The sequence below is a fragment of the Pagrus pagrus genome, assembly GCF_965226575.1.
Source record: "Pagrus pagrus genome assembly, chromosome: 13".
Classification (NCBI taxonomy): Eukaryota; Metazoa; Chordata; class Actinopteri; order Spariformes; family Sparidae; genus Pagrus; species Pagrus pagrus.
This window is the reverse complement of record NC_140197.1, coordinates 12,509,361-12,564,669: the sequence shown is the minus strand read 5'-3', so window position 1 is coordinate 12,564,669 and position 55,309 is coordinate 12,509,361. Positions and strand designations below refer to the sequence as shown.

At 42.4% G+C, this 55,309-nt stretch overlaps 4 protein-coding genes across 4 annotated transcripts; all 4 read right to left on the bottom strand.

Annotated features, from left to right (window-relative positions):
• Window positions 1-3,759: 3,759 nt before the first annotated feature.
• LOC311267953 (GTPase IMAP family member 4-like) lies at window positions 3,760-7,656 on the bottom strand. Its single transcript, XM_084371223.1, has 2 exons — window positions 7,500-7,656; window positions 3,760-6,156 (listed from the first exon to the last, which is right to left on the bottom strand). Exons 1-2 carry the CDS (start codon window positions 7,573-7,575, stop codon window positions 5,165-5,167), a joined length of 1,068 nt encoding a protein of 355 aa, XP_084227349.1. The 5' UTR covers window positions 7,576-7,656; the 3' UTR covers window positions 3,760-5,164.
• A 411-nt stretch (window positions 7,657-8,067) lies between these two features.
• LOC311268470 (uncharacterized protein) lies at window positions 8,068-31,027 on the bottom strand. Its single transcript, XM_084372145.1, has 33 exons — window positions 30,659-31,027; window positions 29,890-30,064; window positions 27,634-27,867; window positions 27,169-27,288; window positions 26,837-26,970; window positions 26,374-26,418; window positions 26,246-26,285; window positions 25,321-25,428; window positions 25,114-25,242; window positions 24,878-25,017; window positions 24,144-24,212; window positions 23,894-24,021; window positions 23,599-23,716; window positions 23,426-23,500; window positions 23,177-23,320; window positions 22,987-23,054; window positions 17,034-17,103; window positions 16,586-16,729; window positions 14,844-15,018; window positions 13,256-13,489; window positions 13,012-13,131; window positions 12,768-12,901; window positions 12,028-12,069; window positions 11,892-11,931; window positions 11,671-11,763; window positions 11,455-11,583; window positions 11,239-11,378; window positions 10,578-10,646; window positions 10,266-10,417; window positions 9,798-9,915; window positions 9,625-9,699; window positions 9,376-9,519; window positions 8,068-9,256 (listed from the first exon to the last, which is right to left on the bottom strand). The coding sequence occupies exons 1-33, from the start codon at window positions 30,800-30,802 to the stop codon at window positions 9,170-9,172; spliced, it is 3,837 nt and encodes a 1,278-aa protein (XP_084228271.1). The 5' UTR covers window positions 30,803-31,027; the 3' UTR covers window positions 8,068-9,169.
• Window positions 17,941-21,391, bottom strand: LOC311268711 (uncharacterized protein). Its single transcript, XM_084372502.1, has 4 exons — window positions 20,899-21,391; window positions 20,705-20,773; window positions 19,411-19,703; window positions 17,941-18,926 (listed from the first exon to the last, which is right to left on the bottom strand). Exons 1-4 carry the CDS (start codon window positions 21,125-21,127, stop codon window positions 18,048-18,050), a joined length of 1,470 nt encoding a protein of 489 aa, XP_084228628.1. The 5' UTR covers window positions 21,128-21,391; the 3' UTR covers window positions 17,941-18,047.
• Window positions 31,028-32,911: 1,884 nt separating the features above from the next.
• On the bottom strand, window positions 32,912-53,303 carry LOC311267663 (extracellular serine/threonine protein kinase FAM20C-like). Its single transcript, XM_084370857.1, has 11 exons — window positions 53,230-53,303; window positions 49,162-49,698; window positions 47,671-47,849; window positions 36,203-36,281; window positions 35,997-36,089; window positions 35,691-35,806; window positions 35,397-35,577; window positions 34,118-34,227; window positions 33,829-33,910; window positions 33,615-33,674; window positions 32,912-33,509 (listed from the first exon to the last, which is right to left on the bottom strand). Exons 1-11 carry the CDS (start codon window positions 53,283-53,285, stop codon window positions 33,251-33,253), a joined length of 1,752 nt encoding a protein of 583 aa, XP_084226983.1. The 5' UTR covers window positions 53,286-53,303; the 3' UTR covers window positions 32,912-33,250.
• Between the last annotated feature and the right edge of the window lie 2,006 nt (window positions 53,304-55,309).

Below are 55,309 nucleotides of genomic sequence, written 5' to 3'. Positions count from 1 at the left end.
GTGGGGCACGTGGTGTTTTAACACCCACACTTTTCCCGGTTAGAGGGTTCAACAGCCACACTTTTTCTGCAGTTTTCTCACATTTTTTCACAAACGCCTTACTACAGTCGCTCAGTTTCTCTGGCCTCAGTGCCTCCTCTCCCCCTCCCTCTCCTGTTGTGGCTTCAAACATGACATAGCTGTTCTGCCTTAAGTCCCGCCTCTCTTGCTGTGTTAGATTTATCCTTCAGCTTGTGCTGAGGAGGCGGGAACCAGCCATAGATGTACACATAGATGCTTCACTGAGCGGTGAATCGTACGTCGAAGTCAGTGGAGTGAACTTTATAAAGCTCCTTCTACAAAGTGCTGTTAGTTAATGCCTCTCATTTACACATTCACACACGTACGAACATATCTGGGAAACAGACAGGCACCAAAAACAACGTCTGTAACGTTCTCTGATTATTATAAACGTTAACTACTCCTTATATGTTTAGTAAACAGCAGGGGCGTTGCTAGGCATGCAGCTTTACAGCTATACTCTATACAGCTGTATGTACAAGGAGGCACATTGAAGAACATATGTATATATGTCTATGGCTGTAAACACTCATAAAAACATTAGAAAAATACATACGTGGGTTTGGTGCCTATCTGTTTACTAAACATATAAGGAGTAGTTAACGTTTATAATCATCAGAGAACATTACAGACGTTGTTTTTTGGTCCCTGTCTGTTTCCCAGATATATTCGTACGCGTGTGAATGGGTAAATGAGAGGCAACAAGGATGTGTGAGACACTCCATCTCACTCCTATTGCCTCTCCTCGTGTCCGTATCCCACCTCAGCGCTTCACAGGTAGTGCTCCTGCACAGGTATAGCGTCCCCTTCTGACTACTACAGGACTGAATTCTACAAAGTTCTAGATGTTGTTGACATGCAGTTTAGAGAAAGATTTGAGCAGGAGGGAATACAAATGTTAAGGCATCTGGAACAAGTTCTCTTAACTGGAAAGACCACATCCATCCCCCACACTTTTGAAAAGCTTGCTACGCCCCTGATACGAAACACAAGACAATTGAGAAAACATCACACGCACAGCATGTAGAATCTTACGAGGCAGCTGGATTATGTGATTTTAATAATCCATTTTGCCAGGCTTGAAGCTATGCACCTTTGGCCAATCAGCATCCAATGAGGAACTACTAGCAGCTACAGGTGTGTAGCTCCCACTCCAGGATTAATTGCTGAACATTGTTGAATCATTTTAACAACGTATTCTTATTTATTTATTTATTTGTTTGTAAGTTGTTTACTATAGTCAGTAAAAATCAACACTTACACACACACAAGTATGTAGGAAAAACATATCCTACATACTTGAAGATGCACTGTGTAGTTTAGGAAAAGAAATCCAGAAACTTTTAATATTTACAATATTAATGAGGTAATAATTCAAACTCAGAAATGTTTATTTTTTCCATAGGTGAACAAACAAGCTGTTCCCCTATTTTAAGGTCAGTTTGTTCATGTTCATGTTCATCTCTTCTGATTTAAAGTTCAGTACTCGTAATGTCCACTACGTACATACAGTATACAAGGAAGGTTCATTTGTCGCATTTTGTTACACCAAGTTGTGTATCGAAATGCTAGTTAGCGCCTTTATGCTACTCGCACAACTAACAGTCTTATAAATGGATGAATAAACAATAAGTCATGGTAATAAAACTATTTTGTTGTGGAGTCTGACAGCCTGAGGAATGAAGTCTGCAGTCTGCTACATCTGTCTATTAACTGTATGATGTAATAATTCTAATATTAAAAACTACTGTATTTGACATTATAACTTTGTATATATATGTTTTTAAATGCCTTGGTACAAGTAGATCCCTGTGGTTTATGTGTAAAAGGCAAGAAACTTGAACTTCGGACTCTCTTTCTTCAAGAATAATACAGCGTGTATGTTTTATGTAGGCCTACTGTGCATAAGCCTGCACCCAGACACCGTTTTATGAGCTTCTGCAATAAAACAGATGGACTGTATCGGTCTGTATCTGTCTGATATCAGTTTGTTTTAATGTTTTCAAAGGTGTGGATCCAAGCAAAGCAAACATAGTTCAGCAAACACAGAGCATTATGTAATCAAATCTGTTTATTATCCCCATACAGGCCTACAGTTATTTCACAAAACTACACGAAACCATCGTAACAACATTGTATTTTGTTCAAAGATCACCAGAATAACCATAGATGTACTCACAAAGCAGCGTCTTACCTCTCTGCCCCTCAACAGAGGAAATGAAACCGAAAGTTAGAGTGGGAGATAAAGGCGCCAAAATGAACGAGTCACCGCAGTGAGCTGCAGCTGACTACAGCCCAACACCAGAGGGCTGAAATCAGCCTCACTGTGAGGAGCCACGGGAGAGGAGGGATACAGTACAATACAATTTCTTTCTTTCTTTCTTTCTTTCTTTCTTTCTTATGCATTCCATTTACAGTCACCATAAAGTATACATCATTATGCAGAATAATTGCTTGAGTAAACCATTTTTTTTATTATTATTATATAGCACGTTTAACAGTTACATTAGAGTGGATTAAGTCTGAGAAAGCAAGAACGCAGTAAAATCTGAATCATGTTTATTCTGCTATTTGGACCGATTCATTTGAAAAACATGTTTTCTAAACAATTTCCCTGAAACTCATTATATTATTTGAACATCCAATGAAGACTTGAGTAATAGATGACTAATTACTAACGATCTAGTAACTACTCAAAACACACCTATTAATTTTTCTTACTTTTCTTAGGAGGCCCAGGTATTTTTTCTGAAATAGATCTTAACCCTGTAAGACCCAAATATAGAAAAACCTAAAAAAAAAAAAATAGTTTTACCCTTCAGCTGTTGTTGTAGAAGGCCTCTGATGCAGAAATTAAAGAGTTTTTAAAAAACAAAAACATGTTTATGTAAGTTATTAGAGAAATGTTGTAATATTGCAACATTGGGCTTAGTTGGGAGCAGAATAGCTGTATTTGTACTCACGTTGTCTGAACAACAATTCAGAACAACTAAGAGTTCATTTGCAGGGTTGATTGCTTACTTAGCCCCATAAAGGTACATAACACTAATCATTATCACACATTAGTCATGTTTTTATGAAGTCATTTATTTTAAAAAACAATTAAACAGGATAAACTCTAGCTTTTTCTAGCAACTTTTTCATTCCCTTTTCTCTCCCAAAAACAGTTCTTGTCCTCTGAAAAGCAACGTAATGAATTCCCCGATCGAGGACCTTCACTAATAATGGAACACAGGTGACGTAGTTGTCTGCATACATTTTGTAGTTCTGACCTTCTGGAAGTGTGGAAGCAAGCTTCATCAGTTCAGATTTGGCTTGTATTCCGTTGACACTGCCTTGGTAGACATCGAAGTCACACATCATGCCAGAGATTCCAGTTCTCACCCACACTTTGAATCCCCATGGGTTTGGCTTGCCTCGCATATATTGCTTGATGCTGCTGAATTTCCCCTTGAAAGGAATCATCATCTCATCTAAATGAAATATGCATCCCAATCACCAGCCATTTAGTCACACGATGCTGCCTTGACATGACAATACTACTTGTTATGCTCTCTAATTGTCATACTAAAAGGAAAACATGCATACCCCCACTGACATCCACACCCCCACAGTCAGGAACATTTTCACCTTTCACAGAACTGAATTGTTTTTTAGAGATTAAACTTTTAAATCAGTCAAAGTTGACCAGAACACAACACAAGGGTAGTATGTATACTGTCCATGTATAAAGAAAATACTCAGGCAGTGGTGTATAGTGGAGGGAATACAACCTGTTTCTGCCCACTGCAACAAGCCTGCTATTTTGACTACCACACTTGTTTAAATATATAACAAGCTCTAAATGAAATTTGATGAATCTATTCCTCAATAACTACATATGTACATGTTCTAGACATTGTAATAACTTACTTGAATCTGATGAATCCAGTCCAATGAAACAAAGAGATGGTGTTTGAAGGAAACCTTGAGAGGTTGTGTGAGTTCATGGCCATTAGGCGGGACTTACAAACAAATGTACTATCCAATAGCATTGTGAGACTGAACAATGGGACCCAATGACTATGTAAATGTGGTAAAAAATAAGATAAAATATAACAGGTTTTTTAGGATGCCAAAAGGTAGTTTTGCCCCCATGTTCGAAAAAATGCAGCGAAATTGCCGTCTTGGATGACTCGTATGGGAGATAAAACAAGATAAAGTGGCCTCTATTTTTTAGGCTAATACTGATAATCAGATCAGATATATCAGCCAAGATTAATTTACTTCCATTTCTATACTGCAATTTCTTGTAACTTATTGGCTGACACACAGATCAGTCAATATAAGATTATATCTGCAACAAGCTTTCACAAAACATTATTACATAGAAAACAGAAAAAACTACCTTTACTTACTGAAAAAACACCAGAATAACCAAAGATGTTTGATCAATGATCCAAGCAATTTCTCTGAAATAAAATCCATTACATTAATTGAACATGCATTGACGAAGCTAGACTAATATTATAAGTTAATGTGCAAATGACATGATTTTTCTCTTATACATCATTATACAGAATAATTGCTTGAGTAAACCATTTTATTCTTTATTTCTAGACTAAGACATCACTAAATACCACTTGAAACACAGTATACACTTTTTACCATTTACCACCACAACCAGACTCTATGCTGCTATGTGCTCACTGCTGATATACTACAGTATATATTGAGCTCTGTTTTTTTGCACATCATCTTGTACTGATATTGTATTGTATTGTTTTGTATAGTATTGTCCTTTGTACAATATACAAAAATCATCATTTTTAATTATTTATTCCCCTTTTATTTATTAGTATATTAATGTTACACCTACGCCTTAGAGAGCACTGCAGTTTCAACTCCTGTGTACTGTACATACGGTTTTGACAATAAAGCTGACTTTGACTTTGACTTGACTTTGATACCTTAACATGTTTACTGTGTTATTTGGACCGATTCATTTGAAAAACATGTTTTCTAAACAATTTCTCTGAAACCTATTACATTAATTAAACATCCAATGAAGACTTGAGTAATAGATGACTAATTACTAACGATCTACTAACTCAAAATACACCTATTAATTTTTCTTATTTTTCTTAGGCCGCCCAAGTATTTTTTCTGAAATAGATGTTAACTCCTCAGAGAAAATCCAAAGCAAAGAAAAGACGATCGGCACTACGGACCACATACTTTGAACTACTGCGAGACATATTCCCATAATCGGTGGGATGTATCCCAAAATTTTCCAAATATTGGGCTTCCTCTTGGTCTCCATCTCTGCAGCCAGTCTTGCATTGGTCTCTTCTCTCCTCACCAGACTTTTCTTCCTCATCTCCAGCTCTTCCTCCTTGTACTGATTCTCCAGCTCTCTCTCCTTGCGGCGGATCTCACCCTCTCTCTCATTCAGGATTTCCATCTGTCTCCTCCTAATCTTCCTCTCCTCTTTGGGATACAGATCTGTGTTGTAACACCGCCCTCCGTTCAGGGCCATCATGGTCTGGATTTTTGCTATGAAGCTGGTCACCTGGTCCTGGTCGTGCAAGTTCTTGTTGTCGAAGACGTGGAAGCCGCCGCCACACTTGCGTATGAAGTTGCAGAGGTTGTCGTCACTCTCAGTGATGACATCGTTTATTGTTTTTTCATTAAAAAGATCCCCACGAGTGAACAGCACGATGGTGTAGTCCCACACTCTTGGTCCAAACATTGTTTCGATCAGTGAGTTGGTATCTTGATCTTCCTGAGTCATCCGTGCTATAGGAACTACAAGCACAAAGGCGTGAGGTCCGTCGTCCTGGAGTGTGACACTCTTCAGGACCTCTCGCACGTTCTCGTTGTTGTTGCGGTCTTTCTCAAAAAAGCCTGGTGTGTCGATCACAGCGACAGGCACATCCTTACATTTCTTCGCCACATCGATGGGCACGTCCCTAACTGTCCCATCCTTCCTTTCACAGAACGGAGTGACTCTCCCCAGCTTCATGTCTGATTTGAACACATATTGCCCGAGGATGGTGTTCCCGCTCGAGCTCTTGCCTGCTCCGCACTTCCCAAGAAGCATGATCCTCAAGGGCTCTGTGAACGTGACAAACAGGAAACGTTTTACTACACAATAGTTTTGTTCTGTGGACAAACTATGAAACTGTGACACCATTTCTGTTTGTCAGTCTCTTGATTTATCACTCGATGTATACCCTGACAGGCTGATATAAGCTTTATATGTTGTCAGAAGTTGCGCCCATAATTCGCCCAAGTTATCACGTGGGCTCTAAGGTGGATAGCTGAGCCAAAGGGTTATGAGCTAAGTGGACGAGATCATCTCCCTTTGTTACGAAGTATGGACCCCCACCATTAAGCTTTCTGAACGAACAGATCCACAGAGGTGTAGTAGCATCACTTACAGAAATAGACTCTTCCTGTAACATTTGCTAGTAACGCTAGACAGGACCACTTAACGTATTATTATTATTATTTGATAATTTTCATGTTGATGTGCTATTCAGTTCTGTTGATGTGGCTTCCAGATACACAGCTGAAAAGGTCCGATGAGGAATAACTGATGGGGTTTTTGGACTATTAATACATTATCACAGATCACTAAGGAGCACGTTAGATCACGCATGAGTCAGTTGGTTAACTGGACGGCTGCCCTTAACTATTCAAGATAGTCATCAACATATGCCGTATACTAGTGCTACTACTATGGTTGTCTGTTGTTGTTGCTCTTTTTCTTTTAAAATGTGTTTTAAAAAGAAAAGAATTAGTAACAATGAGAGGAGGAGGAGTGTAACAATGACCTACATGTCTATCTGTACACAACATGCAATAGACGCACACACACTGTTTGCCTGGAGAAGACGGAATCACCCATTTTTAGTTATGACTGTAAAACATGTTTTAAAAGGCTACTTACCATATATAGTTAACAATATTTACTTAGCTGTTTCTATAGGCTAAGGCAAGAGGAAGAGTAATGTCAGCAAAGAGTAAATAAAATGCCTAAACTTTTCTGCTGCTGTATGACTGAAACAAAAATAGGACATGGCAGTAGCCAGTGAGCAGGGAAGAGAAGGCCTCGTGTCTTTGATTAGTTTGCTTTTAGAGTTGTCTTTTAGGGCTTGACTTCAGTCATGTAAAAACAACTCGGCTAACAACTCAGCTACACCACAACTCAGTTTCCACTGCTTTTGTCAGACATGGCTGCAGCTGCTCAACATGTGCTTACAATGTGAGGCATGTGATTAAAAACTCCTGTGATGAGTCACAAAGTTATGAGTAGTCACGTAAAAGAAAAGTACAATCCTTTAAAACACGGTTCAGTTGATTTGAAATCTTTAAACATGTGTCTCTCTTATTGCAGCTAAACACAGAAAACTAAGTAAAGGTTTTAAGCATTAAGAGGTCACCTTCATACTTACTTTCCTCTGGATTCTCTCCCTCTGCTCCAGCCCCGCCGCCATGCGCTGTGTTGTCACCCTGGCCGTCAGCTGCCATGTTTTGTAAAAATGTTTAAAGAGTTTAAAGAAGTTTCCGAAAACCAGATCAAGTCTGACTGATCTTAGAGAAGTCTGTTCGTTGTTCAGCTCTTCCTGCTCCAGCTGTACAGTGAAAGTGAAAGCATACAGAGGAGTCGTTATGTGGGCAGGAAGGTTGCTCAACAGTTGAAAGTTTCTTAAGTTCAGAGGTGCAAGGGCTCAGGGCCACGTTCTCCTGGGGAATGATTGTTGACACTAAAGCACAATGTAATGTGCAGAAACACTTAACTGGTTGTTAAATGGTAGAAACCAAATCAAAGTCACATATTATGCTGTATGCTGTGTCTCACTGCAGTGAGTTCATTCATGTACATACAACTCTGACACCCTTTAATTCACTGGTGAATGATAAGGGTCACATGGCCAATGAAAACAACAGGGAGACTACGGGATTGTACTTGTTTTTACCACTTTAGAGGTATTAAAACTCCTACTGATGAAGACTGCCATCTGGTGGCCAAAACATTTTATTGATTTTAAAGCTGTTCTGACAGAGGACATCCACAGTGGGACAACCAGAGAGGACAGGACCACAGTTTTTGCCTTAAGCCATCAACAAACAACAGATCAGAAAGAACTTTAAACCACTTTAAGTACTGTGTAGTGACATGGAAATACTGTTTGATATTTTACACGATGCATGACGCTTTATACAAATACATTTTGGCTTTTACAAGGCATACATTTATACAGACATTCTGTGGTGTAACATCAGAAAAACATGACAATATGGGAGAAATTTACTTTTTACATAACTTTTAAATATTTATATAAAAAAATGCTTTGCTTCCAGTGTAAAACATCTTATAAATGACTAGTTTATAAAGTACCTCTGATGAGTAGACAATAATATTCTCAACTTTTTGAATACACTGTGGTAGAATTATATTACAGTTGAATGTACTGTCATGTGGTGGATAAGGCCAGAGTAACACGTTTACTGTTCACAAGCACTGTGGTGACACTTCTTCCAATCAAACTACAGTCTCTGTAAAAGCTCAGTGACTCCACCGTTGTCACGTTGCACCCCTGTAATATTGTCGGACTCATGATGGAGATAATGACATCTCCATTCCAAAAGTTGCTCCTTGAAAAACCTGGCACCTACATTACCCACAATGCAACTCGTCGACCAACAGTTTGGTCCTTAATTCAGGTGTGCTATACTAGTAGTGGCTAATGTAGCCTTGAGCAGCTAGCTTCAAGCAGAGATGATGAGCGGGCTGAAGAGGTTTGGCAGGTTAACTTCAAGTCCACAACCTTTTCAAACTTGTAATCTTCAGACTTAAGTGACGTCACTTGGGGCAATTTGCCAGATTTTGCACAGCTCCCTCTGAGGCCTCAAAAGGCTTTGAGTTTGTATTATTACCTCATTGCAAATATAAAAATTCTGAGATTGAATTTCATCTCCAAAACTACATAGTGCCCCTTTAACCACATAAAAAGGATATGTAAAAAACAAACAAACAAATAAAAAACCCGTTTAGCACAAGGCTGTAATTCCCAACATTTACAAATTTTTTAAAGTGTTCCTAGTAGAGATCGAAAACAGTCTATTCACTGATGTTGAACACGCTCTTAAACTCTCCTTCGAATAACGCCTTCAGTCTGTTGCCCATGGCGAGGAATTCAGCGTTCTCCTGCAAAACAACATGACACTCAATGTCGCTTTACTAAATAAATAAAGATTTTTTTTGATATTTAACTTATGATCAAAACCTCTGGAGTATCTGGAGGTTTTAATGACACTGTTTCTTACTCGGTTGTATGAAGCACAGTTGGTGAAAACGAGCTGGACGTCGGACACGAACTCTCCAACAGTCTGGTAGAGCTGCCTCTGCAGTTTGTCCGCTACACCGCCCAGCCACATCGGAGTCTTGATCACAGTGGAGTAGTCTGACAGCTGTGGGAGTGAAGCAGGACTGACTGAATGAATCAACACTCGACCTCAGACTCAGCTCATTAGGAGCCCTTCATTTGTATGTGAATAGCAAAGAAAAGGACTCACAGAGAGGTTTGGGTCTTTAGCAAATGTTTGTTCCTCATCAGCGCTGCACAGACGCAGGAGGAGATACTGACACTCCTGTTGATGTAACAAAGGAAGAAGAGTGACGACAGTGTGAGACAGGCATTGTGATGCGAAGACCTAAAGACAGAGAGACACAACCACAGTGTGCTCACCAGCATGTGTTGTGAGATTTGCCGAGACATGGCTGCGTCTCTTTTCAGCTCATCCCGGTAATAGCACCCTTGATTGATTCCAAATACACAGAACGTGCACATCCAACGACCACTGTCCCTGTTCACACACACACGTAAAGACAAAAAGAGTCACACAGTGTGCTCACCAGCATGTGATGTGATATCTGGCGGGACATGACTGCTTCCTGTTTCATCTCATCCTGGTAATACCACTCTGGACCGGTTCTGAATTCACAGAACGTACACACCCACGGACTACTGTCCCTGTTCACACCCAGACGATAAAGTAGATTAGGCAACATGCATTACGATGTTCACTGTTAAAGATGGGTGCTGCTGACTCGCACAATTTTAAATACAAAAGTTTAAAACACGACAAACAACTGGTGTCATGCACATAAAACAGCTAAATTAACTCTTTTAAGTCTTATTTGGATCAAAGCTCACCCTAAAACAGCCTCCTCCACATGAGGCAGGTGGCATTTCTGGTGGAAGGAGCGAGGACAGCGATCACACATCACCAACTCCTCCTCTTCTTCTTCTTCTTCTTCTTCTTCACTTTTACAGATGCAACACACATCATCGTTTTTCTGATTCTCCTGCCGAGACAGGCGTGACACCAACTCTGTTATACTAACATGTTAGCATGCTTTAGAAATCTAAATTCACATTCGCACTGCAGCTCTTGTGCAAATGTACACGAGTCGTGTACATCACTCTTAAGGCAAAAGATGAATGTAGAATGATCAACAAACTCACCTGGTCTTTACTATCTGGACTACAACGTATGCAGGGACACTCCAGTGCGTGGATAGCCAAAATTTTAGCCTGAAATAGACAAATGAAGTGTCTTTTTTGTTTTAAAGTTCAGGTCAGAGGTGCCTTCTCCACAATCTGTCTCGAGACCAGAATCTTTCACAGCAGACACTGTAGGGTCCTGACTTCCAAATAAAAAAGTTACATTGATTGAGGCCTAATCACCGCAGCCATGACTACAGCCATGACTGTAGCTACTGTTAGCTTGTTAGCTCAATTAGCAAGGCGGATAGCTGCACTATCAGGGGAGTATTGGTGTTGGTGTTAACATGCTAACTACAGTGTTGTTTCTTCACATTCTGTTGATAAGTTTATTTAGTTTAAATGTTTGGAACTAATAATACTTCTTACATATTGCACCTAATATATTTTCACTTTCTAACAACATTAATGTTATTTCTAGTAGGTGATACCAGTGTGAACAGAGTCCAAAAACAAACAGGAGATCAAACGCCGCCAAAGAGGACTAAGAGGTCTGCAGCATCTCAGGGAGTAGGGTCAACACCAGATGACAATTCAACATTGTGGTGTAATTACGTGATGCACACTGGCCCTAAAGTTAATGATTCAAGATCAGCACACACTCCACTCTACACAAGGTTACCTTTGTCAGCACACCGAGTGGTTTCCCTTCCCACTGTATGTCTTTCCTCCAGGAGCGATCTGTCTGACCTGATGCCAACTGTACGAACTCCACCGGGGTCATCCAGCTCGTCTCAGTCCGGATACTCTTCCCAGAAGTCCCTGGTGGTGAAAGAACATTTAGAAGAGACACACGTAAACATATTCAGCTTTTGTGTATAGAGAGATATACAGCTACCTGTTGCAAATCGTTTTTTATGTAAGGTCCCAGTTAAAGCTCCGCATGTCACTGTGAACACCTTCCTGCTGCTGTCATGGCTGGTTTCTGACTGCTGCTCAGTCTGTTCCTCCGTCTCTTCTCCTTCATCTGTGATGGACACGTCACAAAGTCATTCATATCATTGTTAGCATAAAAGTTTTTCAATCCTGAGTATCAGTTTGCAGAAACCAGCACCTGTGACATCTGAGGAACTTTTGCTGCTGCTTGACGAAACCTGGTCTTGGTCACCCTCCTCGTTTTCATCTTCATCTTCTTCTCCCTCAGACACTATAAAAGTTACCATTGCTTGTATTTATTAATAATTTTCGCCTATATTAGCAAACAAATACACACTCTAAATATCATACACACCAACTTAGTTTTGTGAAATCAGTGTTTCTACCAAATCAACAAACCTGTGATTGAATCATCAGATGGGAACAGGTTGTTCTTGGCCTAGCAGGAACAAAAAAGGAGGATATGGCTCAGATCAGGTTAACCAAAAAACATAAGATACACTACAGAGTCAGAATGTATTGTGGTTGGTCTTACCGTTTTACACTCTCTGTACCTCACTGATTCCAGGTGACCTTCCTGCAGTAAAAGTGCAAAATAAAATAAAATGACTTTAACAACAATATTTTTTTAGTCCTATCATCAGTAACGAGCTGGTGCAGGTTACGCTGTCAATGTTACATGCTACAAAAAATCCCTCTCATTTCGCAGCAGACACCATTATCCCTCTACACCAGCTAGAACCTGAGACGGCGGCCGTTTGATTGACAGCTCATTTGACCAGATATGAGCTTCTATGCCCGCCCCAGAGCCTACAACAGCCAACGAGTGATAGTGTAGACAACTGACCCACTCTCTCTTCTTCCTCCTCTCTCCTGAGCCACTTGCATGCCAGCCTCCAGATGAGTGATGCATCATGTAACCAATTAGATTTTAAACCCAGTTATATATAGTTTGTATGAGTTTTTAAAGCCCTAACGCTGAAAATGATACAGGTGTATGTAGTTTTATGTGTTTTGATCTTTGAATAGGCTGTTTTTCCACCTATGTACTTGTTTTTGACTATTTTATATACAAAAAAAAAAAAAAAATTAGGCGAGAAAAATATAGAAATAGAAATCAAATTTCAAATCAAAAGCCCTCGAGAGTTTGAGTGCACAAAAAGCGGTTCTCAACAAGGCCTTAGATAGTCAAACATCTGCAGGAATGTGTTGTGGAGAAGTCATCCTGTGTCACACAGTCTTGTTCCGAAGAACAATAATCCCTTTTCAACACACCTGTATGAGTTTATCCAGGGGGGTGCCCCCACATCGGATGCTCAGCCTCCAGTTCCTAGAGCTCCCCTTCACTGCAAAACTCTCAAATTCAGCCGGAGTGAACCACTGTTTATCGACCAGAATGCACTTCTCCCCTGAAACATTCAGAGAATTGGAAATGTATATTTATACAGCCTTAACAAAGATACCGTCAGGGCCAACGCAACTCATGTTGTTTGTTTTTAGAGACTTCTACTACAGTTACCTTTAGCCAATTTGCGTCTGTACAGTGTCCCCTCCTGGCGTCCACAGGTCACAGGCAGCTGGGACTGAAAGAAATCCCAGTTCCAAATGTCCCTCTTCTCTCCCTTCTTCAGGGGAGAAGCTGTAAAATAAAAAAAAAGTGGACTTCTTTGTTTCAAATGAGAATTACATTTTTATGTAATGTCGTCTGAATAACAAAATAAATGGAGTGCACAAAAGTGAAGCATCAGTGCGAGGTGACTTACAGAAGCATATTTTCTTGTATTTCTTCTTCTGGCGCGGAGTCACAGGAGACGATGGACCGGCCTGCTCCTCCTCTTCATCAGACACGCTCTTTCTTTTCTGTTTTCTCTTCCTCTTTGCTGAGTTAGCTTTCTTCCCCTCTCCCTCCTCGTCCTCTGGAAGCTCCTTCCTTTTCCTTTTGTCCATGTCTTCCTTTTCCACCCTCTCAGGCAGTTGTATGTCAGATTCAAAAGACCCTGCGGACAAATAAATGTCTTGCTCCCTCAAATCAAAATTTTAGAAGTTGAGAAAGCACGTTTGAATATACTCACAAAATTCATATATTACAAGTTGACAAAATTATCCGCAGTAGCAGAAAAATCTGCCGAAAAACACACACGATACAGTGTCAGCTTCCCTCTCATCTCTCTGTCCCTCCGCTGTGCGTGTATTCACACACACACACACACACACACACACACACACACACACACACACACACACACACACACACACACTCCCCTCCCCTCAGCCCTCAGTAAACATCCAATCACTGTTGCAGTATGTAAATGAGCCAAGACGTAGCTGACAGTGTAGTATAACTGCACCTTTAGCGTCAGCAAGCACAGCTTCTCCTGCACCTCCCTCCATCCCCCCAACAAGTGCTGCCCCAAAGCAGCCTGCTCAGCTACCCAGTGACTTAAATGGCAATGCACCATCTCAGCCAATACTGGGTAGCTACCCAAAGCGTGCATTTGGTACAAAATTGAGATCATGAGATTCAATCCTGCCTGTCTGAGCTATACCAGCAGGAGCTTAGTCTTCAGGTGGGACACCCAAGTTGGACAGGTCTGAAGGTAGAGGCCTGACAAAGTGCAATCCACTTCTCCAAGTTGGGGTTGGACACATAGCTAACAACCCAATTCAATGAAGAAACACTGTTACTATAAGCACAGAAAAAAAAGTGCTGGAGCATGATGTGTACACATGATGCCCCCTTCACATTTCTGACTGCCCCCTCATATATGCCTGCTTAGAACCGGCCCTGGTTCATGGACACATGTATAAATGTATAAATGGCTGCACACAGCCCCTGAGCCCAATAACAGAGCTGCTGCGGCAGAAACATGCTCCTGTAGCGGCTAATGTTAGCATATAACACACAGTCCCTGAGCCGAACAGAGCTGCAGCAGCAGCAATAGCCTTTTTCGGTGGCTAATGTTAGCATAAAGCACATCTGGTGTAACTGTTGCGCTGTGTAACGTTAGCCTTTTTTCGAACTGAGGTTCATTATTGACGTGAGTTTGCTTCTGTTTACATGATTGTAGCACTTCGGCATTCAACAGAGTTGTTAATTCATGTTTGTATTAGTCTAAAAAGCTAAGAGAGCGAGTTGGTCATAGCGAACTAGCCGCTAATACATCTCACAGCTGGTTAGCGAGATTTACAGGCAGTCTGTGTAGTCTGGTGGGGCCCATTCATGTGTTTTGGAGGATTTTTTTAAGGGTGGATACTTTCAAAATGTAGCTTTCATTAGCTGGTTTCTACAGTCTCACCAACCCCAGCTTAAGCACCAACACACTGATGACCATAAAAAAATAAGAGTCTGACCGTCCAGGAGGCTGTGGCGCAGCAGTTGCAGGGTGGGGTACTGGTTCATGATGGCATCACTGAAGACAGACTTCCAGAACAGTCTGATGTGCCGTGACTTCTCTCTCTCCAACCAGTCCAGAGCTTCATAGAAAGCTTTCTTCAAGTTGTCTTTACTCCTCATGCGTTTCATCTTCTGCACACACAAAAGTACGGAACGAATTAAGAGTCGACCTAAAATCTACATCACGGTTTATTGTCATGATTAGTTTAGTGATGATATGTGGTGATATGTTTTTTTAATACATCAGGATATACTTCACTTCTTGTGGTGGATTACTTCGGATTTCATTTGATTTTTGACCAATACTGTACCGTTTAGCCGCTTATAGATACGTACTTTGGGCCACTTGATTGGTTCAATGTCTGTTTTTATGTCACTTATTGTTGCTATTCAAGGTTCAAGGGGATTTATTTGTCATTATACAACACATAACAAAATAAAACACAGAACGTCTATAAAGTGATTTAGGAAATAACTTTGTAGTGTCTTTATGATGGTAAATATGAACAGCAGCATGAGGATGGTGATGATGATGATGATGATGATGATATGGTTGGCAAACACTGTCCATTAACTTTGGCTGCATTTGAGTACCAAGCATCAAACACGAGTCCACCTCTCCTCACCCCACTGCAGTCCTGGCTTCTGTCAGTTCAGAACACGGTCCGCCACAGCTTGATCCGGGATGTTGTGGTCGGGACAGGTCTCTGTAAAGATACGGGCGCTACAGTCTCTGATTGCTTGGTCCCATTACGTCCACTTTGGTTCCCTGCAATCGTACATCAGCCAGCAGCCTTATATCCACGCTGAATTAGCTTGACACTTATCCCAACTCTTTCTCTCCTCCCTGGGACGGTCCGGCTGGTCAGGTTGGATGGTCGAAAGTTGCCGTGGGCGGTGATCGTCTCAAAGTCCGCTCAAACCAAGAACTGCACGTCTTCTCCAAAAGTGATGAATTAATAAGCCAAATGTGTTTAAGCAACAAAGTTGAAAAATAATAGTTAAGCAAAATTTGAAGGAGGTTTGGAGGAGACCATGACCACTGAGCGGACACAGAGCAGGAGTTACGAGGAATTTAGACTGACAATCAATTCCAGTAGTAGCGTTTGGGAAGAATCCTTTGTACGTTTACTCAAGTATTATTTTAATACCAGTGGTTTTACTCGTAATTGAGTAACATTTCAGTTATGTAACTGTACTCGAACAAGCCCATCGAACAAACTATATCCTACCTGCCCAGCACCAAACATCAGTCCCCAGACAGAGCAGCGACTAACTGACTAACAGAGCTTTTAGCCACGGTGTGAAGACCAAAAACAGCTAGAAGACTGAATATCCAGGCCATCAACGTGACTTTAAATGAATAATAATGCTCCGTGCTCCTGGGTGTGTAAATAAGGAACTGTTGGCTGACATGTTTGTCATTTTTTTGTCGTCTAATATGTCCTGGGCAGTTGGCACCACTCCACTGGGTTAACCCGGCCCTGGCTGTCTGTTCATGAGTTTTATAATTCTGATATAAACGACTAATTAAGTTTACAAAATCCAACAGTGGCCTAAGGTGTACACTTGGATAGTTTTCCCACAAACCACTCCTCTCAGACAGCCAATCTGTGCTCACCTCACCACAGCAGGGCCTGTAAGAGGAGGTGGGGAGGGTTAATACCAGATGCGTAACGCTTCCACCTCCGTGCCTCACCTCGTATCTGTCCTCTGGGATCAGGTTGTAGTCCCTGAGCAGTCTGATTAAGGTGTGCGGTTTCTCCATGCAGGACAGCTCTGTCTTCTTGACGTGGAGAAAGCTCAGCAGCTTCTCAGGCTCCAGGTCGTGCAGCTCGTCCATCTTCGGTCAGTGCGCACACTTCACCGCACTTGCTCGCTTCCTTCATGCTGCATTCTCACTGTGGCGCTTCAGGATGTGGAGAAATGCAAGTAAGAATGTTGACTGCGCTGTGTCAGAAATCAAAACATTCACCACGAGGCATTACAGGCGGGTAAATGACTTTAATGTCCCGTGCTTCTCTTGGGGGTCTGCCCACAATGGTTTCCTCAGTTCCTCTTTCTGTGACGTTTGGAAAGTGAAACTACTTGTTTTTCTGTTGGTTAGTTGCAGTTCTGCTTTAGTGCCAGCAGAGGTCCCCACCCACCACAGAGTGGCTGTCTGAACTCAACTCTGCAGCTTCGATGTTCAGAGGTGTGAGGCAAAGGTGTGCGCACCTGGATGTCAACAGAATATGAGGAGGGGGTGTCACATAAATAATAAGTTTTTATCTTCAAGCTCAGTTCTTCACTCACTTCCATCTTGTGTATGTGTCAGAGATCAATCAATCAATCAATCAATCAATCAATCAATCAATCAGTCAGTCTTTATTTTTCATAACAAAAGTCATCTCATGACACTTTTCAAATTGAGCAGGTCCATACTCCTTGATTATTGTATTTAAGGACCCAACCATTCCCCTATACGCAAGCACTTAACTCTTAACAGGCAGAAACCTCGGAGCAGAACCGGACTCTATGGACTCCATACAAAATTCCAGAGGTATTTCTGTAGGCTAACCCAGAACTTAGCACCGCCCTGGTTCCCTCGACAAGACGGTCTGTGGGATTTTGAATTGGATGTTGGGTTATCGGCGACCACAAGTTTATGATACTTAAAGGTTTTGCGAGATATTCTTCACGGATGAACGCCACGTCTGTGATTTTTGAGGCGTAAATTAAATCTCTAGAAGTAAAAAGATGAGTAGATGAGTCCCTGACAACTTCATAATTCAATTGTGGAACTTTTTGTTTTCCTTTTTTAGATGACTCCTAAAATTTCTAAAGAAATACAGAAAACACATTTAACATGTCTTCATAATAGAGCAGTGGGGAGATGTCATAGGAATTATTATTAACTTTACTCATAACTCCTCATGAGCTGAGGGTTCAGGGAGGATGAAGATGACCCTTCTTGGAAATTAGTGGAGGAAACTGTAATGCACTTAAATGTAAAGCATGAAGCATAAACCCTCATTTGACTGATGCCTCATTTAGAAATAAGTGGGCCGCTCATATGATTTCATAAATGTTTATTTACATTAAGTTCAGGAGAGTCAAACTCTCTTCAGGCAGGAGTGTTTGGGAGTTTTAATGAGCTTCGTCTCTTCTTTCACCCTCCATCACTTCCGATCAGCCAGTCTCTGCAGGAGGGCGATGACTGTGTCCTGTTTGGAGGACAGCAGCTCCAGGGCTGTGGCTATCCTGCCGAGGGACTCCGCCATCCTTACCTCCCTCCTCTCTCGCCTCTTCTCTCTGGCTTCCACCCGGCGGCGGGCCACCCGATCTAAGCTGGCCTGCTCCTCCTGTCGCTTCAGAATCTCCTGGAACAAAGTGGTGCTGGTCTGCTCCTCGTTTCCTTTCTGGTTCTGTCCCTCGGCTCCTGGCGTGGTCGTCGCAGATAATGAGGTGGAACTAGGAGAAGTGAGACAGGAGGATGTCGGGGGGAAAGAGGAGGAGAGGCCGAGGAGGTTCTGATTGTTGCCAAGTGGCGCGTTGCTAAGGCGAAAGGGGATGACGGCAGATGAGAATGATGGAGCTTTACGGCCGACGTAGCGTGGTGCGAGGTCTGTGCTGCTGGTCGAGCCAAGGGAAGGGGTAGAAGAAGCTGTCTCTGTAAAACAAGGTGAGGAGATGAAAGATGGAGATGGCACGATGGCGGCTGGATGAATACTGGTCGTAACAATGTCACTGTTGAGGACGATCAGGGGCTTGAGCTCTGGAGCATTTGTCGGGCTGACGGTCGCTGAGGTCACTGAGGTGATGGCAGCAGTGCTACTGATGATTGGACTGCTGGCGGCCCCCTGAACCGCTGACTCCACAGCACCGGTCGAAGAAAAGTCCCCATTAGGCCGGATGATGTTGGGGGGCTGAGGAACCTGTGGCTTTGCAGCGATCTTTGCCAAAGGACCGGGCAGCGTTGAAACTGTGTTTGCAGCTTTGTTTCTTTTGTTGTTGATGATCTGAGTGCCGACAGTGTCACAGAGCGTCGCATCCATCAGCTACAGTGGGAGACAACAGACATAAGAAACGAGTTATTATAAAGTTATTTGTGGCACCTGGATCAGTTGATCATCAGTTGATCTGTCAGCACTAAGAACACAGACATTACAATGATAGAGCATTCACGCATTCATAGTGCTATCAGCCGGACAAACACTGGAATTTCTGAGCTGAGTTTAGCAACCCGTCAGATTTATCTTTCAGGTGAAATATGCCTGACATTCACATTGGTGAAGTGAGATGTCTGCACAGAGACCAGAGGATACTACAAGACAACACCCACCCACAAGCACAGTCTGTTCACCCTGCTGCCTCTGACATAAAATACAGAAGTATCTGCTGCTGTACCACCAGACTACAGAGCAGCTCCACCATGAAAAATGTGTTTAAAAACTGTTTTTAAATATATTTGATCCAACCTTTTCCTGTAAGGAAACAGAGTTCAGAAAGGAAAAAAACTTATTTTCCTACTATTGGACTTACATCAAAGAACTCCCAGGACGTTTTAGCGTGCCCCGTCTCCCGGCTGCGATCTTTAACCCTCTTGTACGTGACGATGAGGTTGTTCCACTTGCGGCGGATCTTTTCCACAGGAAGCACGTGCCCTTTGGAGGCCATCTCCTCCTGGACGCTCTGGAAGAGCTGCGAGCGTTCCCGAGTCTCATACAGGCCCCAGCGGCGTCCAACGGCCTCAATCAGACACAAAACAGCTTTGGAGGAGAAATCGGAGCCGGACGGAAGCGTCTTCTCTGAGGGAGCAGGTGGCATCGCTGACGCTGGGAGAGAACACAGGTGACTTTGATTTTGATGGTTGAGAAACCATCCTTTGAGAGCCAGTTAGTTACATAAGTTAAGTTCTCACTTCCACAAAACGATATTGTATGTATTGTAAGAAGACTTAAAGCAACATTATGTAGAAATTGGCATTTTGTGTGATGTGGTTCCCCCCACAGTTTCTGAATGTAACACCGCTGTCGTAAACACAAATCCCAGGTCTGTAACAAACAAACAAAAGTCATTATGTCATAACAATGTTATGTGTTGACAGCTTGCATCTTGAAGTAAACATGTATGCAACGCAGTGATCCGGCCCTCTCACTGAAGTTACATACACTGTGACATCAAAACTACTTTGAAGCTGTTTTTTTAAGCTCAAGTGACATGATGTTGCTTTAAATTTCAGTCAGGTGTGCTTGTGAGTACTTGAAGGGGCACTTTGTAGTTTTGGAGAAATCATTTAAACTCAGAATTGTAATATCTGCACTATTAATGAGGTAATAATACAAACTCCGAAATATATATTTTTTCCTTAACTGAATAAACACTCTACAGTATACGTCTATAGTCATCTCAGTGTTTTTACATCCGTAACTTAATTAAATCACTTCACTTTCCACAGTTCGCTTTGTATATATTGTTAATAGTTCATCATTCTCTATTGTATATATTGTGTTTTTTAATAATATAAACTCTTTATTTTTTCCATAACTGAATAAACACGCTGTTCTCAGAGGAAAATAAGATCCCAGAACACTGTTTGAAGCTAGAAAGGTGGCAGGGTCCGCCGCATATAAACAAAGTGAAACAGTATGAAACTGTGTTGTCCTTAAATGCCAGTTTGTTTATTCAGTTTATTCAGACTTGTAAACAAAGACAGTTTGTTTATTTAGTTTAAAGATGCATAACAATCTTCTTCCCCAAAACTACATAGTGCACCTTTAACTCTCATGATAGCAGCTGGAAGAGCTCACACTGGTCAAACTGCTGACAGACTCACCTGGAGCTATCTTCAGGTAAGTTTTCCCGTCCCCGGATGTGGTGAAGAAGCGGTCTGTGCTCACAGGATCTGACAGTGACACAGATCACACACACACACAGTCATCACGGTCATTTAAAAACACGCACATACAGACTTCCCATTTCAAAGCCAGCACTACCTGACACGTTATTAAACATCACCCGTGCACTCACACAGCAGTACAGGAGTATTCGTGGCCGCTTGCAGCTCTGTGTCAGCCAGCTCCTCTGCAGTCTGATCCCCTCCTCCTCCTCCTCCTCCTCCTCTGCATGCGGTATCTCCGCAGGGCGCAGGCGGCTCCTGACTGCCCAAAACCAGCGCAGATGTGCTCTCATCGACCGCTTCAGTCTTCACGTGCATCGTGGCGACGTCTCGGCTGCCTCCCTGCAGGTTTCCCTCCATGGCTCACGCAGGAACACACATGTAAGCCAGAGGGAGAGAGGGAGGGGGGAGAGAGAGAGAGAGGCTGTTTTGTCTGCGCAGGCGATGAAATGGGAGAAAGTTTGGAGATCGCGGATCTCAGTCGGTGATGCGGAGATCATCCATGACATGTGCTGCTGGAGTCATGACTCCCATGTGTCAGGTTAGTTATGCCCGGCATGCAGAAAAAAGCCGCCCCCCTCTGTCTGTTTTTCATGAGGGGTAGAGAAATGGCTGCGCTGTCCACCTCAGCCGACGGATGCGCAGGGCGGCTGCGCAGCTCTCAGCACAGATTTGCTGCTGGCGACTGTGACAGTGACGTCAGCTGACCGCACACGGCACGCGGTTACTCCACAATAAAGCTCCGAAATGACATCATCACGGATTCAGTTTCGTCATGTAGCTACAGCACACAGTCTGTGTGTGTTTACATATTTAATACACTCACATCAGTCTGTGTGCTCTATTCATGATTTAAAGTTGGTTTCTGCTGCTGTGTAAAAGACACCTTTCATTTAATATAGACAGCTGTGATTAAAGATGTGCAGGATACACATATTTAATTTTATTTAAGAAAAACGAAAAAAAGACAAATAACAGGCCTGAGAGAGACAGAGAGAGAGAGTAAACCACGCTCCAGATGGAAATCCTGTTTCGAATACATGACGGCTTTAACAATACATTCATAATACAGAGCACATTCTGAAATCCCTCTGAGAGAAACACGACTTTTACATTTCAGTGTAAAAACATGAAAAATAAAAAAGGCTTTGGCTCCATTGTAAAAATTGTACTTGTATTCCTGTATCGGAGAGAAACTGGAATATTAAGAGATACTTTTTCACTAAACTTTCTTTTCACAATTTCTGTACTTTTATTTACTTTTTGAATGCACTGTAGTCAAATCATATTTTATTCTAGATATCTATGCTGAGACTAAAGTCAGAATACCACGTTTACTGTTGTGACACTCATTTCAATCCAACTAAAATACTTGTAAAAGCTCAGTGAGTTAGAAGAAGTGAAATTCTTCTTCCTTCATTACCCATAATGCAACTTGACGGCCAATAGTTTGGTACTTTACTCAGGTGGGTTGGGCCTCACCAGAAACTTTTTTTTTATAATTCATTCATGTGCCTGCTTATGTTAATGTCTTTTACAAGCAATTTCCTGAATCTTAAAGTATCTATCTGCTAACTTTTGCTTAGTCTATTGTCAATTTAGTCAATTTAAGACATTCTGAATGTCTTTAGTAGGTTGAACAAACTAACTGCATCGCTGTCAGTTGGAAATTAATGAAAAGGAACCTGTTCGTTTGCATTTAGGATTTTTTGGCAATTGGTACCCAAAGTCATACTGAACTGTGTCGTCTGTGTACCATTACACCCCAACTCCACATATTAAGATTTTTTTTTCTTTTTAATTCAAACTCAAGTGTAATCTGCAGCCCCAACCAACACTGTGACTGTCACATCACGATGTGCCAGATTTTGTGCAGCTCCCTCTGGAGGCCCAAAAGGATTTAAACAACTGTTTAGAGATCTGTAAACAGACTCTGATGTGCAAAACTGAAGGAGTTCTCCTTTAAGTCATAAACAATGAACATTTTTATATTGTGTCATTCATGTTAACACTTTTCCAAATAAAGTATAACTGGATAAATACGTCTCTTCAGTAGCAAGTATTTCATTTAAGATACATTAACCAGAGAAAGCATATGTAAAAATGTACCGTGATGCTGTGATTCCTATCATTTACAAACTTTTATAGTTTTCCCAGTAGCCACTGACTGAAACCTGAATACTGTTTATCCGTCAACAGTCTATTCACAGATGTTGAACACGTTCTTGAACTCCCCGTCGAATAGCTTCTTCAGTCTGTTGCCTTTGGCGAGGAATTCAGCGTTCTCCTGTAAAACAACATTACAATCATGACTTGACATGACTTTCCTAAATAAATTAATTATATATTTTTTTAGATTTAACTGATGATGAAAGCCTCTGAGTTCTACATCTGGACACTGTTTCTTACCCGGTTGTATGAAGCACAGTTGGTGAAAACGAGCTGGACGTCGGACGCGAACTCTCCAACAGTCTGGTAGAGCTGCCTCTGCAGTTTGTCTGCTACACTGCCCAGCCACATCGGAGTCTTGATCACAGTGGAGTAGTCTGACAGCTGTGGGAGTGAAGCAGGACTGACTGAATGAATCAACACTCGACCTCAGACTCAGCTCATTAGGAGCCCTTCATTTGTATGTGAATAGCAAAGAAAAAGACTCACATAGAGGTTTGGGTCTGTCGCAAATGTTTGTTCCTCATCAGCGCTGCACAGATGCAGGAGGAGATACTGACAATGCTGTTGATGTAAGAAGAGAAGAAGAGTGACGACAGTGTGAGACAGGCATTGTGATGCAAAGACCTAAAGACAGAGTGACACAATCACAGTGTGCTCACCAGCATGTGTCGTGAGATTTGCCGAGACATGGCTGCGTCTCTTTTCAGCTCATCCCGGTAATAGCACCCTTGATTGATTCCAAATACACAGAACGTGCACATCCAACGACCACTGTCCCTGTTCACACACACACACAAAGGAAATACATAAGCATATACATGAAGGCAAAGGTGTAGCGTTAACAGAGAGGAGTTTTTAGGGCTTTGACACGTGACAAACAGACAACTGATATCACATAAAAAGGAAAAAGTTGACAACATGCTTCTTTTACTCATTATTTGGATCAAAGCTCACCTCAACACGGCCTCTTCCACATGAGGCAGGTGACATTTCTTGTGGAAGGAGCGAGGACAGTTATCACACAACGCCAACTCTCCTTCACTTTTACAGATGCAACACATGTCATCGTTTTTCTGATTCTCCTGAAAAAGACACCCACTCTGTTTACACACAGTGCCATCACACGTTGCATCTTTCTGCACCTCTAAGAGGAAAAGGTTTTGCATTATTATTCATAATGCTGAGTAAAGATGAACAAACTCACTATGTCTTTACTATCCGGTCTGCAAAGTGGGCAGTTGCACAGCAGTGTGTGGATCGTCAACGTGTTCGCCTGAAAAAAGCAAATGAACATATGTGTAATGTGTTTTCAACTGTATCGTTCGTCTATGTTTTTGTCAATGCAAATTTGTCCATAGACAAAGGATGCTGCGTCATTTCCTGTGCGGCATTGGACGGCTTCCTTTCCCTTACGCTTTAGGAGACCATGCCAGACGCCATGCTGACTGAACTAACCGGTAGCCCTTATAACACAGAGACTCCGCATTATCGTGTCCACCTGTTAATCTAAACATGTACCAGCTGACTGTTTCTAATCATATGGATGCAGTTATAATGTGTTGTGATTGAGATCCTGACCCACCATGCATCCTGGAAATTGTCAAAATGATGTTTTTCGCTCTAAATTACATAATTACATAATCGCCATCAGTAAACAGAGGACCCTGTCTGACTCTCTCGCGGGGAGGGAGGCTGTTATTCTGGAGGAAAGTTCACTGAAGTCTCAGTACACTTTTTTCAAGACAGTAACTACAACAACGCAATAGTGGAAGGAGACAAACACAAGGTGAGTTAAAGTTTTTTGCTCTAAATGGCGTCACATAATTGCTGACATTATGACAGACGCTGTTTTTCGGGCAGAAATGTGACGCATGTATAACTGAGGTACAAAAAACAAAAGGACAAAAAACACAAAGAAGCAATGTAACGTGCAGTTACCTCTGTCAGCACACCGAGTGGTTTCCCTTCCCACTTGATTTCTTTCCTCCAGGAGCGATCCGTCTGACCTAAGGCCAAATTCACGAACTCAACCGGGGTCATCCAGCTCGTCTCGGTGCGGATACTCTTCCCACAAGTCCCTGGTGGAGAAAATAGAAGAGACACATTTCATTGGGTTTGTTTTATTGCAGATTAAACATATTCAGCTTTTTGTGTATAGAGAGATATACAGCTACCTGATGCAAATCGTTTGTCATGTAAGGTCCCAGTTAAAGCTCCACATGTCACTGTGAACACCTTCCTGCTGCTGTCACGGCTGGTTTCTGACTGCTGCTCAGTCTGTTCCTCCGTCTCTTCTCCTCCATCTGTGGACATGTTGAGAGTATAATTAACATGCTGGCAGGATACACATCTCAAGTCATCATTTTATTATGTGCCAGCACCTGTGACGCCTGAGGAACTTTCTCTGCTGCTTGATGAAACCTGGTCTTCGTCGTCCTGGTCACTCTCCTCATTTTCATCCTCACCGTCGTCTTCCTCTCCGTCAGACACTGTAAAGGAGGAGGTGAGCAGTCATTTTACAGCTGCTTGTATTTATTTAATCATTTCTCCTTCATTAGCAATGAACACGCTGCCTGTTTTTCTCAAATATCTACATTTCATATTCTGAATTTCATAGATGGATAGAGCATCTGCTATGGTGCCTATGGTGTTTAAAGGGGCAATGCATGGACATTTTTTGTTGAAATTCACATTCACTCACAAATCAACTAAAACTATCAACAGAATGTGAACAAACAGCAGTTTCGACATTGTGATGGCCATGTTGCAGAGATATCTGCTGAAGCTAACAAGCTAACCAGCTAGCTCCTGCCCTTCCCCATCCAAAGCTCCTGTGCTAGCGGTGTAAACACTAACACTCCCCTGGTCCCCGAGCTTAAAGGTGCAATATGTAAGTGTTGGCCACCTGTCAGAGGTCACTCCAAACAATAATGTGCAGCATATCAATGGAGGAACCGATAATTGCTGCTCACTGTGCTGTTTTCTGTAGCTATCTGTGGCTGTGACTACCAGCTGCTGTTAGCTACTTAGCTCAGTTAGCTATGTAGCTAAGTTGACTCCACAGACCTGGAGCAATGTTAAAACTGATATTTCTTCACATTCTGTTGATATTTTTGTTTCAATTTTTTTTATTTTTTTTTTATGTTTTAAACTAATTCTTACATATTGCACCTTTACAGTCTGAACTGCTGGCTGCACAGCTAACTGAGCTAATTAGTTACAGTTAGCAGCAGTTAGCAGTTACTCCGGTGATATGCTGCCCCCTATATTAAATATTTCAGCTTTAAATAATATAATATCACATACCTGTGATAGAATGAGCAGATGGGAACAGTGTTTTCTTGGCCTAACGGGAAGGAAAAGAAGGACATGGTTCAGATCAGATTCACCAAAAACAAGACACAAATGTATATTTCTGTTGTGTTTGTTTGTACCTTTTTACAGCCTCCTTTGTAGCGTGCTGGTTTCAGGTAACCTTCCTGCAGAAGAATTTCAAAAACAGAAAATAAAATGACTGCCGCAACAAACTGTGTGTGAGGTGATCAAACGAGGCGCACTGACACATGTTAAAAGTCACGTTGATAAAATGTTTTTGTAGACAAATCATATTTAAAAAACAATACATCTACAGAGCTTGTGGAAAGGTGCAGAATGACATTCTAAAAACATTATTATGATTGTGAATTGGTAATTAAAAATGTTTTGTTGGGGCATTAGAGGCAACCACATGAGGGCGGAGATGATTCGACCAGCAGCAGTGATGTGACATTAATGCAGTGGAAGTGTGGGGACGAAATGTCACATTTAGTGGCTGAATGTTTTCACCTTGTGACACCAAGATGTGTCACACAGTCATGTTCCAGGTATATTCTAAAATAAAAACTCTTTCCAACAAACCTTAATGAGTTTTTCCAGCGTCGTGCCTTCACATCGGATGCTCAGCTTCCAGTTCTTACAGCTCTTCTTCCCTCCAAACTTCTCGAATTCATTGGGAGTGAACCACTGTTTATCCACCACAATGCACTTCTCCCCTGAAACATCAAGGTACTGTGTAAATATTAAACATAAATCTACCACTACACCACCAACAGAGGTTCTTTATTAAAAATTCAATTCAATAAAATCTGCTTGAAGATTCACTGATTCAGTTTCCTGCATGAATAAGACAGTGATGATCGTGTTTCTTTTTCAGATTCAGATACTTCAGACATTCAGATTTGCTGCCTGACCTTTAGCCAGTTTGTCTCTGTTCAGGAATCCTTTCTGCTGTCCACAGGTCACAGGCAGCTGGGACTTATAAAGGGGCCAGGTCCAGATGTCGCCCTTCTCTCCCTTCTTCAGGGGGGAAGCTGGAAAAACAAACAAACAAACAAACAAACAACTATTTGATTTTTTGTTTCAAATGGGAAAATTTATTTTCCTCATTCAGACATTCTGCTCATTTAAAGGTGCACTGTGTAGAAATGTTATTTGAAAACATTGAAAAAAATGTAAGAAAAGAAAGAAAAGTTTCAAAATTATGATTATGAGATATCGAAGCTAACATGCTAACCAGCTAGCCCTGACCTGTCCCGGGCCAAAGTTCCTGTCCCAGGCGTGTCAAGACCAACTCTCCCCTGGTGCTCTGAGCTCCCAGTCTGGACCTTGATGTTCAGCCCTAATAGCAGACTAAAGGGTGCACATTAGTGACTTACAGAAGCTTATTTTCTTAGCTCTTGTCCTCCGACCTGGAGTCACCGGAGACGATGGACCGGCCTGCTCCTCCTCTTCATCACACACACTCTTCATTCTCGTTTTTCTCTTCTTTTTCACTGAGTTAGTTTTCTTCTCCTCTTCTTCCTCGCCCTCTGAAAGCTCCTTCCTTTTCCCTCTGTCAGTGTCTTCCTTGTCCACCCTCTTTGGCTGTTGTGTGGAAAAGTGGAAAGACCCTGCAATCAGATTAATGTCCATGATATAGTGTTTCAATCTGTTTTGCCTGCACATTTTAATAAAAAATAACGTTATTTGCTGCCAGTGTATTGATAACTTATCCCAGAAGGGAGTGATATGATATATTATTATCAATATTAAGTCCCACCCCTAGTGTCCACTGTGAAACAGACGACGTCGTCACTGTTTATGGAGTGCGAGGGACGGTCGTAAAGCAGGAGGTGAGGAGGTGTCACAGTGTGAGCTGAGCCCTACTCTCTTCACACCCTTCACCCACAAATGCACCCCCGTCCACACCTCCAACTCCACAGTTACACCCCCACACATCACAACAGTTGAGCTGATTTCAGACGATGACGAGATGGTCTACAGCCTCGGGGTGCAGGCGGCAGTACATCAGTATGTGACGCTGCTGTAAATGCTGTTTTCTACTAGTGCTTTTATTTATTTGCTTTATTTTAACTACATCGGGAAAAGCAGCGTGTCATTTTATTGTACCTCAGTATGATGACAGTGAAAACTGTTTAACCAAGCCTTCTGCCAGACCTCCTCAACCGACGACCCGTGGGCCAAATGTGGCCCTTTAACAACCTCATTCTCGCCCTTTGATCATCTTGTTACCGGGTTAATTAGCCAGTTCATTACTTATGTCTGTTGCTGAGCAAAAATATACTCTTATTTCATTAAAAAGGTTTTAACCAAGGCTGTTTAAGCAGAGGGAGTTCATGACCTGACAAGCTACTTTTAAGATTATAGCTGCTGCACAGCGATGGGTCAGGTCCGGGCTATTTTTGGCAAATTTAGGCAATTCTGAGCAACAAACAGGAGAATAGTTGACAACAATGTCCATTTTGGACCACTTGAGGCTTGAACCCACAACTTCTGGAACCAAAGACTGTCATCTATCGCTCTGAGCTAATTGGCAAGTGGCAACACAACAGTGGCTTCACAAATTGAGTAAGCCATTAACTGTTGTGCAGGCAGATTTGAAACCACTGTAAAAAATTCAGTTATCAAGACAAAAATCTGAAAATACACATATTGCAGCATGGAGATGTTGGTCATTTTAAAAATGATTGATTGACTCCATAAGTGAATAACTGATGTTTAGCTATGTCATTATTGCATTGACTCCAATTGTTCACATGAAAGAAAAATTTAAAATGCTGTGAAAAATTCAGTTTTTGAGGGTCAATTTTTGATAAATCAAAGGAGGAGAGAGGAGATCAGCTGGTTTAAGAAGTTTTACAGTTTTTGAAAAAAACCTGAGTGATGTACTTCATAATTTGTAATGAGTTTAAGTGGACTAAAGTTTCAGCAGCATGGGGCTACAGTTTGGTGAAAGTTTCAAAACTGTAGCGTGTACTGTTGATTTTGTAGGTATTTTTAAAGTTTTAAATTTAAAACGCTTATTGTGCCCCCCCAGGAGGAATATTGACATGTCCTTGGAATTAAGTAAATCTGGCATGGGGCCGGACATTTCTGTAAAGTTTGGTGAGTTTTCGCCCTTGACTTCCTCGGAAGAAAGAAGAAAGAAAGAAGAAGAAAGAATTCCAGCTAAGCTGCCCGGACCCTAATGAAGAAAGAAAGAAAGAATTCCTAGGAATGCAATAGCGTCCTGGCAGCTTAGCTGCCCGGACCCTAATTAAAAAGGTGCATTGTTTTTTTCCCTGTACTTGTGTTTCTTTTTCAATTGGGAAAAAGAGAAATGTTTTAACACATGTAAATTTGGAGTTTTGCATGTCAGACAGGGAGGGTAAACGTCTGGCTCCTTCCAACAGGCCTGATTTATACCTCACTTTTAGCAGCTGTATTTTAACACTGATATTTATATCACTTTTAGGGGATATTTGTATATATCTTTACATTGTAATTCTTTTTTTTTTTTCAAATTTCTAATGAAGGAGGTGGCTTCAGAGACTATGTGAGAAGAGAACACCAGTGGAAATAAAGACATTGTTTCAGAGACAATGGACAAACAAACTGATCGCAAGCAAAACAAGCAGAATCGTGAGTCTGACCGTCCATGAGGCTGTTGCGCAGCATCCGCAGGATGGGGTACTGGTTCATGATGGTCTCATTGAAGACAGACCTCCAGAACAGTTTGATGTGCTGTGACCGCTCTCTCTCCAGCCAGTCCAGAAAATCATAAAGAGCTTTCTTCAGTCGCTCTTTACTCTTCATGCGACTCATATTCTGCACAGACACACACAAGAATGGAGAAGATTAGAGCTGAACAATACAGTACAATTTATTTATTAAAAATGAGGATATGAGCACACATCAGCTCATTATTCCCTGGGCAACTGCTTGCGAGCGTGTTTGCCGTGAAAGGAAACTAATATGTCATGTTTACAGATTGTCTCTTCGCCCCTGAGTGGACGAAAAAACCTATAATTCTGGGCTTAATGCAGCAGCTGTGTATTATCTCAATTTCCCATCTTAAACAGTCAAAAACTACTGTCAGGAAATATATCTTTTGTGGTTTGTCCTACATGGTGCATTTCACTATAATAGGGTGCCCGGGGCCCCCTGGATAACTCATCCGGCCCTGGCCTTTAATGAGCTTCACTGTTAAAACTGGAGAATTCTGATATCTATAAATGGTTTATTGAGTTAAATAATTCAACAGTAGCTTCAAGTATAAACTTTAACAGTTGTTTCCATGGACTACTGTTATCTCACAGACAGACACACAGACAGACTTCCCGCCACGCAGCTCATTTAAACAGAAGGAGAGGAGGGAGGTTTAATACCAGATGCGTAACGCTTCCACCCTCAGTGCCTCACCTTGAATCTGTCCTCTGGGATCAGGTCGTGGTCCCTGAGCTGTCTGATGAAGGTGTGCGGGTTCTCCATGAGGGACAGCTCTGTCTTCTTGACGTGGAGAAAGCTCAGCAGCTCCTCAGGCTCCAGGAAATCCAGCGGGTCCATCTCCGGTCAGTGCGCACAGCTCACCGCACTGCTCTGCAACAAACACCTCGGCGGGATGATCCACACGTCCTCCAGATGCTGTACTCAAACTGTGGCACTGGATGAACACATGTGGCACTAAAAATAAACTGCTTCCTGAATCAAAACATTAGAAGTAGCAGATTAAAATATGGGCGGAAGTCTCTCCATGTCCGATCACAACTTCTATAAAGGATCTGCCCTCAAATGGTTTCTCAGTTCCTCCTTCTGTGACGTTTGGAAAGTGAAACAAGGCATTGATCTGGCGGCAGGTCGCAGTTCTGCTCTGGCGCCAGCAGAGGTCACCACCCACCACAGAGTGACTGGATCCTCTGCAGCTCTGGTCCTGGGGTTTGTAGTTCTTGGATGTTGGCTGACATGACTTCAGGTTCAGGTTTGTGCAAATGTCAAAATGTAGAAGTGAAAGCATCAGTTCCTCAGCATGTTTTGATCATACTTGTATCAACAGTATCCTCCTGTCTTTAGTGTCTGCACAGGATCCAGCAGAGCCATTCAAGGCACATGCAGAGGGCCTTTCTGCCACCAGGGGGCAGAGGGGACAAGAACAGCCTACTTTAAATAATGTTTAAAGGTGCAGTATGTAACGATTTTAGTTTTAAACGTTAAAAAAAGAACATATATACGTGCTAGTACGGATCTTCAGAACAGCAGGTCCTGGTCTCGTACCACTTTCATCAAAAGGGGCGCTAATCAACAAAAACTGAAAGTTCCTTGTAGTCACTTTAAACAACACCAACACGGCCCAAGTGAATCCAACTCCAGGGACAATCAGCCAATACAGTCACTAAATGGGAGGTTAACTGAGCTTATTAGCTGATGACAGCTACCGTTTGGACTGTGAATGTGGCCAATTCTTACGTAATGCACCTTTAACATACTTTTTTTTTTTTTTAAGTTTTATATTATATGTTTTTTATTTTCTGTAAGCACATGACTAACCAAGGGAATTTGAATACCGAAATATAGATTAACTAACTATATACTGAAGAGATTTTTTCCCATAAGCTTCTATTGTGACAGAAGCAAGGGTAGAGCTGCAAGATTAAATCATTATGTCTTTACTCGTTTATACTTCAACTCCACGATGCTTTAGAGGGACATCTTACTTTTGTACTCTACTACATGTATTTGATAACTTTGGTTTTTAGTTTCAGATTACTAACACAAAATATAATTAACAAATAAAGTGTGATCATATATGGATTTGTAAATGACGGTTGTTGTATCTGATATTTTTAATTGTACTGGTGTCAGATTAGTACTCGTTATTGGCCGAGACACATATTTCAATCATTGTGAAGAACTGTAGGAAAATCATGAGAAAAGGGTCCGCATGGGTAACTTTCTTCCACTATCAGTGGAGTCTCAGCCAGCCACTCCCTCTGGGGTCCAAGGTATCCTGTAGATAACTCCACCAACTATTCATTTTTATGACATTTGTCGACATGCACATGAAGTGTTTCTCTGCACTGTGATGACATTGATAATGGCTGCTACAGACGATATAAGGCTACTGTTGTTTTTGTTTATCTGGTGTCTTTAATGTGTCTATATGGTCTGTGTTGTACCACACAAGTCTCTGATATCAGTGAGATGTTACTGATGCTCAGGGGGATAATGACATTTCTACCCAGCAGCATGTGGGGTAATGTATCACATTTGGTATACATTGTACATAAAGTAATTAAAGTTGGCCCATATTTAACAGCTCTTGATTTTGTGTTTCTGCACTTTGGTATTTTAAAGAATCCAAACACTTCTTCCACCACTGAAAATATAAGTGGCCCCTAAATGATTAAAGAGACAAGAACATAAATTTTGTTCACCTTTTCAGACTTTTCTCTAATTTTTCTGCTTTTTCTTATCAGGCACTGCGTGCCATACCTCTGCAAATATCCTCAAAATTAGACAAAATCCATATTCATCAATCACACAGACTGACTTTCAGGGTGAAGGTGAATTACTTTCAGCTGCCGGTGGTTGAGATGTGAAGTCAGCACACTGAACTGAACCATTTTATTCAGGTTAATTCATTAGAAACTTAAAGGTGCATTATGTAAGAATTGGCCACCTGTCAAATTCATACTCACAAAATAACTGGGGTTAGCATATCACCAGAGTAACCACTAACTGCTGCCAACTGTAGCTGTGCAGCTAGCGGTTTGGACTGGGAGCTCAGGCACCAGGGGAGTGAAGGCGCTTGTGCTGCTAGCACAGGAGTTTAGGACTGGGATGGGTAGGGGCTAGTTTGCTAGCATGCTAACTTCAGTAGACATCTCTGCTACGTCTAACCTGCTATTTTTTACTGTTACTTTTGAACATTTTCAACTACAATTCTTACATATTGCACCTTCAATAATGGAAAACAAAAAATAATTCGACATCGACATGATTTAGTGTTTTTTTTCCTCAGTCAGGCAGTTGATTGAAGTCTTCATCATATCCTTCCAAGTCATTATAAATAACATCTCTGTGCTGATGCTGACAGGTCTGCACCACCTGCAGGACGGCTGCCAGGCGTCGGTCCAAAGCAGAGAGGTGTGGTTCAGAGAGGAGGGGGGCAATGCCTGCCAGAGGGTCCTGAACCAGCGACTCCCGCATGACATCACTCAGACGGATGCCGGGGAGGGACAACAGGCGCAAGCGAAGGAGGGTGGACTGACGGATCCTACGTAAAGAATGATAAAAAGGACATTCACACAGGTTTCCACAACAATACTTACCGACTTTAATATTTACAGTTTATTTTATCCACCCTCTAATTTTGCTTCACCTGCAACACTGTTTCAAAGGAGTCAGAATAGTCGGCTCATCCCGTGAGTGACGGCCAAACCTGTAAAACATAGGAAAGAAAGAAAGAAAGAAAGAAAGAAAGAAAGTCACATAAATAAAATATTCCCACTCTGGCTGACACTGTTAGAAAAAGACAATTAGGCTGTTGCAGCTGGCTGAGCTGAAATGAGTCAGCAGATGTTTGTGGTACTCACGCCCGGCCGTTATCAAGGTGCAGCAGAAAAGTCTCATTACCAAATTTCTCAAACGTCTCATAGTGATGTCTGTCCATGTTGCCTTTGAATGAAACACATTCATCTTCATTTAGGCCATGTGACAGACATTTTGTAGATGTATAATTCATGTCTGTGCATTAACATGGGAGGTAATACTCTTATTTACTTATTTACACAGTTTCCCCTCTTTAAATGTCACTGACTGCCCGATCACACTGCCTATAATCCCCATAATGTTGCAAACTGAGTATACAATAAAGAGACTCACTCATGAGGAAGTCCAGTATGGCCATATCTATGAGATCCACCAGTCTGGTGCCGTGATTGTAAGGAGGCGTCTGTTTGACTGTGTCACAGTAGGCCGGGTCCTTCTCCCACCTGGGAACAACAGTGCAATTAAGTAGAAGAAAACACATAAACGAGTGGACACACAAACAATCCACCGGAGCTGCAGGACAGCAGGAGAACTGAGGGCTGATCTGAAGGCCTCCACACACATTCATCACGTTAAAGGTGCAATATGTAAGTATTTTAGTTGAAAATATTCAACAATATTAACCACAATCATCAACAGAATGTGAAGAAATAATGGTTTTGACGTTATGACGTCCATGTATTGTGTTGCAGAGATATCTCCTAGAGTTAGCATGCTAACCAGTTAGCTACAGCCCGTTCCAGCCACAGTCAGTCAGTCAGTTCCTGTGCTAGTGGTGTAAAAACAAAACTCCTCTGGTGCTGGTGGACCACTAAATGCACAATTAATTGAGCTAGCTAACTCTGCTGATATGCTGCCACCTGCTGCCACCTGTTGAAGTTCAACAGGTGGCCATTTTTTACATATTGCACCTTTAATGTGAGCTCCTGCACATACACCTGCCTAAAAATAAAACTGAGAGAAAGAGAAAAAAAGAGAAATCTTTAAAAAGGCTCTAACAGCCTAAACAGCCGCATTAAAACACTCATAATGAGTTCTGTGTATTGAAATCAATATTGTCGACTGACTTTGTGTAAACCACAAATTCAACATTGTGTTGCAGTTTTTCTTCACTCCACTGGAGGGCAGCGAAGACTCATGACTACATAAACTGAGAACTCCACAAACAACAAGGTAGAAACATTTCAATACAAACCCATCAGTTACAAGTTAGTGCAGGGACACCTCAAAATAATTAACAACAACACTGTTTTCCTCTCACCTGTAGTGCTATTTATCCATCATGATTGTTTTGTTGTGAGTTGCTGAGTTTTGGAGATATCAGCCGTAGAGACGTCTGCCTTCTCTTGAATATAATGGAACTAGATGGTGCTTGCAATGTTTGCTAGCTTAGTTAGCTTAGTCAGCTGGCATCTCGTCCATGAGTAGATGCACACTCCCTCCTGCGCGGTCGGTCGATATCTCCAAAACTCTGCAACTCAAACCGAAACAATCTACATGGATAAAAAGCAGCACATGCATGATTGATTTTGTGGTGAACTATTCCTTTAAAACAAACTTTTGACACCTTTAATACCTTTAACCAAAACTACCAATAGGACGGTACACCCACTGTGCTAGCTTGGTGCGGCTGTAGGAGCGTCTCCACGGTGACCTCCAGGACCTGCGGGGGGCGAGGGTGAGGTCAGGCAGCATGGCGGCCAGGGAAACCTCCAGTGAATGTGGCTGCCCGCACACTGGGTGCTCTAATGAACAGTAGTACTCACACTGGCCATAGAAACACACGTTTCCAACTGGAAGGAGTCCGACAGACGACAGCTGGAGTTTAGCGGTCGGGAAGTTTGAATGTTTTGGGTTTTGCTGTGTGGACGAGCAGCTGGGTGCAGGCATGGAAATAAACACATACCAGGGGAAGTGAAGAAGGTCCTGGACAGCTTGTGGTCAGTGGTGATCTCTCTGACCTCTGAGGTGACGTTGATGAGACGACCGACCACCGGAGGCACCCTGTTGAAGCCCAACAACCTGAGACAGGACAAGGAAGAGAGACTGGATCATGGGCAAGAATAACAAACTCTTCACTTGTATCCCCGTGACTACGACAGCTTCATGAATGAATCATTGCAGTGTTGGACCGGTGACCTGGTGGCCACTGAGTGAACCGTCCACCGCAGGACACCTGCTGCCGGCTCACACAGTGTGACAGACTCTGTACCTGTCGAGGTGGAAGGCAGCGATCTCTGCGTTGTGTCTTTCAAAGTCGGAGAAGTAGAAGAGGTTCCCATCGGTCTCTGCATCTCTGGACTGTCTGTGCAACAACAACACATGCAAGCACGAATACACAAAACTCAATGTTGAAGTGCGAACAAAGAGATTTTACAGTTGTGAACCGGAGCAACACAAGCAGCAGTGGTGTCTTACTTCATGGGTTTCAGCAGAGCTTGTCCGTAGTTCGGGAACGACATGAGCAGCTTGAGCTGGGTGCCTCCCGTCTTCTGAACTGAAAGGTAAGGATAAAGTGAGGAGCGTGCGTGCTGACAGTGATGTTGTGACTTTTTACAGCCATATTTGAGTCAACCAATCAGGTATTTTAAGCCGAAACATGACCCCAACCAAGTGTCTCTTGTGCCTAAACCTAACAAGACCTTAACTACAGCGTTGCCAAAACATTCAATTAAAAACTGAAATGTAAAGAAATGTATTTTCAACTTTTCTGCATGATATGTCAGAAAGTCATTTAAAGGGGTTCGATGTAAGAACTTGTTGCAATTTCCATGCAATCACTTCTTTATTGGCCATACATGAGCGAATTGTATTGTGACGCGAAAAATGAGACCTTCAAAAGAAAAGATATGTAACGATTATGTGAGTGCTGCACTGTTTATGTGCTCAGTGCAGTCGGCCTCGCCTGTTTCCATTAACACCACCCGATCCTCCATCTGGTCCACAACTGGGAAAAGAACTTGGTTGCAATGTAACCCATGCGACACATAGACACGGGGCTCGGTGTATCACTGCCTAGTTTGCAGTTTTAACTCCTTTTAGCAGCACTGAGATCACGACACAGGGGCACCTCTGGAGTCTTTCATCCAAAGAAGCATGAGCCACCTCAGCCACTCTTCAAACAGCTGGGCCGCGTGAACGAGTTGAATCAAAGCAGCATGTGTTCTTTCAAGTGAACAAGGTCCCCGACATCCAGGAGAGGAGGCTGCTTTGGTTGTTACACGCCGTACTTGTAGGAGCTATTAATTCAAAATATATAAATCAAATCCTCTCATTTTTATTTATAACACCTGTTTCTAACTTTGATTAAAGGAAAATTAATCTGAATTCAAATGTTTAAAGGTATTTACACCCTGGTGAGTGTTCAACATGAGAGAAAGGGATGACACAGCCACACAAAAATCAGCCCGTAGCTGAGATTAGTGCTTAATCTGCAGCGTATAACACAAATCTCCATGTATTATTCATTCTGCGACGTCTGAGACGAGCAAACACAGAACCAGCGTGTTGACAAGAGTGAAGTTGTGTGCCTGTGTGCGTTTAAGGATGTGTACAACCAGTTTGTCTGTGTGGGTCAGTGTGTTTACGCGTGTGGGTGTTGAGATAATGGAAGTTGTTGTGAGGATTATATTTCTGACCCGACAGCAAAAGAGTCACCAGAGCAGCAGATTTACTGACAAACGTTTGATTATTAAACGGCAGTCTCTTTTGTCTTGACCTCAGTGCTCTTGCATTTCATTTGTATTTTGGGAGTGGGCGTCGGTGTAACTGTCTGTGAGACAGATTTCATTGTTTAGATACTAAAACAGGTTCAAGTCCATGAAATGTTTAAAAAGGTTAATAAATAGAGATAAATTCATGACAATAAATAAGAAAATTAAAAAGAGCTTATGTTGTGTAAAAATGTAGATTCTAAATGATTTCAGTGGTGATTTCAAACCTTCATGTGGGGACATTTTATTTTGAAAGTGCATGGTCACATGACCCTGGTTTGTTTTGAGGATGAACTGTGGGATTGTGGGTCAGAAGAAGAAGCGGGACCACAGACATGGAAGCAGGAGGTCATGGCATATGTTCAGAGCTATGTACACTGTGTTCAAGAGGCGCAAACGGTAATTGTGCTTTGTTTTACCTGTATTTTATTTCTTGGTTGTTTACAATATGCTTGAGCATACAGAATTCTTGACATGTATTTGTTTATTTGCACTGTGTTAGCATTAGCTTCAATGAACTCATGGACTCTTATGCTTTTACTTATAGTTTTCACGGTGTTCTACGATTTGTAACGTCGGTGAAGGAGGAGAAATAAAGCTGAAAATCGAGACATCAGTACCAATCGTGGCCTTTTGTTGGACCAGTGTAGCTACAGTGAAAACGTACCGCTAATGTGGCCAAGAGTTGAGAGAGGAGAGCTGCAAATGTCCGACGCATGCTGGAAGCAAGACTGCTGGAGTGAGGCGAGGCCGGAACGACCAGGAGCCGACTAGAGAGAGAGAGCGTCAACCACCGGAGCACCGCGACTTCATCATGGCTTGCTGATAAGAGAGAAGACGGCATCGTCGACCGCGAATTACCGCAACTTCACCAGCAGAGGGCAGCGTTTACCAGCGAGTGCTACAGTTCTTCATATATCCTTACCTGGCTTCAGCTGGCATGATTTACAGCCTTCAGGCAGACGAGAGCAGCTCTGCAATAAGCATTTGCTTTGAGAGTACCAACCTTCAACTGTGTGGACATTTTAAAGGTTGAAAGAGCTTAACTATTAAGCAACAGAGGTTTTGAGTGAAATGCTAAACGTTCCTGCTTTATATTGTTATGAATGTCCTGTGGGTTTTGACTAAAGAGTTCAAATGCATTACCAAATGAATGCATAAGAGGTTTATAAGAGTAACTATTGCTACTTATTATTTCTGGTACACATATATGTTTAGCAATAATTTAGTTATAAATACAGTAACATTTCTATTACATTGCAATGTCAATGCACAGTGGAAAATCACATGATGGTCTCAATGAACATGTTGAGTCCCTCCAAGCAGAGTTAGTAAGATTAAACGAACGGTTAAAACTTCAGATTGATGAGGCTGAAATAGAGAAACTAGAGACACTTATTGATGATATCCATGCTAGAATACAAATTCAAAAGGTATCAGTAACCGAGCCTACCTCCAAAGTTGAAACCCGTAAATCCTCACGGGAGAGAAAGTTCACTCCCAAAATGCTGGAGCTAAAACAACAAGAGACCTCTCAAAAGGAGAATAGGTTTGCTATGTTGTATGACAAATGGAAGGAACAAATTAGAGCTACACGCTCCTCACTCAAAAATGAGTGCTCTGACAAAGACTTGTGTTGCGTGATGGACGCTGTTGAGGAGCTGGAGGCTCAAATGAAAGATGCATATGAGAATATCCGAGTACAGTTTGCACCTTCCACTGACATCAGACGTAAAATGGATTCCTGCTCAGCAGTAACTGCAGATGTGATGGGGCTACTGAAAGTGCGCATGAGTGAAGTGGGGCAAGATGACTTTGATGCTATGGCAGAAAATGCAAGATTGCACATGATACTTGACAAAGAGTATGCACAGTCAATATTTAGTGCCTCGGTTCCCAAGTCTTCTGTTTGTAGCCACCAATCAAGATGTGCATCAGAGCAGCAAAGTATCACAATAAAAAGAGCAGACTGTGTTGCACAATTTGCTGCCAAAAGGGCAGAAATGGAAATGGAGGAGGCAATTGCTGCACAAAGGCAAGAACTTAAAAGACTGGAAAATCAGCGAGATCTTCAAGTGATTGCCGCTAAGATGAAAGCTTATTCTGAAGCAGGCTCAGGTGAGGCCCCTGGAACAGGTGAGGTGAGCCACTGTCTTCCTATGTCTAACAAAAACAAAGAGACAAAAGAGGAACAATTACATCAAAACAATGACAATGTACAATCAAACAATGTAAGCAAAGACGTCTCTTTAGTACAAGCATTGCATGACACAATGGCTCTCACCAGACTTCCAGCACCCGAGCCCTCAGTCTTCTCAGGAGACCCACTCAAGTTCATAGAGTGGAGCACTAGTTTCAAGGCACTCATAGAACGGAGATGCACGAATCCAGCTGACAGATTGTTTTACCTTCAGAAGTACATCAGTGGTGAAGCACGGTCAGTGCTGGAAGGAAACTTCTACAGGAAGGATGAAGAAGCTTACAACCAAGCGTGGGATGCACTGAATGCTCGCTACGGCCATCCCTTTGTAATCCAACGTGCATACAGAGAAAAATTGAACAACTGGCCAAAGATTAGTTCACGTGACTCTCTTAAACTCAGACAATACAGTGATTTTCTTACTGCCTGCAGCAATGCCATGCCACACATTAAAGGTCTTCAGGTATTAAATGATTGTGAAGAAAATCAGAGGATGCTACAGAAACTCCCTGATTGGGTTACATCTCGCTGGAATCGACATGTAACAAAACAATTGCAGGAAACACATGAATATCCCAGTTTCAAAGAGTTTGCCAAGTTTTTGGCTCATGAGGCAGATGTAGCATGCAACCCTGTAACATCCCTTTATGCCTTGAAGTCATCTGAAGACAGGCCACCCAGAGACACAAAGCGGCCAAAAGCCAATGTGTTCATCACAAACACAAAAGAATCAGAAAAATACAACACAGTGATGAGAACACAAGGCGCTGTGGAGAACAGCACAAGAGATGCAAATGAATCAAAAAGAGTGAACATGCTACTCAATTCTTCAAGTCCAGTTAAATGCATGTACTGTAGTGAAACTCACTCCATCCACAAATGCCAGACATTCGCTAATAAGTTAGCTGAAGAAAAGAAAAGATTCATACTGGACAAAAACCTGTGTTTTGGCTGTCTTAAGAAAGGACACAACTCAAAGGACTGCAGAAACAAAGCAACCTGTAGTATATGCAAAAAACACCATCCAACACCGTTGCATGAGTACCGCAGCACTGCTCCAGACACATCTTCTCATGCTGTGCAGGCAGAAGAAAATTCATCTTCACTTTCTTGCTCTGTAGACAAAGGTGATGGTGGGAGCACATCCATGATAGTACCTGTGTGGCTCTCATCAGTCACAACCCCTGAAACAGAGACATTAGTATATGCTTTGTTAGATACTCAGAGTAGCACCACTTTTGTGGACAAAGAGGTATGTGAGAAGATAGGTTCAGGTTTAGAGCCAGTCAAGTTAAAGCTTACCACTATTTTGGGAAAAGATTCCATTGTTCAGAGTGAGAAGGTTAGTGGTCTTAGAGTTAGAGGGTTTTCCTCACATAGCTTTATTAACTTGCCACCTGCATACACCAGAGATTTCATCCCACTTGAACGCTCACACATTCCTACTCCTGCAACAGCTAAGAGATGGAAACACCTGAATGCTATAGCACAGGAAATGCCAGAGTTGTTAGATTGTGAAGTTGGACTCTTAATAGGCTATGACTGTTGTAGAGCATTAGCACCACGGCATGTTATTACAGGTGGTGAAGAAGAGCCATATGCCATTAGGACTGACTTAGGATGGAGCATTGTTGGCAGCTCAACAAAGGTTGCTAAGTCAACAGAGGTGACAGGTCTTTGCCATCGTGTGTCCGTCAAAGAACTTCCATCATTAACGCCAGCTGCTGTCATCAGAGTCCTTGAATCTGATTTTAAAGACACAAGCTATGGGGAAAAGACCATATCACAAGATGATATTCAGTTCATGCAAATCCTGAATCAAACAATACAGCAGAACTCAGATGGACACCTTGAAATGCCACTTCCTTTTAAAACACGTCCTCATCTACCAGAAAATAAGCGACTCGCTCTGGTGCGACTGAAGTACCTGAAAGGGAAACTTGAGAGAGATCCCAAATTCAAGGAGGACTATGTTAGATTCATGGCAGGTGTCATCGAAGGTGGGGAAGCAGAGAGAGCCGAAGACCCGCCCGAGGATGGAAATGTGTGGTACATTCCACATCAAGGGGTTTATCACCCAAGGAAACCTGAAAAAATTAGAGTTGTCTTTGATTGTTCTGCCAAGTATGAGGGCACAGCTCTAAACGACCACTTACTTAGTGGACCTGATCTCACCAATGGTCTGACGGGAGTGCTCTGTAGATTCCGCAAACATCCAGTTGCGATCATCTGCGATGTAGAGAAAATGTTTCATAGATTTCACGTAAGCAGAGAGGACAGAAATTACTTGCGGTTTCTTTGGTGGGAACGGGGGGATACCAATTCAGAGCCAAAGGAGTATCGTATGAAGGTCCACCTCTTTGGGGCGGCGTCCTCTCCTGGATGTGCAAATTATGGTATGAAGTTCTTAGCGAATGAAAATGAAAAAGAGCATCCATCTGCGGCCAACTTCATTAAGAAGAATTTTTATGTTGATGATGGCCTCATCAGCGTAGAATCAGCAGACAAAGCCATCAAATTAGTGAGAGAGACACAAAATGTGTGTGCGAAGGGGAAACTACATCTCCACAAGTTTGTCTCCAACAACAGGGAAGTCTTAGAGTCAATTCCGGACTGTGAACGAGCTAGTGGAGTTCATGATGTAAATCTCAGTCACGGAGATCTCCCTATTCAGACTGTGCTGGGAGTAAAGTGGAATGTGAACTGTGACACTTTCTCTTTCAGTGTATCCCTGGATGAGAAACCAGCAACACGGAGAGGAATACTTTCAATTGTAGCCTCTGTGTTTGACCCCCTAGGCTTTCTTGCTCCCTTTCTCCTATTGGGAAAGAAGGTGCTACAAGAAATGTGTCAAAAGGGCATAGCATGGGATGAACCACTGCCCAAAGACTTACAGCCACAGTGGAAGAATTGGCTGAGTGATCTAGAGAATCTGCAAAAGCTCCAAATCCCAAGATGCTTTGCTCCTGAAGCCTTAGGAAAGGTTCAAAGAGTCGAGTTGCATCACTTCTCAGATGCGAGTAGCTATGGGTACGGTCAGTGTTCGTACATTCAAGTGGTGAGTGAAGATGGAATTCATTGCTCATTAATCATAGGCAAAGCCAGAGTCGCTCCCACCAGAGTTGTAACCATACCAAGACTTGAGTTGACAGCTGCCGTGGTGTCCTCAGCAGTCAGTAGCATGTTAAAAGAGGAACTGGAACTCAAAATTGACCAAGAATACTTTTGGACAGACTCAAAAGTAGTTCTAGGCTACATTGCTAATGAAGCCCGTAGGTTTCACGTCTTTGTCGCAAATAGAGTCCAGAGAATCAGAGACACAACCGATCCAGCCCAGTGGTATCACATTGATACTGATCAGAATCCGGCTGATCATGCCTCCAGAGGCCTCAAGGTGGCAGACTTGATCAATTCCAACTGGTTTACTGGACCAAAATTCCTCTGGGAGAGAGAGATTGACACACCAAAAACCACTCCAGAGCTTATGGTAGGAGATCCAGAGGTAAAAACAACACAAGCACTGCAAATCAATGTAGTCAAGGAAGAGAATTTCCTGGAGAGATTTGAACGATTCCCTAAGTGGCATACTGCATTGAATGTTGTGGCTCGGATCCTACGGCTAGCACAAAAAGACAAATCATCAGAGCTCCTAACAGTTGAGGACAGGAGAAAGGCTGGTTTGGTTCTTGTGAGATTAGCACAGAAAGACGCCTTTAAAGAGGAGATGCAGAAGCTCAGGCAGGGAAAACTGTCACATAATAATCAGTTGTTTCAGCTTGACCCAGTGTTGCAAGAGGGTGTTCTCAGGGTGGGAGGGAGATTAAAAGCAGCTTCCTTAACTCTTGACCTGAAACATCCTGCCATCCTGCCAAAAGATGGTGTAGTCACACGCCTGATCTTGGATTACTGTCATGAGAAAACTCAGCATCAAGGCAGAGGTCAAACCCTCAATGAACTGAGAGCAAATGGCTACTGGGTTGTTGGTGGCAGTAAGGTTGTGGCAAATCACATCAAACAATGTGTCCCATGCAGAAGAGCTCGCAGGCCAACAGAGACACAAAAAATGGCTGATCTGCCTGTGAATCGTATTGAACCATCACCACCATTCTCATTTTGCGGGATGGACTGTTTTGGACCCTTTCCAACTAAGCAGGGTCGGAAGGAAAGTAAGAGATATGGCCTGATATTCACTTGTTTATCATCAAGAGCCATCCACATAGAAATGCTTGAAGATCTAACAACAGATGCCTTCATTAATGCTTTGCGATGTTTTATAGCTATCCGAGGAGCTGTAAGAGAGATCAGATCAGATCAAGGGACAAATTTTGTAGGAGCTAAGAATGAATTCTCAAAGGCTCTAAAAGAAGTGGACAAAGACAGACTGGTTGCTTATTTAGCAGAGAAACAGTGTGACCTTGTAATGAATGTACCTGATGCTAGTCACATGGGGGGTGTATGGGAACGGCAGATTAGGACAGTGAGGAGTGTTATGACTTGGGTTCTCTCAAAGAGTGCTGGGAGGTTGGATGATGCCTCTTTGAGAACATTTTTCTATGAAGCCATGTCAATAATAAACAGCCGCCCACTCACTACTGACAGCATCAGTGATCCTAAAGGTGAAGAGCCACTTACACCAAATCATTTGCTCACCATGAAAACCTCTGTTCCTCTGCCTCCCCCAGGAAAATTTGTGGCAGAAGATCTGTACGCCAAGAAAAGGTGGCGCAGAGTACAATATTTGACAGAACAATTCTGGTGTAGGTGGAAGAAAGAATATCTGGCAAACATCACTCTGAGGCAAAGGTGGCATTCTCCACGACGCAATGTAAAGATTGGAGATGTTGTCATTCTCAGAGAAGAGGGGGCTCCCCGCAATGAATGGAGACTGGGAAAAGTACTGAATGTTTGTACAGATGATGATGGTCTGGTGCGGAAAGCCACCATACAAATAGGTGACAAAAAATTAGGAAAGGAAGGTCAAAGGCTCACTAATCCATCCATTTTTGAACGTCCTATTCATAAACTGGTTGTGTTAGTGGAAAGTAACTAAATGTATTTCCATAGTTCCTGTAACACATACATGTGTTGAGGGCTACTAGCACCTTTATTGGTCTCAGAGTTCTTCTCTTATACCAGGTATTGTGTATTGTTTGAGAAATTACTAGATTTATTCAAGGTCAAAGGTGATCATAAATCATAGTAATTTGGTGGGAGTGTAACTGTCTGTGAGACAGATTTCATTGTTTAGATACTAAAACAGGTTCAAGTCCATGAAATGTTTAAAAAGGTTAATAAATAGAGATAAATTCATGACAATAAATAAGAAAATTAAAAAGAGCTTATGTTGTGTAAAAATGTAGATTCTAAATGATTTCAGTGGTGATTTCAAACCTTCATGTGGGGACATTTTATTTTGAAAGTGCATGGTCACATGACCCTGGTTTGTTTTGAGGATGAACTGTGGGATTGTGGGTCAGAAGAAGAAGCGGGACCACAGACATGGAAGCAGGAGGTCATGGCATATGTTCAGAGCTATGTACACTGTGTTCAAGAGGCGCAAACGGTAATTGTGCTTTGTTTTACCTGTATTTTATTTCTTGGTTGTTTACAATATGCTTGAGCATACAGAATTCTTGACATGTATTTGTTTATTTGCACTGTGTTAGCATTAGCTTCAATGAACTCATGGACTCTTATGCTTTTACTTATAGTTTTCACGGTGTTCTACGATTTGTAACGTCGGTGAAGGAGGAGAAATAAAGCTGAAAATCGAGACATCAGTACCAATCGTGGCCTTTTGTTGGACCAGTGTAGCTACAGTCGGTGTTGACTGAAGATCATGCTTCAGTCCAGAACAATGCAACACAGTAATCCACTACTCCACGGATATTCAGTTACTGATTCAACTGGGTGAGATTTTAAATGTAGATGGACCAGACATTCTCAACGGCCTTCAAAAGCTTTTTGGTAATGACAGATTTTAAAGGTCATACTGATTTTTATGTAGAAATCATTTTTTAAAATAATACATCTACAGAGCTTGTAGAAAGGAGCCGAATAAAAGTTTCTCTAACAAGGTTCGTCACCCAATTGTAACACTGCCGTTGGTATCGCGCGGTATCTGTGTTTCGTCAGCATCAAGAATCTTGATAGTTGCCAGTTTGTGGACAAAAACCTCAAAATGGTTGATTCTACAGTCTGCGGGCAGCATATTGTACTGCCCTTATGTTAGCTAGCTAGCGTTAGCAACATTAACGTTTGCTAGGGGAGGCAACCGCCATTCCGACATTAGGCCCTAATTGTTGGAATGGCAACACTTAAACCTTTAATGAAACATCCCATCATTCCGACATTTTTTGCCTCCTAAGGTCGGAATGGTGGTCTTGCCATTCCGACACATCTTTTAAAAGTGTTAGGGTTAGGGTTATGGTTGAACTTTGTCGGAATGCCGGGACGTTGGCATGTCGGAATAGTGGTATGTCGGAATGGTGACATGTCGGAATGACGGTATGTCGGAATTTTGGGATGTCGGAATGCCAGCGTGTAACGGTTTGCTAGCTAGTGTGAGCAATGTTAGCTGACATTTGCGAGCTAACATTTGCAACTTAGCAACGTAAGCTAACATCTGCAACATTACCAACGTTGGCTAGCATTAGCAATGTTAGCTGGTGCACAAACTGGTAACCACTTGCCAGGGCAGATGTTTTGAACAACAGTGGTGTTTTTGACATGAATGCAATGCAAGGGGTGAGAAGTCAATAACACCTTTAAGCAAACACAAATGAATGTAGTAAAAAATTTATAAATAAATACAATTATTCTAACTTTATATATACTATGTTTACATATTTTCTCATATATTAGATGAATGTATGCTGGGCCACATCTAAGTTGCCTCTGGGCTGGATGTGACCTGCATCCGACACTCCACCAACAGCTCAGACTACAGCCTCATAAACTAATTTGAATCTGCAAATGTTAGTTTTTAATGCAACATTTCTGAATTGCAGTATAATGTACGGGCGTTAATGTGTCTGCCATCCCACAAATGTCATACAGATTCTCACATTACACACACACAATCAGTTCACGCCTCCTCTGTGTGAGCTTTTCTACCTTCTGTCCTCACACCTTGTGATTCAATGCGAGCCTAACTTATGTGCGCCTGAGGATCGAACTACGTGTGAAACTTTGTGCGAACGTGCGCATGTGTTTCTAAAACTGTCCTCCTCACTGTTCTATATATGAACTGTGGCGCGGTTCACTGTATTCTCTGAGTGAAACATTTAGCGCTGCCTCTGGCTGTCGAAGATTAGCTTGTTTGTACAAAGGGATCTGAGTTAAAATGAAGAATGAGAAGCTGATTGATCAAATTTAAATGAGAGCCTTGTACTACTGGGATGATTCGGGGGGTGAAGATTAGGTCAGCTTCTAAATTTAATTTTGCTGTATTGAGCAATGTGAACACTGTGAAGTGAAGAGCTGGACTTTATCTTAACATGAAGCGTAAAACTTTGACAAATATTGGGATTGAAAATGAGAAACAGCAGTAGTTAATCTGATTTAACTGTAATGTACATTCAAACCTAAACTGGACCCACGGTAACTGGTTCTTGGGTTGCCTTGTTTCAGCAAAAGCAAGTAAATCTCTGATCCAGAACCTTAAATGAAGTGTTTTCACATGAGTGGGCTGTGCAGGTTCTGGCAGAACATGGACGATATTTAAAGAATGATGTCGGCAGCATGTTTTCTAAATATTCTTCGCGAGGGTGCCAGTGACAAACAATTGTATCTGGCTAACACTTCAGGATGTATTTTTGGGAACAGAAAGATTAAAGAGAGAATAATTACATCACTGGTAATCCTTCACCCTCCTCTAACGTCCCTCCTTTGCTTCTGGTGGCGTTCCCTGGCCCTGTCCCTTCTCCAGTCTGTCCTCTCACCTGTTCACCCTGCCCCCCTCATTTGCTCACCAGCACCGAGGATACGCCGCGTTGCCAAGTAGTGAGTCAGCTCGGCCAGGTTGGGATCCTTCCTGTTGTACAGCTCCCAGCGAGAGATGCCCAGGTGGAAGCGTAGCCAGGGAGGGTGGGTCTCCACGTCGCTCGTCCAGTCCACTTTGTCGTAGCCGTCCTCCTGACTGGCGCTCTGCCTTCAGGAGAGGAAGCGGAGATGGTAAATAACTGAAGAGTTTGTTTCAGGTCAGCTCTGAGATATAAAACAAGCTGTACTGGAGAATGTGTGCTGAAGATATTGTCGTCATTTTCCATATGAAGCAACACTTTTGCAACTAAAGCAACACATTACGTGCCATTACATTAATTTTGCAAAGCGTCAGCAGTCTAAAGGCTGAGCGACATTAAAAATAAATACCCCCAAGAGTTATTATTCAGGAAGTCTTTTCTCCGGGCTAACGGTAATTTATGGCACCATGCAAACATCAGACTGCTGCTAGACACTCTCGGGCTATTTTTGGCATGTCGATGCTTTCAGCTAGATGCTAATGTCAGGATGCTAACACGCTCTCAGTAACAATAGTAGCGTGCTGACATTTAGCAGGTAAAAGCATGTTTAGGCCTAAAATGTTCACCATCCTGGTGAAGCCTAGCATATTATCATTCTGTGATTAGCACACAACACTGGTTGCTATCTTAGTTCACTGCGTTTTTATACAAACATGTTCTGATTCAAACAACAAAATATTGTTTGAACTCTTAGTTTTGTTTGTTAGCTAGCTGCTGTAATATTTTATAGGCTAATCAGCACATAACATTTGTTACTAATTTAGGTTGTTGTATTAGCGAGCTACTGAAATGTTTTTATTTGCTTACAACATTGCTAAGTATCTTAGTTTAGTGAGTTAGCAAGCTGTTGTAATATTTTTTAATTAGCACATTAAGTTCATTATACCAGCGCGTTAGCACGGCACTGTAACATTTTCTAATTAGCTCCCAACATTGTTTACAATCTTATTTCATTGTGTTAGCAAGCTAATGTTTAGTAAATAGCACAACATTGTTCACTATGAGCGACTTTAACTTCTCAGCCTCGTGAATGACTTTCCATGTAATCTAGAGCACATTGAAGAAAGATACAGAGAGTCAAAAGCTTGATGATGAGATGATGTTATTGTGTCTGCCATCCAACAGATATAATACAGATATTCACATACACACAACACCATGCCTCCTCTACGTTTGCTGTTACCTTCTCTGACCTCACAGCTTTTGACTGAAATGAATTGTGGGTCAGCAGACAGTGTGCTGAATCCTCCCGGGCTTATTACTTTTTCATTCTTTGTAAATGCCATTTCAATGTGTCTGGATTCAATGTGAGCTTAACTTATGTGTCCTCCTACGTATAACATTGTTCAGTGTAGTTTAGTGTGTTCACAAGCTATGCAAATGTCAGTCGCACTTATTTGTACTTGATATTGATACACCTTCTCGGCCTGTTTCACTCACCACTCACTGTCGCTACTGATTGCGTCTTCCCTCTCCTCTTCTTCACTTCCTGTTTCCCCTGCGCGTTCTTTTGTCTTCACCCTCAGCAGCCAATCATCGTCTTGCAGCTCCGGGCGTGCCAGGTTGTACAGCGGATGCTTGAACAACGCCTCCAGCTTAGAACGACCTTTGACCCTTTGAATCACTTTTCCAACTCCAATCAGTTTCTTTATCTTCACAGTTGCATCATTAAGCGAGTCTCTCCCCTCAGGGCGCGAGGTTTTGGCATTCAGTTTGTGATGCTCTTCATCCTGGGGGATCGTTGGCAGTTTATGTGAGGAGGAGGCAGCTGAAGACGAGGAGGAGATAGCCTGATGGCGCTTAGTGTCTGTTCTTGGAACAGAGGAAGAGGAGGAAGAGGAGGAGGTGGGAAGCACGCAGGCTGTCTGGAGGACGGAGAAACAAAATAATGCCAGAAGGAGGTGGAGAGCGAGGGACAGACATGCCAGACCCAAATAGATGGAGTGAGTGGATCGACGCAGGTTCAGTTTTATCATGCTGGAGGAGAGAGGCAACAACAGAGAGACATTTAAAATCCAAACAGACTGTGAAGCCCTGCCAACTCTTCAAACCTGACCATGATGAAACATTTTCTGATGATTGCATTCCAGTTTACACACACACACACAGACACACAGTGGGCAAAATTTGGAAAACACCAGATGAATAAAAACTTTTAGTTTGATTTTGCTTTAAAGGAACTGAATCGCTCACACAGGCTGGTGTATTTAGGCAAATGCCAGTTAGCACAATAGAGCACTTTTAAAAGAGGCCATGCATGCACCAGGTTTTCAGGAGGTTTTAAATAAATATGATAGTTGTCGGTACTGGTCACATTATATATGAACTAATGGGGCAAAGAAAACAGTGCAGAAAGCTGACGACATTTATGGAAAGTGGCTGGAATGACAGAAGCTGCTGGCAGCTGTGAGGCTGAACTGAGGCAGTGCTTAGCAGCTTAATGCTAACATCAGCATGCTCACAATGAGAATGCTAACATGTTTTAAACAGGTATAATGTTTATCATATTAACTTTCTTGGTTAGGATGCCAACATTGCCTGCCACTAGTGGGAATGTCATTTGCCATTAGGGTTCATCCTCTGGACACCATGAACATCTGTAGCAATCGCCCCAAAAGCTGTTGGGCCACACGTGTGACTCTCAGTAAGATTCATCCCCAACATGCTGCTAACATGCCTGAAACTGTTTCTGTTGGACTGATATTGATCCTCCAGCAGGAAAATTTAGCCAGAAATGGAAAGAAATATTAATATGGCGCCCAGTGCTGTGAATTGCACATGGAATGCTAAACATTGATAATCGCCAAAAGCCAAATGGTCCCTCTGACCGTCACCAGCTGCTGTCAGTGCTCCAACATGTTCAGTATGGGAGCCACATTAGCTCGTTGTGTCATTTCACGTCTGCAACAGTTTAACACTCGAATTCAGAAAAGCCCAGTGGAGCGGACGTCACGGTGCAAACGAAGCTCCCATACCACCATGGTAACATCCCACTCTCAAGGATGCAGTTAAACACCTGCTTCGGCCTCTTCGGTTTAAACACAACTGAGGCATTATGGGATGTGAGGTGTGAAGTGTAAACCAGAGGCTCTTCTCAGTTGCGTTTATAAGCAAAGCAACACAAACTGAAGGTGTCAGACAGACAGGTGGATGGGCAGCGAGACAGGCGCTCATAAACACACACATTCACGCCGCACTCAACCAGAAAGCTGTCAGATAATCATTTACATCAAACCCTCAAAGAAAGAAAAGCTCACTTAGAAAATCAATACATTATTGAGCAACTTGCTGCTCCCAAATTCCCTGTGTGGACCAGCGAGGCTGGAGGAATTACTCACATGTCTTTCCCTTAAAGTCCTTTTTTCATCTCCCGCTTTTTATTCTGCTCCCCTTCACTCTGTTAATGAGGCATATATTCACAGTTTGGTGGCATTTCTACCCTTTCCCCCCTCGTGGATTGCACGTGTGTGTTTGTTATCTTGCGGTCACTGCAATCTAAACAGAAACAAGAGGACTGCTGTGTTGCGGTTGCAGTGACCTGTGTCTGCGTGACCCACAGCTGAGAGGAAAGGAATCGGTATATACTGCCAGATGTTTTTTTTATAGTCTGCCCGGATCGATGCAGGGTTGTAATAGTGTAGAAAAAGCTTACATAACATGGCGTGGTAGGCTGGTGGAGAAAAACTTTAATTTTCCTGCCTCAAAAGCAAGAAAACACTCAGTGTTTTTCTCCCTTTCTTAAAGATTTCTGTCTCCGCGTTCTGACATTTCAGAGGCCGATCGATGTTTTATATATTCATTTGGCTCTTTTTCATGGAGCACAATGGTCGGCTTTAACTCTCAGTGAAAGTATCAGAGATGTCAAGAGCTGTGAGCTCGATCTTCTGTTACAAACTGGTTCACACTGGCAGCGCATTAAAGCCTGCGCGCCGAGAAACATGCAGAGTAATCAATTCATATTCTGAAGGAGCCCAGATTAAATCAAATATTCATCTCTTTAACGGTGTCTTTGAACCTGTCCCCTCTTCTTTCCTCCCTCCCCCTTTTTGTCATAACCATCCATTACAATCTCCTGCGATGCCTTTAACTCCTTCTCTCTGAGCTTGAGCATTTTTCTGTCCTCTGAGGGTTGAAAAATCGTTCTCTCGCCTACTGCTAATTAGACAACTATACCGTTAATTAGCCAACTTTGCTCTAAGAGAGAATGCATTATGTATGTGGCTGCAGGTCCCGGAGGAATAGGCTGTTTTTCGAACCTGAGGCAGGATGTCACGGCTTTACATGCAGCGTCTGAGTGTTTCGTTGCATGTAAACAACTGTTAAATGTCACAAATGAGATTACAACATCAACACATGCACAGACAGAGAGGATAGATCGCTCGTTAAATACATAACTTGTTGAAGTTTTTGGTAGTTTTTGCTATTTCCGCCTGCAGGAGCTGCTAACATGTAAATATCAACACTATATAATCTCACTCTATTTTTGTTATGATAGCCAAGCTTACCAAGGAAACAGTATGATAATTACTGCACAATCAGGTCAGTGTGAAATCCTCCAGCAGACACTGACCCAGCTAATTCTCACCAGGAATGAAATCGCAGCAAAGCAAACAGAACAGCCCACTAACCTAACAGGAAAAGCCTCTTAGTGTAATCAGAGATGGGCCAACGAGTTGTTTTTCAATGCACCGACTCTCTAAAATCAGTATTCAATATAATGTTTCACTTCACTTGAAGGTACACAAAAACAGTAACTAATGATTAAGTAATTAGTAACTGATGGGTCATCACTAGTTTGTGCCGATCTGAGGGTGGTTGATTGTTATTCAGCTCATAAAGAAAGTGCATGTCTGTTCTCCAGTAACTCATAATTATCTACTATCTAGTCCTCGACGCACACTTATTCAGGGATTACTCATTAACGATTCATTAACTATGAAGTCCTTCCTGATTCATGCCTTGCTCGCTCCTCAGTAACATTTTGTTTCCCATCTTTGTTTGCTTTATTCTAAAAAGAGCAACTGTCTCACTCTGGGCTCAACTTCTGTGTGTAGTATGTTCACTGAGGGAGTGTATCCCGTTTTTGTTTTGCTCGTTTGCACAAAAAATATTTGAAACAAAATGTTCAACAGCTTTATATTAAAGCAACTTGGGTTTAACACATTATATTTATTGCTAATGCGCGAACTGGACGTGGACACGTGTTACACTAATCATGCTTTCAAGACAGGAGTCAGTCCCAATCACACAGAGTACACTTTTATGTTATACCTTTTGAAAGGCCATCTTTTATACATTTTGCTTCCTGCAGAGCAAAACCTGAGGTCACTTCATGGTCAGCTGCTCAACAGCATACTGAAAGAAAAAAATGTGCTCCGTTCAAAGCTGCTTTGATCACTGAAGGCACACTCCTACATCCAGACCATTCACTGCTCTGGATCTGTTACAGCAGGAACACGACTTGCTTTGCACGGGGGGCCACATTCAGATTTGTCATGTCATACGTACCTTTCTGCAATTTGCCATGTCACGTTCACATTGCTTGTATACGAGCTGATTTTCATGTCATGAGGATGAGCGGATGGCTGTGGTGTTACAGCTACAAAAACAAAAACAGCTAATTTAGAGCATATTCAACCACTTTTATTCTGAAATACACATTTATGGGATCAGGATTATCCTAATTTCTGTGTACCTTTTGCTGACATGCAAAGGTCAGCCTGTTACTAACAGATTCATTTATCCAATCATATAAAACTGGCATCTCTCATCCACGGGACATCACTGAACATGTATTAATTGGCATAAACAGACAAAAGGGTTTCCACTGTGGATCAACTTATTTTCATTTTTAATCAGAAAATGGCCGACGGGCCACCAGGCACCCTGTTCCGTACCAGGTTTGGCCCGCAGGCCCTGACTTGAGCATCACTCGTCATACAGGATGTCAGGGAATCAAACATAACAATGTATTTTAAATTTGTGTTGCTTTCAATTTCTTTAAAGCCTCTCTCCCGTCTTTATTGCCTTTCTCCCACTCACACACACATAAAACACGCTCAAACACTCACATTCAAACAGCGAAAACATCCTTCAAAGCTTTGAAGCCCCGTTTCCCCTCACAGCAGTCGCAGCTTAATGTAGGTTGCTTGGAAACAACCCAGAATTTGGCACCTAATTGGAGCGTGCGTGTGCTTTATCCAGCAGGCGGGCGGACGGCGACTCTGTTGTGCAAACTCAGGATAATAAGACAAAGTGAATCCAAGATCACATCTGGCGCATTAGAGGGAGGACTGGTGGCAGAGGGCCCGTCGGATCATACGGAGGGGTCCACCGATGAAAGCCTAACGTGTGTGTGTGTGTGTGTGTGTGTGTGTGTGTGTGCGCTAACGCTTTTTAATGTTTGTTTAGAGAGAGCGTGTTACCTCCTGTGTAAAATGTGTGTCCTCATGTATGCCAGTGTGCAAAAACTGCTTACAATAAGTGGCCCTATGAGCACCCAAGGGTGCAAGAGGTTTTCTTTTTTTTGGCGTGCGCGAGCAGAATACAAAGAGAGGCGCAGTGTTTAATCATGTGTCGGCCGATGTTTGAAGTGCTGGAGGCGCTGAATCTCTCTGTGGTTTACTTTCTCTTTGTGTTTAACCTACAGTTTCTGTTTGCAGGTGTGTGTGTGTGTGTGTGTGTGTGTGTGTGTGTGTGTGTGTGTGTGTGTGTGTGTGTGTGTGTGTGTGTCGAAATGCAAAAGAAGCGTTTCATCATGTGTTGCCTGCTGTTTGATGTGATGGAGGGGCTCCTCGGTCTTTCACTCATCCTCCTACTCCCTCTCTTCCCTTCTCTGTCACAGCTTATCTCTCTATTCCTTTCTCTCACCTGCTCTTTTCTGTCTTCACCTCTCCTCTCGTTTTTCCCGCCTACTCCCTCTCTTCCTCCCCCACCACCTCTCTCTCCCTCTCTGTTTCTCTCCCTCTCTCTCTCTGTAAGCTCAGAGGCCCGAAGTCTTTGAAAGCATTGACTCCTGTGGCTCCGGCTGCTGCTGCTGCTGCTACACTCCCAGTATGGATGGGCATGAATATTTCATCTGGGGAGAGAAAGAGAGAGGAGCGAGGGAGGAAGGGAGGAAGGGAATGGAGTGGGAGAAGAACGAGAGGGTGAGACAGAAGTGATGGAGAGAAGTGAAGACAAAGGGGGGGACAAATGCAGATGGAGAGGAGAAGGGATGGAGGGAAAAGCAGAGGGATGGAGGGCAGGAGAGGTAAGATGGATGTCGGAGGAGGGGGAAAACCATAAGGAGAGAACTGGCGTGGAATACCAACTAGAGTTCGAGCAACAATGTGTTTGATGCACGCGGTTTATTTCCAGAGACACACTTACTCGCTCACACACGGCACAACACGTACGCAAGTGGAAAACCATACTGCAACCCAGCCTTCATGTATCCTCGGCGGAGTAATTCCAATCTTTCTCTGCGTATACATTTCCTCCCTCCATCCATCTTTCATAACCTCCCGTGCACCCCCGCCTCCCCCCGTCCCCCTCTTTCTCTCTCGTCGTCCATTTGGAGATGACAGATTGTGGGATAATCTAATCC

Excerpts from the sequence above, each read along its gene's own strand:
- LOC311267953 (XM_084371223.1), bottom strand. The coding sequence starts at position 7,575 with ATGGCAGCTGACGGCCAGGGTGACAACACAGCGCATGGCGGCGGGGCT. Across the intron at positions 6,157-7,499 it reads GGGAGAGAATCCAGAGGAAA|AGCCCTTGAGGATCATGCTT; the intron begins GTAAGTATGAAG and ends TCACGTTCACAG.
- LOC311267663 (XM_084370857.1), bottom strand. The coding sequence starts at position 53,285 with ATGAAAATCAGCTCGTATACAAGCAATGTGAACGTGACATGGCAAATT. Across the intron at positions 35,807-35,996 it reads GCTGCCTTCCACCTCGACAG|GTTGTTGGGCTTCAACAGGG; the intron begins GTACAGAGTCTG and ends GTCCTGTCTCAG. Across the intron at positions 33,510-33,614 it reads CCTTTGAAACAGTGTTGCAG|GATCCGTCAGTCCACCCTCC; the intron begins GTGAAGCAAAAT and ends TTCTTTACGTAG.
- LOC311268470 (XM_084372145.1), bottom strand. The coding sequence starts at position 30,802 with ATGGACCCGCTGGATTTCCTGGAGCCTGAGGAGCTGCTGAGCTTTCTC. Across the intron at positions 26,419-26,836 it reads CGCTGGAAAAACTCATTAAG|GAAGGTTACCTGAAACCAGC; the intron begins GTTTGTTGGAAA and ends ATTCTTCTGCAG. Across the intron at positions 13,490-14,843 it reads GCGCCACAGCCTCCTGGACG|GGTCTTTTGAATCTGACATA; the intron begins GTCAGACTCTTA and ends ATTTGTCCGCAG.
- LOC311268711 (XM_084372502.1), bottom strand. The coding sequence starts at position 21,127 with ATGGAGGGAAACCTGCAGGGAGGCAGCCGAGACGTCGCCACGATGCAC. Across the intron at positions 19,704-20,704 it reads TTACCTGAAGATAGCTCCAG|CGTCAGCGATGCCACCTGCT; the intron begins GTGAGTCTGTCA and ends GTTCTCTCCCAG. Across the intron at positions 18,927-19,410 it reads CGTCCTGGGAGTTCTTTGAT|CTGATGGATGCGACGCTCTG; the intron begins GTAAGTCCAATA and ends CTCCCACTGTAG.